Here is a 72,089-nt window from a genome sequence, read left to right as displayed (position 1 = left end):
CCAGTGTTTAAATGCTAACTTACAGCTGACCCGTCAGGAACTCCCCTTTTCCTTGCTTCTTCCTGAGAGTTCCTTCAGCGCAGGACTGATTACCTTCAATCAGCAAATCTGCTGGGCTTTGCTAAAATGTCCCCTAGCTAAATATTAGAACACTGTAGAAAAAGTAGTGCTGGGTTTTTTTAAATGCAGTCAAGTGCTGACTATGTTGCATCTTATCCTTTCTTTAAATGTTGCCTTACAAGTTAATGTCCCAGCAATTATCTTTCTTTTGATCATTTTGTTTATATTGCTAAATTTCAATGTGCACTGTACATCCTCAAAGAGCAGATGACTGTAGCCACTGAACTCAGAGTGCTGATTTAACTAAACAACATGTGCTGTAGTGATACTGAGTTCTTAATTTTGTGATGGCCAGACACCATGGACATTTTTATATAGAAACATTTCATTTAAAATGCTATATAAAGCCCCTGCTCTTTAAGTCTATGTAGTTTAAAAATAAAAGTTGAGAGCGTTCTTTAAAAATGTGTTTTGTAGGGTTCTTTCTAGGTAAGTGCACAAGTAAATATACACATAAAATGCATAGATGAGCATTTGGATTTTAGGTTATAGTATTATTCTCTATACAGTGACAAACATACGTATTTGCTGCTGTGCTGTTGTACATGGAAAAGTCCATGAGGTTGGTACAGAGTTTTATTGTGTGAGTATATTCCTGAGTATTTGATGCAGGGAAATATGTAGTTACTTAAACAGGGTGCAGTCCTACATGATATTTTGCATCTCCTGTTGAGAACTAAGGGTGTTTTTACGTTGCTCGGAAAGCACTCAGCACCTTGCAGCATCTGGCCCATCCTGAATAAATAACAAGAGCACGGTTTTGTAGATATCGTGGAGGTAGTATTAGTTTGCTGTTATAGTAGTTTGTCTTTGATCATTTGCATATTAGAAGCAATTTTTTGGACTATACCCCAGTGCTCCTCACTCTGGGGTGGGACAGTTTGATGCAAGGTGTTGTCTATTTAATCTCTCTCGTATTTTATTGAGCTGCATTGCAAATTCTCGGGTTTTCTCTTGAGTCATAATGCATTTCGTTGCTGCCGCTGCCGCTAACAGTCTCAATAAATATCCTTGGGATTGGGAGTGTGGGCAGTGGAAAATCTCCCGGAACAGACATACACAGGCTGTGATTTTTTTTTTTTTTTTTTTTTTTAAATTGAGTGTATGTCAAAGGTTTTCTGTAAACTTTGCTGTATGTGTGACCAAGAGCTTTGGGTTTCTGGACAGTTCAAGACAACATGTGGGTCCTACAGTGTTTGCCAATATCTGCTCCAGCAGATGCTGGCCCTGTCTGAATTCATTTGGCTGGCAATTATTGTGGCATACTAGCTATATGGATTAGCATTTTTGTTTGTTGATGAAATCTATAGGCCTGACTATTACTATTGTAAACAACAAGTTATACTAGGGTAAAACCTGGTGTAGGTGAACTCAAAATCAGTCACAAGCCTGGCCTACACTACTAAGTTAGGTCAACATATTTGTGCCTTGTGTCAACCTATTTGTGCATGTGTCTATACTCAGATTTGTCTGCATCCAGTGTAAGCACCCTGTTGCACCAATGCAATAAATAGGTGGAGCCATGGTTGACCTAATGAGGTTAACACAATGCAAGAATAGACACTACGTGACCTGTGTCAACACTTAACAGTCCTCCAGCAGCTTTCCCACAATGCCCCATTCCCTATGATGACGACTGCTCTGGTCACAACTGTAAACGCCACTGCCTAGGGGTCACAGAAGCTAGATGCCCTCTACTCCCGGTGTGCTTCGGAACTGCCTTTTCCTGATTGCCCACCTTGGTGAGTACGCTTAGCAGCTCACCCTTATTGTGTGGAACTGCCCAACTGACCATGCTGGCTCCACTCACTAATGGTGCTCCTGCCTGGAGTAGACAGAAGGTATTGGATGTCTTGGGCCTGTGGAGAGAAGAGGTTATGCAGGCAAGGCTATGGACAAGCCATAAAAATGTGGACATCTGTGAACAGATTGTATAGGGATCAGAAGCAATGCTCTATGAAAGCAAAGAACTTCACCAAGGACACCACAAGCCAGGGTGGCCAATGCTAGATCTGGTGGTGTCCTGCAGACCTGCCATTTTTACAATGAGCTGCTGGCATACGTGGCGGAGACCCCACCAGCACCCTGCAGCCCACGGTGGATTCCTTGGAGGAGCCTGAAACTCTGCTGTGAACAGTGAGGAGGAAGAGTGGGAGGAGACATGGTGGGGGACTCCAGCCATGCCACAAAGCAAGCCTGTTAGACTCTACTTTAGTCTAGCCAGTCCTGTCAGATGAGTGCAGATGAGCCTGATGAAGAGAAAGGGAACTCAGGTAAGTATGCACATGCATTTTTCTATATAATCTTTAAGATGGTGCCCAGCCCAAGTTAACAAGACAAAGGTATTGACTTTTTATTGCATTACTCATGCAAGAAGAGGTAGAGGTACAAATAGTAGAGATATAATTGAATAGGCAGAGTTTTGGGGACTCTTTCATTTGGGGAGGCTTATGCAAGCACCGGAAGCTCCCCAGAAGTGTGTGGGGGGGGCCACTGGCACCCAGATTGTGGCCCCGCCTCTTTCCCCTGAGGCTCCCCCTGCCCATAGCTCACTCCTATCTGCCCCCTCCTCCCCTTGCTTTAAGGCAGGAAAAAAATGAGAGGTCATAGCCCTCCCACATGTAAAAGTGATGGGGCCATGGACCCCTGGGTCCCCCTGTTCCGGTGCCCCTTAGCTGAGTTGCTCCGGCATCAGCACGCACAGCAGGAGGAGTCCCACAGCTGCGCCAGCCCATGAGAGGCTGTGCATGCTGATGCCAGAACAACTCAGCTAAGGGGCACTGGAAGGGCCCCATCACTTTTAAAAGTGGGAGGGATATGCCTTCCCACTTTTTACATGCCTTAAGGGTGAGCGATGGTGGTGGTGAGGGGTGCGGAGAGGAGCAAGTGGCGGGCAGGGGAGTCTGGGGAGAAGAGGCCGAGCAGGAACAGGAAGATGCCAAGTGCGGGTGGGACCATGGTCTGGGCACTGGTGCTCCCCCTCCCCCCCCAACTTCTAGGGAGCTTCCAGCAGTGGCGCTCCGAAGAAAGAAGGCCAGTGCACCTCCAAAGGTAGGTGACCCACGTTATATCCAGCATTTCTTGCCCCCTAGATGGCCAGCCTTCTTTGGGGAGGCTTAACCTCTCCAAGCTTTTTCTACGTGCCATCCATGTAGAGTTGGCATCTGCTTTTCATTTCCATGTTGGGTTAGGGGATGACACATGGAGCACCTTGTTTATGTACATTGCGATTTCCTTTTTATCCACCTGAGAGATCTCGATGAACCTTCCATGGAGGTACTCTGCAATCCTCTCTGAAAGGTTCAAGGATAGCTGCCTTATTTCTTCCTCTGTGGAAGGACACTTTCCCACACCACTCCACGACAGGTTTGGCTGGCACCATTGCAGTATACAAGCTAGCGACATGGGGCTTGGGTAGCTTTGAGATGACAGCAACAGCTGTGTTCTCTGTGCCTTTGTTACCCTCAGGAGTTGGATACCAGCTAAAACCACCACTGCCTGTGGAAAACCATGCCAGTATGCAGTGTCATTGCCCTATGCTTATACCCCTGGAATACAAACAAAGGTTTTATAGCGTTGTGAAACAGAACAGCTTTTCCACATCTTGCCCCTGGTGGGCAGTACTCACCATGGCTGGGGCTAGAGAACAGGCCTGTGCTGAGGTGATCCAAAGCTGAGGTGTCACTAAGCATTTCTTATTGAACATGTTTATGTGACTAAGGGGAGGGAGTTTTGAAACTATTCTTTCCCTTTCTTTTGCAACTCTGTAGCCAGTGGTACATCTGTCTGTCTTTATCAGCAGCTTCTGGTGTGGCAGCCTGGAGGGGTTCCCCCTCCCAGGGCCATCCTTAGGCATAGGCAGCATATGCAGCTGTGTAGGGCACCTGAAAATTTGGGGCACCCCTGGGTCTTAGTGTCCACCCTTCCACCTCTTCCTACCCTGTTTTGACCCTTCCTGCAGGCTCCCACCACAGCTGGCTGCTGCAGCCTGATGAGTCTTCCTCCGGAGGGGATCTAGTAGTTAAAAGTGAAAAAGCCTCCAGCCTGCCAGACCTATTAGCACAACATTGAAATTGTTAAAGAGCCACTCAAGTGGTAAGGAAGCCATTTAACAGGCATCTGTCAACCCCCAGGTATATACTGTCAGTTTCTGAATTTACTGTCAAAAACAGTTGGGCATTACTGTAATATTTACTCAAAACATGTAGTCTACAGGACCTTAGTTTAAAATTTGCTTTAAAAATGTCATTAGTGTGTTGCTGAAGATTATAAAATCACATTTCTAAAAAATCCTTGCATAGATTTTTAGATGCACAATTGGAGTATTCATCTTTAGCATTAAATTCTTGGATCTTCAGACATATAGTTTTTTAAATAAATCCTTCAAAAGACCCCCCCTTATCTAAAATAGACATGAGAGTCCGGGCGGCCGTTGGGCAAAGGCAGGGCCGGCGCAACCCATTGGGCGACCTAGGCGGTCCCCTAGGGCACTACAATTTGGGGGGCAGCGACCGCGGCGGTATTTCGGCGCCGGGACCTTCCACCGCCTAGGGCGGCAGAAAAGCTGGCGGCGCTCCTGGGCATAGGGGTACCAGTTTAATAATACTGGATAGGGCCCCATAAATCCTAAGGATGGCCCTGCCCCCTCCACACCCACAGAACTCCTGACCCTGATGAGAAGTAGAACAGAGGATGAGGCAGGACACATTCCTGAAAGCTAGTGCTCCATCAGACCGTGAACAAAGGGCTTGGAGGGCCAATATGACCAACAGCATGAGGACAGGAGAAGGAGAGAGAAATTCCCCAAATGCTGCAGACCCTGATTGACTTGCAGATCCCCAAATCCCAGACTCCATCCTTGGAGTTCTTGGAGAACTCCATGGTCACAGCTTCCTACACTCCCACAACGTACCAATGGGCAAGGATAGCAAAGAAAACCACAGCTTCAGATACCAGCTATGGTTCTTACAGGTCACTATATCTGTAGCCACAATGGACTACATTTGTGCAATGTAATGGACAGAAATGTTTACTGCCTTTCCGTTAATTTACTTTAAAAATCCATATCCCATTGCCAGTGTGTTTCTGCACATTGAGAGGGGGAAAGCAATCCAGAAAAATGAAATTCTGTTTTTGGAGATTAAAGTTCTTTTAGCTCACAACACATTTCAGAGTGTGTAGCAGTACTCAAAGCAAACAGTACTTGTAAATGCACAGCAAGTACCACATAACTCATAAGGTCAGGAAAATACCCAATCGTATTTTGTAAGTGTACAGCAAGCACTAAACAATTCTTAGCAGCACCCAACACTTCAGCCCAGAACCTGACTGCTGACTGTTAAAGTGCTCTTTCAAAGCCTCCCTCAACCACATAGCCCCCCACTGGGCTCTTCTAATGACCCTTTATCGGGGCTGTTCAAAAGTCAGCAGACAGACTCTCCACCTTTGCCCTCCATCCTGGCTGCAGCTTTTCACCCTGTGCCTCATGGATACAGAGAACACAACAGGCAGCTATAACCACTGGGATATTTTTCTCACTGAGATCCAATCTAGTGAATAAACACCATGCGCATCCCTTCAATCTACCAAAAGAACATTCAACAGTCATTCTGCACCTGGCGAGCCAATACCTGAATCTTTCTTTGGTGCTGTTGAAGTAGCCAGAAAACAGCTTCATGAGCAAGGGCTAAGCTAAGTCCCCCAGAATCACTATTGGCATTTCAACAATGCCAATGGTAATCCTTCTGCTGGGAAGAATGTCCTTGCTTTCAACTTTCTGATCAGTTCTGTATTCTTAAAGATGTGTGCATCATGTACCTTCCCTGACCAGCTAGCACTGATATTGGTGATCCACCAATGCTTGCAGAACCATAGAAAAGTAACTCTTTCTGTTGATGTACTCTGTGGCAAGGTGACCTGGTGCCAAAATAGGGATATGTGTACCATTGATGGCTCCACCACAGTTCAGGAACCCCATTGCTGCAGTTTGAATCCACATTGTCCTGCATGTTGCCAAAAGTCATAGTCCTGCATAATAGGAAACAATTAATATCTCATACACACTTGCAGCAGGGGCAGATTAGGGTTTGGTGGGGCCCCTGGGCCAGAGCAAATAGGGGCTCCTCCCCTCTCCTTCTGCTTGCAGTCCCCACCCCTGCTCCTGTCGGGGACTGGGGTTGGGGGCTTGCCACACCTGCCCGGCGCTCCAAACAGGGAGTGGGTCAGGGTGCGGGGACTTGCCCTGCTCTGCCTGCCGGCCCGGTGCTCAAGCCGGGGAGTGCGGTGCAGGCAGGCAAAGCTGGGCAAGCCCCCACGCCCCAACCCCACTCTCCAGCTGGAGAGCAGGCTGCGGGGGAGCCCATTTTTCCGGGGATCCCCAATAGGCCGGGGCCACTGGGCACAGGCCCCATTGCCTCAGTGGGTAATCCGCCACTGACTTGCATGATCACGGCCTCCACTGTGGATTTTTCATCTCTAAATGATTTCCCACTGACTGGTAGCAATTTGGCGTTGCAAGAGCATGATTGCCACTCACTTCTCTGCTGTCAATGCAGCTCTCGTTCTGGTGTCCCTGTGCTGTAGAGCTGAGGTGAGCTCAGCACACACATCCAGGAATGGCTTTTCACATCTGAAAGTCCTGCTGCCACTGCTCATCAACATAGCACTTTTTGGTGACAGATGCATGGATTTCCTGGAGCACTATTCTCATGAATGTTACAAATACAGGACATATGATTCTCCTGTATTTGCAGACTTGTAATGAGGGACATGGTGATTTCTTGGAGGACAGTTTGTAAAGGCACTTGGCGAAAACCAGTTCAGGGGCATTCACAGAGCAGATACAAATGATGGAGCTCTGCTTCTGGGCTCAGTAAACAAGCATTAACTGCCTTGTAATGTGGGATGGCACACAACAAAAAGTACTGCGTCAATTTGTGGAATTTTTAAAAAATGTGCAAAAATTATGGGATATGGATGGTATTATGGAATGGATAAAGTTGCATGCTGGGAGGTTGACCCCCAAGTCCCAGAGATCCCTGGATGTGATGGTATTCAGTCATGAGATGCAATGCCTAGTGGTCAGGAGCTTAGGCTCTTTGACCTGCAGAGGGGTTTTTGGTAGGGGAGCCTGGACCCTCCTGCTCCACCAGGCTCCGACCCAGGACCCTATGAGGGAGACAAAACAGTGTGACACTCAGGAGTGCATTAAGGCGGTCCTCTCTGGGCCACTTCCTACCACTCCTCTATTGTCCATAGTTTGCAGTCTGTAGGGAAAGAGTGAAGGGGGTCAGCTCACCTCTTCGTGGCTGGGCATGGCATGGTAACTCTCTCCCTCTTGGAGTGGTGGCTGCCTCTTCTTGTGCCTGGGCCCTCCAGTCAGGTTAGCTCTGAGTCTCTCCCCTTCCGGGGTATTCTATTTACCAAACACAGAGAATCAACACAAATAAACCGGGCTAGTTGGTGTGAGGGGGGAAATGCCTCCCTCTCAGGGTCTATCAGAAGTTGGTCTTCTCTTCCTTCTGGGAGGGACCTTCAGGCAGCTGTGGATGGGAGAGATCCTGTCTTCCCTCAATCCTTTCTTCATGAGCTGCAAGATAAAGGTCTTTTCTCTTCCCTGGCCGGCTCACTGGTGACCTGTTCTGTTCTCTTTTAACTCCTCCTCCAGTCTTTGCATCTCTTGCATGTGTGGCAGGGAGGTGGAGCTGGCTGAGCCCAGAATAGCTTCTTAATCCATTGTTGCTGAGTGTGGGGTTTGTGTACCCATCATATCAGGCAAGTCATTTCTATCTCACAACACACTGCAAAAATTTCCCAAAAGGCATTACACCAGACAGCAGCACATGGCTCCCTGGGATAACTATCTATGGTGTGCTGCACTTTGCATCCACAGAAGCACTCCCGGTGAGTATGTGCAGTGCTGAAACAGACAGCCAAGTATGCATGCACCCGAGTGATGTACAGACTTCAGCATCTCGGCCCCAATACAATTTGTGTTGACCAATGTTTGTAGTGTAGTCGTGACCTTTGTCTCTCTGACTTGGAACCATTGGTGGGTAACTAGAAGCACTGCTACTGTAGACACTGATCCTGCAAAGTCAATGAGGTTCCACACAGGCATAATACTCCATCCAAATGGAGCTCATTACAGAATTGGGGCTATAGTGGGCACCATCAGAAACTCAACATCTCTTCTATGTTCTTAGACCTATCATCACCATAATGTCTGAGTGCTTTGTGGTGACTCCTTACTGTAAACACAGGGAGATGCCTTTTTTTTTACCATAGATTCCTGGGGAGGTGAAAGCTATAAGTGTGTGCACTTTCTAATAAAGCAATCATCAAAGCTTGATTAGGATCATCAAAATGTGTCATGGTGCCAGCAATTGCATTTTGTAATTGACAAATCAACGAAGAGTGCAAATGAACTTCCTCTTGCTTTTTCATTCCTAGGCTTGTTTTGTATCTGTTAGTTTGGAGGGAAGCTACACAGAAAATGCCATTTTTGGATGTTTTAATTTAATCTACTTCTAGTTCCTTAGTTTACCTCTTTTCCTCCTGAGGAGAAAAGACAAACCAGACTTAATGTGAATGAGAAATCTGAAATGTCACAAGCAATACGAGTGGAGATTCTGACTAGCTTCAAAAAAACTTTCTTGCAACTTGACTCTGGGCAACTACAGTAGAACCTCAGAGTAACAAACACTCCAGGAATGGAGGTTGTTTGTAACTCCAAACAAAACATTATGGTGGTTCTTTCAAAAGTTTACAACTGAACAGTGACTTAATGCAGCTTTGAAACTTTACTATGCAGAAGAAAAATGCTGCCATTAACCATCTTAATTTAAATGAAACTAGCACAGAAACAGTTTCCTTATCTTGTCAAATCTTTTTTTTAAACTTTCCCTTTATTTTTTTTTAGTCGTTTATATTTAACACGACACTGTATTGCATTTGCTTTTTTTTGTCTCTGCTGCTGCCTGATTGCATACTTCCGGTTTCAAATGAGGTGTGTGGTTAACCAGTCAGTTCGTAATCCTGGATGTTCGTAACTCTGAGGTTCTACTGTATCTGCCTCTGTTACCCTATAAACATGCATCTGTTTGGAAAGCATCTTACTAGAGAACATCCTTGGAGAAGATGCACATTTATTTTTGCAGTAGTTGGCAAAATGCCAACTGTATAAGTGTTGAAGAAAGTTCATTGACTACATAAAATCGGTTTTCGCAACAGCATTAGGTAACACTGACACACTGAGAGGTGAAGGATGTGCATGGAAGATTTGAGAAGCAGGCAATATGCCATCATATGAATGTATAAGATGTTTGTGGATTACTTAAACAGCTAATGCTGTTCCCTTTTACTGTATCCCTTACCCATATAGATCTGTCCTTTGCATAAAAATGTTCCTTCTCCCTATGGAGAGAAGAGATTTGGCCTAGTGGAAGGCATTGGTTGGGAGAGCAGGTTGCCCTGGCACTGTCTCAGTTTAGCTCATGCGTTTCTCACCACTGGAGAGAACAGCTGTACACTTGGAATGATGACTCAGCAGTTACCACTGCATTTGATTTGTCGCTCTCTGTCAAGGTGCCCCATTAAGAGACTCTGCTGCTTCTTTCTCAAATGCTCTGTTGCTTCTGCAGGCTGCTCCTTGGAGGAGCTAACCAGCAGATCAAATGCAAGTGAGAACTGGAGCTACTTGTGAGAGCAGTATTGCCTAGAGACTGAAATTATTTGGGAATCCCCCTAAGATTCCAAGCAGTTTGAGGGTTTCTCTAAAGCAGGTAGTCTGGACATGGAATAGAGAGAAGGATTTTCACACTTGCCTTCCACCCAGGCAACTCTTTCTGTCTGTCATTACATATTTCCCTTTTTGTTCGTTGTATGTAATATTTGTTACAGCCCTCACTACCTTAGATCTTTCCATCTTCCCCACTGCTTTTGTTGGCTTGTGAGTTCGCATGACGGTGAATCAGTTTGTTGTCTGGAGGCAGCACACATCCAGCCCATTCATTGCGGTGAACATCAGCAAGCCAGAAGTGAGGACAGCAGCGTCCCACTGCATGAGGACTTCAGACAGAAGTAAATGACAGGTGGCTGGTTTGTACCTGAAAACAGGGTCTGAATACTCTCCTGGGCCCTAAAACACCTCCAGCCCACTCTCTCCCCTGTGCTGTAATCAGTCTGTATCACAGTGCCAAGATACAAAAGCAAATGGCCGCATTGCTGATAACATTGCCATAGTGTCCTAAGAAAATTGTCTCATGCAATCTGTATGTTTTTAGTGCTTCCAGAAGTACAGGGTCAATACTTCTACACCTAATGCTGTTTTCTTAGCCACTTTTCAAAGGAAGATAATTACTTTTCCATAACTTGATCAGACAGTGAATCTGGAGGATTTGCACTTAGCTGTGCATGTGTCTGACTAGCCTAAGAGGAAGAATTGCAAGGTGGCATGACTGGTCAGGGTCACTCTTTATTAGGTTTTTCATAGGTACCTCTTACAAGCCATTATTATGTGTGTGGTTGGCTTCTGGGAATGTTTTTTAATTTATATGCCCTTAAATATGTGGGTGTGGCAGGCACATCCTTCTTTTTGAAACATTACCTTAGCCTAGAATGGGAAGGAGTGAGTCTTCTGTCATTATTAATGGAGCTGTATGTCCTCACAAGAGATCTGCTTGCCTGATACATAATATTACTGGATTTAAAGATGCATCGGAAAGTCTGACTTATTACATGTCAGCCTTATAAAGATATTGTAGTAGTGGAACCAAACTAGATATCAGGTTCTGGCCTGCACTGAATCTTGTACTTTTAGAAGTTACTATATTTTAGTAAAGGTGGTCTAGGAAAAGGCAGTAATCTGACACGTATTCCAAGATTTTTTTCTCTCTGCTGTATATTTTTATTTCCTTTCCTAGTTATATTTTATTTAAGTGAATTGTATTGAAGTCACTCACCTCCCTACCCACCCCAAATGAACCATTCTGTTATACATTTTGTTTTCAAATTTTAAAAAATCCCTGTTTGTATAATACAAGGTGAGTTCATATATAGTGGTGAATCATCACACTGCAGGGTTTGTTAAGCACTAACAGTGTATTCAGTGCTGTATGAAACAGAAAACAAAATCAGACACAATGCACAAAATTAATCAAAGGATAGCTTTGTTTTAGAGCATAGAGTTGTAGTTATTATTTAATAAGGGTGTGAGAGTTCTCATCTCAGATTTCAATTACTGCAACATCCTTTTGTGTAGCCTTGAAAAATGCCATGTTGCCCTGCTTGCATCAGTTCAGAATGTTGTTGCAAAGATCATTCTCCCAGCCCATCGCTTTGCCCACATCATCGCTCTCTTTGAATCCGTCCATTGGCTTCCCCTTCTCTATCACATTACTCCTGGGGACATTCTGCGCCAAAACATTACAAATTCTGCACATTTCATTTGTCAAAATAACACTACACAATCACACCAGTTTCAATTATTTTGGTAATTTATTTCAAAATACCTGTCAGCAAGTATGTCTATAACAATACAGACCCACACAAAAATTCCCCCAGGAGTAGAGTTAAAGAAATCCCTATGGCAACCCCGTTCCTGTTTCTCTGCCCTCTTCCCGCCACCCTGAGCCCAGCCACACCCCCGCCAATACACCTGAACTCCCTTCACCCACCCCAGAGCCCACCCGTGAGGCCCCCCGGCCCAGATACCCGCCCAGCTGCGGGCCCCTCGCCCTTTCCCAGATACCCATATGCCCTCCCCCTCCCCCAGAGCCCAGTGATCCAGAGTTAGAAACAGCCTGATGCTCGGTCCCAGGCTTACACAGAGTTTCCTGTGCGCCACCTTAGCCTTCCCTCAGGGCATGCTGGGGACTGCAGCTGTTGGGAACCTTATAGCTCCATCCCTCTCCCTCTGGCAGTGTCTTTTATATACAGTCCTCACTTAACATTGTAGTTATGTTCCTGAAAAATGCAACTTTAAGTGAAACAATGTTAAGCGAATCCAATTTCCCCATAAGAATTCATGTAAATGGGGGGGGGGAGGTTAGGTTCCAGGGAAATTTTTTTCACGAGACAAAAGACCATATTAGACACGCGTGCACGCGCATGCGCGCACACACACACACACAGACAGTATAAGTTTTAAACAAACAATTTAATACTGTACACAGCAATGATGATTGTGAAGCTTGGGTGAGGTGGTGGAGTCAGAGGGTGGGATATTTCCTGGGGAATGACTTACTGGTAAATGATGAACTAGAACAGCTGAGCCCTCAAGGGTTAACACATTGTTAATGTAGCCTCACTCTCTACAAGGCAGCATGAATGGAGGGAGGGTAGACAGCATGGCAGAGAGAGAGAGAGAGACACACACACGCACCCCGTGTGTGTGAGAGATGCATTTTGCCCCTTTAAGTACGCTGACCCCACTCTAAGTACATTGCCTTTTTAAGTAGATCAGCAAGTTGAGACAGCCTCTGCTGCCAGCACGCTCACTCCGCCCTGTGCCCTGTTGTGTCCCCCCTGGTCTATGGAAATGGGGTAAGCGAGGGGCAGGAGCAGGGGGGAGAGGGACACCCTGACATTAGTCGTCCCCCCCCCACCCCCCGCACAGCAAGCAGGAGCAGCACATGGCAGTGGGGGAAGGGACAGCTGAACTGCCGGCAATTGATAGCCTGCTGGGCAGCTGCCGCACAGGGAACTTAGGGGAGCGGGGAGCTGATAGGGGGGCTGCCAGTCCACCCTGGTTCCAAGCCCCCACCAGCTAGCTGCAACGGGCTGCTCTTCCTGCAAGCAGTGGACAAAGCAGGTGGCTGCCAAACAATGCTATAAGGGAGCATTGTGCAACTTTAAATGAGCATGTTCCCTAATTGATCAGCAACCTAACAACAAAACAATGTTAACAGGGACGACTTTAAGTGAGGAGTTACTGTACAAGTTGGACTCTGCCAGGTCCAGCAGCCTCTAGTGGCGGCTAGCAGTACTACAGCCCACTTCTGAGGGGGAAAGGAAATTCTCCGCTCACAACATTAATTTCTGCAAAATTCTGCATTGCACAGTGGTGCAGAATTCCCCCAGGAGCATCACATCAAACATAAGCCACTTGTCTTCCCTTTCAAAGCCACTCATGGCCTATCCTCACTCTACCTATCCACTCTTTCACTATCAAAATGTCAACTCCCGCCTCTGATCGGCCCACGATGCCAGCCTCCATCACCCACTTGTTAAATTTTCAAACAAGCACCTTCACACTGTCTTCCATGCTGCCTTCACCCCAGGAGGAGCTCCTTGTAAAAATTCATAAAGCTACATCTTTCTCCTCCTTCAAATCCCTCCTTAAAACTCTGCTTTGCTGTGATGTTCCTGGTGCTGTTTTCCTTAGGATCTGCTTTTAGTTGGAGCCTTCTGATAAATTCATATAAATATAAATCATCTGAATCTTTAACCCCTCCTTGCTGTTTTCAAAATGTGAATATTTTATCTTTGCTCAAATCCCTCTGTGCTCTTAGTGTGGGTAGCGGAATGTTGAAATGCCTTTCATCTGCTCTCTCTAGCATCATGTTTATTGTATAATTCAATACACACAGTTTTAAAATTGTTTTTGCAGCTCAGTTGTCATTTGGGAAACAAATCTCATAAAAAGAAACCGAGATGTTGGAAGAATCATTGGGTACCCACACATGCCTCCCCAGTCCACTGATGTTGCTACCCCCTGAGAGTACTGAGTCCATCCCCAAAGATGTTTTTTCATCAGTGGCTGTGAGCGCCATGAAGGAAATGGTGGGAGAAGGAAGGAAAAGGTGGAAGGAGGGAGACGTTTTTGAAGCTATGTTGAGGCTGCTACAACATTGGAGTGGCATTGACCTGAATCCAGGAATCTTGCTCACTTCATTAACTGGATACTACAGAATACTACAATGGGAGTGTTGAAGCAACTGCTCTACTAGACCTCACTTGACTTTGCATTACACAGCAGGTATTTTCTGTGCCTGTATAGCTTCCCCTAGATCTCTGGTACTCTGCTAACAACTATGGTATTATCTTTTCTCTTGGCCTCTGTGAATATAGCAAAGCGGTAGCACATTAACGCATAGTCAGACACCACAGGAATATTCTTATGAACAGCAGCCTTGCCAAATTAAGCACGTAGGCCTGACCCAATTCCTATGGACCATCCAGTCCACTATCTTACCTCTAACCGAGGCCAGTGCTAGAGGCTTAAGAGGAAGATGCAAGAAACCTTGCAGTGGGCAGATGTGGTGTAATTAGCCCTCCTGCCCCTGAAGGTCTCATTCTAATCCCCAACAGTCAGAGATTGGCTCAGACCCCAAAACACAAGGTTTTACATAATTTATAGCGTACAAAGAGTAACATTACCAGAGCATTATTTAAGTTGCAAAGAGAAACATTCGGAAGTTAGGGAATACCAGGTTTACAGTTGTCCATGCAGCCTTAATTCTGGCCTCTTGTGTCTCCATCCTGTGCACTGAATAAGGCCGGGAACCTGTGGAAAAATAGTATGTCATCATGTACACTAAGACTGTACCGTATTGCACACCAGCAAAGGGAAGCACAAGTATTGAGGCCAGTTGGGAGCTATGGACACTACAAATGGCTCAGTCTTTGGCAGAGGGGGAAACTGATGTTAGCAGGATAACCAAAGGCCCTTAGAGGTTGGCTGCCACGCCAGGTTATACAATGCTTTGTTGTTGTTAATGCCCTCCTGAAAGGGCCTTTCTTTACGCTTTGTTTTTAAACATTGTTTAAAACCTTTAGAACTTAAACTCCCAGCAATAAATACTTAGACAAACTCTTGCTAGATTCTCTTGGTTGACTTTGCCAGGTTACAGGCTCTTTGCCAATCACAGACAACTATTTGGACTTGTTCTGAGTTACTTTGACTGTAATTGAAAGTCCAGTCATTGTCCTCGCTAGTCCCACCTGCAGGCTCATTCTAATTATATCAACGGTGAGTGTGTTGTTCTTGTCTCATCTAGATCAAATTTTCTTTCCTCCACATCTGTCTGGGAATGAAGTAAGTATCTCAGGAAAGTCAGAGGATGGCAATGCAATCTTGACTCAAGCGGGTGGCATTTGTATCCAGGCATGAAAGGCATGACAGAAAAACATAATGGAGGTTTGTTATAAGGAGAAAAAACCCATTGTCAGCATTACACGTTTCCTCAGAACAGTATATTAGGAAAGCGGGGGTCACAGGATAAGCAGACATAAGGCAGTTATTGGAAAAACCAGGGGCTGGAGTTGATCAGGCTGTCCCCCCATCCCTCAGAAGGTGTAATTTTTATCATCTCATTCCCACAGCTGGGTATATATTTATTTTGTTTTTTCCCCTCTCTCCAATGAAAGCACAACACACACACAGAAAACAAAGTATGTTCAGTAGTGTTTGAGGCAAACCTGCCATCTGATCTATGTTCAAGATAACATTTTGCAAGGCAATTTCACAAGCCAGCACCAAAAGGATTTGAGAGCTGCAAGAGTGCACAAGGCAAAGGATATGTTATCTTTTCCATGGAGAGGCTTCCGTGGTGTTGATGCCCAAGGGTGGTCTGTTGGGTAGCTGTGACTGAGGTGAGCCCCTGGTCCTATGGCTTCAGTGCTACCATGGGGATGGGGTGTCAGAGGTGCTGTGCAGACACAGGGCTTCCATGCAAATGGCCCCGACCTCCCATTGATAACCTTGGGTCCTGTATGGATCTCAGGAGGTGCCTGGGGATTTGGGGGCCAGTCCTGAAGACTTTTCCACCTGCTAATGGAACCCCAGCTGCCAAAAGGGATCCTCATGAGATCTGTGCCAAGATTTCCTCTCCCTGACCATACTACTTCCAATTTTGTCCCAGAACGGGTTGGGCCATCCATCCCTAAAACGTCAAACCTCCAAATGTAGAACTCTAGCCTTGGACTTTGGGGCAGTTTGACTTTGGCTCCAGTTCTGGGTCAGCATATTGTGACTCGGGCCCATTTATAGTCCTGAATTGAATTAATTTGTTACCGCATGGGACAAGAAAGGAAGAGAGAATTTTAAAAAAAATCAAGTGTTTTTGTTTATCGAATCAGACTTTATAGAGAGGTCTTCCTTGATGGCAGCTGTCTGTCTCTTCATCCTAGAGAACCAACAGCCTCTCGCAGAGTGGCTGACCCCTTTCGGGGAAGACTGCTCCAGCCCCACCTGTAGCACATCAACTTGCCTCTCCATGTGGAGAAAATGAGTAATGTCACATGACAGGTTGGTCACATTTCTAACTCCGGCCTTTGGGGGTAGATAAGAGAAGCTGGGAAGGGAAGGGGAGAGGAGGCCTTAGGTCTTTTCAAGAGAAAGAAAGGAGACATCAGGTAGGAAATATACTGCTTGATAAGGAGCACAAGGGTGGTGTGAGCAGCACTACATATAGACCCTTCTTAGCTCCCAGGGGCAAGGCCTGGGCAGTGCAGAGAGCCAGTACCACCAGCAAGCCTGGGATATAGGGAACAAGTTGGCCAAAGATTAAGCTACAGTTTTATTTTACTTTTGAACTCTGTTCATAAACCAGACTTCAAGGGAGGGCTGTTAGATATGTGAAAGCTTTTGAGTTATTGAGGAATCCAAAGGAGAAACTGAGGCATCAGCGAGCGGGAACTTAGGCAGAGTAAAGCAGTGTGACACACACCTTCACAATAAGGGGGGGGCCCTAATTGACTAAGCAACAATGTTTATCTCTGTTCAAATGTTACACAACTCGAAAAATAGCTTTCCTTGTCTCACCCTAGTGAACTGGTGCTCTGAACCTTGAGTGAGGGGTTACTGCTGGTGAGGGGCTAAATCCCCTTCTAGAAATGCACTTCCCATCACAGCTGGCTGCTGTCCTTTTACGATTCTCAGGTGACACCAGTTCCTGCAGGTAGCAGTTATTTTTTACTCTCATTGATCTCCACTGTAACACTGTCAAGTTGTGGTGGGTTGTTATGCAGCCACTTTTCCATCCTTTCTCTTCCATGGTTCAGAAGTGTGGGTCCCTTTCTAAGGAACTGTGGGAGCCTGTCATTTGAAAGGTACCTTCCTATCTCTTCATGTTGTTGAATGATGTATTTTTATGGGAGACTAGAGCTTGAGCCCTTCACTCCAGATATGATGCCCAGCCCTATTCTTCCTTTAGGCTAAGGATAACCATCAACTTCCTGCATTTTGATGCCACTCCAGGCAGTGCTTCCTGCTTTTACTTTCAGGCATATATATGAGTTAGAATAGAAGCAGTGCACTGTTGAGAGGATGAGCACTTTATAGGAAGTAATTAATCTTCTTGCGCAGAATTGCAATACCCCCATAAGAAAAATACCTGTAATGGTTAAATGGTTGACTGATGAATACAGCCCACACTGGGTTAATAAGCAGACCTGGAAGATTGTAACTAAAATCAGATTTCACAGAACTTGAGCCCTTTAATATACACGAGGCTTCTAAATTTCGTTTATTGGAAATGCCGCCTCTCTAGGTTTTCTGGAGCTTTCCTATCGCCTCCCCGCAAGTTCTTTCCTTTATGGGTTCCCACAATGAAATCTAGTGTGTGTCATTTTCCCATACAGTCCTGAGTTGACTGGCTGAACAACCTTTACCTTCCCCTTCTCAATCTATAGTGAGACTTTTTTTGACTTTCAACATACTTCTCCGCTATGGTAAGACTGCGGTTGCTATGCAAATAGCAAGGGCTCTAACCATCTGTTTAAATGCCTACAGCCTTCTATGAGCCGCTGAACACTTTCTGCACTGCATCTCAGTGGGAGCCGAGTCAAGCAACTTGCAGGCAGGGCCGGCTTTAGGAAGTGCGGGGCCCGATTCGAACAGTTTCGACGGGGCCCCGACAGGGATGACTAAAAAAAAAAAAAACAAAAAACCCACGTTAAAAAAAACATGTGGGGCTTGTACTCACCGGGCTGCGCTCCTAGTCTTTGGCGGAGGGGTCCTTCACTCGCTCTGGGTCTTCGGCGGCACTGAAGGACCCGCCGCCAAAGTGCGGCCAAAGACCCGGAGCGAGTGAAGGACTTGCTGCGAAAGACCTGGAGCGCCGCCGGGTGAGTAAAAATTAAAAAGGTGCCTCTAGCCAGGGAAGGGATTCTCTGCCACTTGTCCCCCACTCTGGGCGGCCCTGCCACTGGCCGCGGGGCTCTCTTAAGCGTGGGGCCCGATTCGGGGGAATTGGTGGAATTGGCCTAAAGCCGGCCCTGCTTGCAGGATCAGGGACAAAAGGGCTCAGTCATGAGCCATCTTTCATACCCGTGCAGGGGTGTAAAGACTGAGAAGACTCCAGTGACTTCCTCCTACTCCATTACATGGGTTATCATCTTTGCTGGCGCATGGGGGCAGGGGGAAGGGGCAGCTACCACCAAGTTCCTCCCCCCCTCCATAGCAGATAGGCAGGCAGGGGTCAGGAATCCCCAACACACCAGAGGCTCTCTGGAGCCAGCATGTTGCAGGAAGTAAGCCACACTAGCAGAAAGCCTGGAGAATCTTATTTTCCCTATGGAGTGAGAGGGGACTCAGAGTCACAGTCTAGTTCATGTCCTACTCCTGGGGAAGAACTGTGCTGCCCCTCATTTCAGTTGGCTGGTAGGGTTACAGTCCAGACTACAAAGTGTCTGATCAGTTTTCTCTATCTTGGTTTGTACAGCCTGCTCTCTAGCTTAGCTTTTAACTTTCTTTCTGTGTTCTCCTGACTGTCAGCAAAGCGGTTTGCATAGTTCCACTTTGCAGGAAGGGGATACCCACCACATCCTGAATCTATTCCAACCCATTGTTCTTCTTTGCTACTGATAGGGCGGATATCCGGTTAAACAAAATCAGGAGAGTGCAGCTGCAGAGTGGCTAAACTTTTGACTATGTTTTTGCACTGAGATAGCTAACTCAAGATAGATGTCCTGATGTAAAATCCTACTGGAGACAAGGCAGGGGTAGTTTTACCTCTGTGTAGCTAGTCAAGGTCAACTATATTTCCCCCCATATCTGGGGTTTACATTGACTAGCTACTCTGATGTAAAAATTAAAGTGGCTTGTCTCCAAAGGATTTTACATCGTTTCCAATCTCAGAGGGGAAAAAAACCCTTTCTCTTGCAGTGAAGACAGCCTTTAAGAGAAAATATAATTGTCATTGATTTAAATGGTATTTTGTTTGACAGTCCCATCCTGTCTTGCATAAAGGATGCAAATCAAGCTGATTTTTTTTTTAAGTTGTGCAGTGATTTTGTGATTAGTGATGGGTGGTCCAGCTCAGAGGTGACGAAGTGAATAGGATCTCAGCTGGGCTGAAAGTCTTATATAGGCTTGCTATTGTCTTGTGACTATAGCAGCTAGATAGAGTTCAGCAGACTGAATAGCAGAACCAGACTCTTACAGTTGTGTTTTTTGTATGTAGGGAGGGGGAACCTGTTGGGAAATCAGGGAGAGGTTCTGGCAGTAGCTCACTATGGACCTAAATAAAAACCACAGAGTTGAGGATTTACTCCACTCTATTTAGAATCTTATATTGCACCCACCACCATGAAATCTTAATGCATCATTCCTGTACTGGAGTCTGAAATATGGCAGAACCTGAAACTTTTCTAAGTTTTAGAAGTCTGACTTTCTAAGGCTAGGTCTACACTACCCGCCTGAATCGGCGGGTAGAAATCGACCTCTCGGGGATCGCGGCTTTCTGTCGGCGGCGCTTACTCCCACCTCCGCTGGTGGAGTAAGAGCGCCGATTTGGGGATCGATTGTCGCGTCCCATCGGGACGCGACAATCGATCCCCAAATCGGCGCTCTTACTCCACCAGCGGAGGTGGGAGTAAGCGCCGCCGACAGAAAGCCGCAGAAGTCGATTTTGCCGCCGTCCTCACAGCAGGGTAAGTCGGCTGCGATACGTCGAATTCAGCTACGCTATTCACGTAGCTGAATTTGCGTATCTTAAATCGACTCCCCCCTGTAGTGTAGATGTACCCTAAGTCTGCCTGTTAGAGTTTTGAGATGTGAATTCAAATCCACAGCCTCCATTCAGAGCCTGGGTTTTGGATCAGACCAGTTGGGTTAGGAAGAAGGGAGGGAAAATAATGAATTTGTGAATAAAGAGATCATAGAGTTCAGATCAGCCTTCAAATATCTCCGTATTTATCTGAAATGAACCTACTGAAGTTTGTCCTGGCCCATAACTAAGGCTGCGAGTCTGTCAAGGAGATTGAGCTGCAGCGGCCAGTGCAGTTGACCCCAGGGCCACCTGAGCAGCTGGCTGGGGCCAGCCGCTGGAGTGGTCCTGAGGCCAGCCACACTGGTCAGACGCACTGGTCAGTCGCTGGGGAGGTCCCTGAGCAGTGGCCCCAGGGGTGGCCAGAAGCAGTCAGCCCCCACCGCTGGAGCAGCAGTGCCCTGGGGCCCCGCCTCCCAGAGCAGTGGCATCCTAAGGGCAGGTAAGATTTAGTCAGGGTATTTATAGTAAAAGTCATGGACAGGTCAGGGCTTTTTGTTTAATGTCTGCAACCTGTCCATGACTTTTACTAAAAATACACATGACTAAATCTTAGCCTTACCCTTAACTATGCACAGATTAGGAATTAACTCACTTTGGTTTGTGATCAAACATCAATAAACTACTAAATGAGGTATGTAACCCTGCCTAGACTGTATTTAAAAGCCATGTTTTGCAAACTCAGTCTACAGATGCAAAAATGTATGTGTGCACATGCTTCAGTCACACGAGTCACAGCTGTGAAAGTTTGTTAGTGCATGTCAAATGTATTTGCCTTTTAGAAACCTTTATATCATAATCCTAGTATTTAAAGAAGACAATAATCCTATACATATTAGTTTTGCTGGCAACCTAGAGAGCTGTACAATAACCTGCATACTATTAATGCATTTGTAGTGATTAATTATTGTTCCAGATGTCATTTCTCTCAAAAAAAGCAAGCATCCTTTCTGTTCTTATCTCCACCCTGTTTACAGGTTGCTTAACGTACTTGCTACCTACTGAATCAAAACCCGAGGGACTAGAGCTAATTATCAAGATTTTCTCGGCGTGATACTCCTCTTTCTCTGAATGGGGTATAGAGTGGAAGTTATCTGAAAATCCACATGGGCAAAATGTCAGAAGTACATTTCTCATTCTGAAACTTATTTATTGCCTAGCTTGACTCAAAAAATAAATAGAGATACAAACAGTGAATAATGATTGCAATTATAGTACAAAGCATCCAAAGGGAGATGGTTGAATGGGCAGGTTGAATAACTTGTTGAGGTGTCAGTGAGTCGGTAACCATGCTGGATGAAATCTTGTCCCTATATAAATCAAAGGGAGTTTTGCCATTGATTTCACAATGAGGCCCAGATTTCACACTGCCACCGTGCTGTACTCTTACTGCCTGAGTCTCATGTACAGTAAGGCCACTTTACACCACTTGGGCAGTGAAACAGGGTCCTTAAAGGTGGAGTATATGATTTATATACGCGTAGGGCTCTAGTCATGTAAGAGGCCTTAAACTGATTTAACTCAAAATAAGAATTAGATCCTTTGTACTAAACCATATCAAAAGAAACAAACAATGCTGGTGGTGTGTTTAGGAACCTGGAGCACATGAGTCTGAAGGGAAGTGAGAAAGTCAGGTATTCTGTCTGAGGCAAGGAATGTCTGAGTGCTTTATAAAATATTCTTCATGTGAAAAAGTGACTGAAGGTCTATGACATGGGTATATCCCTCAATTAACAGACTCTTCACACTTATTTGTATGATTACTTGTATAGCTTTACGAGAACTGGAATTTACCAAACTTACTGGCACCATTCTGTTACGGGTGACTGGCACTTAAAACTTAATATTACAGGGCAGGTCTAAACTAGACGCTTATTTATTTATTTACAGCTGTGCTACTGTAGTGCGTCTGGTGAAGATGCTCTATGCTGACAGGAAAGCGCTCTCCCGTTGGCATAATTACTCCATCTCCAAGAGATGTGGAAGCTATGTCAGTAGGAGATCGTGTTCTGCTGACACAGTGCCGGTGTGGAAAGCACTTACGTTGATGTAACTTGCATTACTCGGGGGGTGTCTTTTTCACACCCCTGAGTGACTTAAATTTGATTTCCACTCCATACGGCTAAATGCAATGCCTTGCATGGTGTCAAGTATCAGAGGGGTAGCTATGTTAGTCTGGATCTGTAAAAAAAGCGAAAAAGAGTCCTGTGGCACCTTAACAGACGTATTGGAGCATAAGCTTTCATGGGTGAATACCCACTTCGTCAGACGCCTGCCCGGGAATGCAAATGATTACAGGGGACAACTGAAAATATAACAAGGAGAGGTGTGAAGGTCAAAGAGTCAAAAAAAGGGAACATGAAGGGGACACCGAGCAGAGAACCCCTGTGAGTGCCCACTGCTCCTCAAAGATATCAGGGGAGGCAGTGGACTCCACCCAGAGGAACTCTGTCCAGATGCGTGAACAGAGGGAGGATCGGAAATAGGTCCCTCACAGAGAATCCCCTCAGCCAACATCCTCTCCCTGGTGTTGTAGATGGCCATTTTGGCCATCACTAGGAGGAAGTTGACAAGGAGGTCCAGCAACTTTGTGGGGCCATGGATGGGGAGTGTATATATAAGAAGGTGAGGGGAGAAGTGCAGCCAAAAAGGTAAAAGGAGATCCAGGATGAGCCAGAATAGGGGCTGCAACCTGGCGCACTCAAGGTAGACATGCATCAGGGTCTCCTTCACGCCACAAAAGGAACAGGCATTGGGAATGGGGGTGACCCACGCCAAGTACACGCATGTGCTCACAGCTCCGTGAAGGAGGCACGAAACAATATCCCCAGTGGGCCATGGAACTAAGATGGAATACAGGCTGGCCCTCCGGGGTTCCTCACCCTCAATAGGTGGCAATAGGTCCTGCCACTTAGCATTGGGGCAGGACATGAGGGTGAGGAAATGGAGAGTATAGAGCACGAGCGTGTACAGATGTGCCCTTGGCACGGTTTGAAAGTGAACTGGCTGCAGGTTGTGCAGCCGGCTCGGGGTGTGTGGGTCGGACGGCCGGGAGGTCTCACAGGGCAGGAGCCCGATGAAAAGGTCCAGAGGGCTCACGGTGTGGTGTGGGTGGGGAGCATGCTCTCGCAGGACCCGCTTGAGGTAAACCCGAGAAATGGGCGATAAGGCTGCCCTCATCTCCTGAAGTACACACTGAGGAGTACGAGGGGTGGAGAGCCCCATGCGCTGAGCAAGCGTCTCCCTGGTCATAGTACAGGAGGTCTCAGATTCTGGTGACCTCTGGCGCACTGATGGGGACTCCGCCACCTGCACACAGAGTTGGGGATTGTGTAGCAGGGGCTTCGCGAGGAGATCTGTCCCCTTGGTGATTGGGAATGGGTGACAGGGGATGGATCACTTGATGATTACCTGTTCTGTTCATTTCCTCTGAAGCACCTGTCACTAGTTACTGTCAGAAGACTGGATACTGGGCTAGATGGCCCTTTGGTCTGATCCAATATGGCCATTCTTACATTCTTAAATGTTTTAATTTGAACCATGAAAATGAATTTCTTCCTGTGAATACAAGTTTCTTAAAAATTCCGTATCAATATTTTCAACGTCTTAAAAATATTATAGGCAGAAATATTGCAAGCACACTACCACATTTGTCATGTGATTGCCTTAAGTTTCCTGGACTTATGGTGATTTATAGCTCTTGCTATTGCTGAAAACTAGAGAATACACATAGCTAAAGGCTTAAAATCCATACTTCTCAGAGTAATCGATCTGCTGAAGAAAAGCCCAGAAAAAGTTGAGTTTTTACTTTCAGACTTGTATAGAACCAGTTGCTGTTGTTTGTCACCAAACACGTTACCTAGCATAATCTGATATATCTGCCCTAATCAGTTCACCTCAGCCTGAAATGTCAGCCAGAATAGACACCATTAGTTTGCTTCCAGTAGAGTAATATCCTTTCTTTCTAAGGGATTTATTATGGCTGCTGTGGATAAGAAATCCAGTGTCCCTTTTCGGTGTAAGCTAAAAGCATTAAATAACCCTAGAGAATAAGTTATTATCTATGAGTCCTCACTTAAGAGCATGCTAGTAAAATGACTGTAACAGTTAGACTTGAACAGAGAAAAGGAAGGGCTGTTTTCTGCAGAAATTACCATCCCACAAACTTAATTAAGACCTTCCTTTCTGATAGCCAGCAATTTGTGGGACAGCTTCCTTTCGCCCCTTTCTTTGACACAACTTGTTCAAAAGGAATGTGAGGGATGGGTGTGATCTTCCCAAACATTAGAGTGAAAGGAAGTAACATACCAAACAGATGATGGCATAAATGCTGATGAATCTAATAACAACCTCCACCCTATGGGTCACCACTCAGCAATATTTCTAAAGGCTGAGTTGTTAATAATAATAATAATAAACTCCATACAGGAACTGTCTGTATTAGGAGTCAGATTGGAGGAAGGCTAATTGATAACTGGATTTATTGATAGACTGTGTGTTCTGTTTTCCAGAGAGATGTGTTGTGTTCAGCTCAGCAGTCTGAAAGTTCAAAAGATCAGGAGCATTTTGTGCCATGAATATATTATGAAGTGCTGACAGCAGACCAGTTCAGAACAAGTAAGAATGCCTGACCCATTGCCTATTCATGCTCAAACCAAGCTATAGTCTGAGGTTAAAGAGCATTTGATTAACGGTCCCCTTCTCCAGCCCTCTCCTTGAGGGAGATACTAAGGTCTAGTATCAACCCAACACCATCCAATCCCCCATTCACAATTGTTATTTCTGGTGGTAGATTTCTTGGGCCTTGATTCAGGAAAACATTTAAGTGGTGAAATCCATACCTATTTAGCTAAGCACTTATTTACTTAACTTTAAGTATGTGTTTAATTCCACTGAAATCAGTCAATAGGATTAAGCATGTGCTTAAGTGTTTTGCTGAATAGAGATGCTGTCCTAAATCAAGTCCATTGTGCGGAGGCCCAACAATCTGTGCGTGGATGTCCTAGCCATGCAGTAATAAGTCAGCTCACTTACCTTTGGTGTTTTCAGATGGGCAGCCAGCTTCCCGTCTAATCCATTTAGATGGCATCTTCCAGAGTAGAACAGCAGGAGCAAATGTCTGTCTGCTTTCGCTGCTTTGCCCTTTGAAATGCAAGAGCATTGTGATAGAGAAATGCCTAATCACACACGATCCTGCACTTCTGTATTCTTTGAAATCAACAATTCTCTGGTGAAGAGAGACTACATGAAATAGGAGACTACTCAGCATGGGCAAGTGTACCAGAATCAGGCCCCAATTCTGGATGATACTCACCACCCATTGACTTAAAGGGTGCTAATCACCTCATTGGAGTTGTTGGTACCTTGCAGGATTGGACACTAATATCTGGACACACTGTCATTATACATATGCTGTCCATATGAATAAACATACCCTCCTTGGTTAATTCATTTATATTAAACCTCTCCTTTTTGGACTCCCAGGCTGCCTGGTGAAATCATTAGCTATTTAGATAATGCTTTGTTTTAATCAGCTAAACATTCCCATTCTATTTTTCATGCATTTTTTAAAAAAAATAATTCAATAAATATATAACAATCTTGATCCTATATGTTCACTAGGTATTCATGTTCAGGAAACACTTTAAAATACATTACAGGCAATAAACCTTAATACTAGATTCAAACGCTAGGTCTTTTGGATAAAATTTTAACTGCACTCTGATTAGCTCAAGAACTATATAAGCCAAATACTGTTGGGACGCACTCTGTAGCCGTACTGACTGTTAGCTCTTTGCCATCCAGAGGGTCACCTTACACAAGAGTAATCCTCAGAAGACTAGCTCCACAGGCTTTTCTGGCTGCTTTGAACCACCACTATGGGGCAGCGCAGCCTTAGTTGAACACTTGGCCCAATTGGATGGCGGTGTGATTTCCATGTTAGAAGCAGTTTGCAAGGGCTAATTATTTTTTTTCCTGGAACCATCTAGTGCTGTTGTCTCTAACACATTGCTGCTGTTCAGGGAGAGGTTGGGAGCGACTGAGTAGGTATGTGGACATACCTTGAGTACATTAGATAGCAGAGGTACCATCCTTGAAACCAGAAAGTCTTTTTTAAATAAATATAGAAAAAACAGAGTCTCATGATCTTATGTTTTAGAATATCAGAGTCCCTGTGCGTTTCGTTAGCATGTGTGGTTCTCTTGCATGAAGGTTCACTAATATGTCGTGCTGAAAGGAGATGTACAGTGTTTGCATGGCAGCCATAAGTGGGAAGTGTCACTTCAACTCATTATACATTGAATTTCAGTGCCAACTTATGGAGTTGGTATTTTTTTGCAACCCTCAGCAAAACGGGAAATTTCAGCTGCTTCCAACCAACACGTAAAACATCCAGCTGCTTTACCACACCTCTTTATGTCTATCTGGTGGAGCTGTTAGTCCCTGAGTGGAGATGGAAAAGGGGAGGCAGTTACCAGTTTCAGTTGTCAGGAACTGTAGACCTAATCCTGAGTCAGGTGTTTGTCCTTAACCATGAAGGTGATGGGCATGGAAATGACAGCTCATTCTTACTTTGATGCAGCCAGCCCTGAATGGGGTGTTTGTCCTATTGCGTATCTATGAATGGAGTTGTGGGTGTCTGTCAGGTAATGCTAGTCCTGAGTGGGATTCTTGTTTTCGCCTCTGATTCAGCAATGCACTTAAGCGTGTGCTTAGGTCTCAATTACTTCGCTAAATAGGAATGGTCTTATGCACATGCTTATTGGTGCCTTTGCATAGTGTGCGGAACTGAGACATGTGGAAGTGAGGACATGGCTGCGCTGCTGGACAAGCTAGCCTCAAATGGAAGTGTTGTCCATAGGTGCATGGAGAGGTGAAGGCAACTGTCTAGTGCAGCCAGCCCTTTGTACTGCAGTAGTGCCTAGAGGGCCCAGTCATGGATCAAGGCCCCACCCACGGTGTTAGGTGCTGTACAAACACATAAGATAGTTCTTGTCCCCAGGAACTTCAGTTTACGTCTAGTCACTGCACAATAGTTACATGAGTGCATGGAGGTTGTCATCTTCGTATGACTGATGTAGATCTGGAGTAACAATTATAATTTTACATTTAGGTGGTTAAGCCAGATAATTGTGTCAGGAGTAGTGGAATGTATTGCTGTGGTGTCTCTTTTGTATTTGTGAATTGGGCCTGGAGGTGAGGGGTATGGAGGAATCATAAGGTGGTTTTGTCTTTATTAGCTCCCTCTTGGGGACAATTGCAGCCCTTCCTAAATTAGACTAATTGTTCTAAATTATAAGAGAGTTATATTTATGCAAAAATGCCATGTTACAATTGCAGAATTAACCACCCAAAGGTAGCAAATGCAGAAATTAAGGTTGAGAATATAACCTTAAAACTGCCTCTTTGCACATGTACATTATAACAGTGTTAAATTTCATGGTCACTTGTTTTCTAAAATACACGTATCTAGGATTGCAGAAAAAACCTGTATTAATTACACTAAATTCAATTTCTATACAACCCTAGACTATCTTCCAAATGCTTAAATTGCTCTTTTAAAAAAATGCTTTCATCCCCATGCTGTTGCACAGTAATATGTTGTGCATGAATGTTGAAAGCAAAATTGGTAACAAATTTTAAATAAAGATGAAAAATATATTGAAAATGTCTTTTTATGTCAAGAGGAAATAAAAACTGGATTCATTCAGCAATATTAAGGTGATTACATTGCTTCGGGTGACCCATTTTAATGTCATTTAATCTCCATTTGGGACATGCTCTGGGGTAGCAAAGGCAGCAATAATTAGGATTAGGATGCTTTGCTTCTGGACATGTTTATCTTATGGCCCAGTACTGGTGCATTGAAATATTGTGTGATAATTTGCTTGCTGAATCAGTGGGAAGGAGATGACCTATAATATTTAATCATTACTGCTTTGATGTGTGGTGTGGTTAACATGCTTAGCATATCTGATTCAACTTTAACTTATCCTTGATGGAGCAGCTACTTTATTCCTTACGTTTTATTGGGTTTTACCACTGCAAAAGGAGCTTGAACTTCATAGCCTGAGTAGGTAGACTTTGGTGTGCAGATAAATATATTTAAGTACAGTACCTTTAAAATGTAGTTCTCATTATGGTGGGAAAAACAATCAAAGAGATTTTACTCTGTCAGTATGCCAGCCTATGACTCATTTTTACCTAATGTGATCATCATTCCAGCAAGTCATAAGGGTTTCTGAGCAAATATTTGCATCTTAATCAGAATGCTAGAAATTCATATTTTTAATTACTTCAGCTCTCCATGTGCTCAAAGGAACTGACTGATTAGCTGATGCTAATATCCAGTTTGTACATAAATTTACACAAAATACAAGGCTATGAAATTACTCACATTTCTGCTTAATATGTAAATTAATGAAGTAACCCTAATCCTGTTACCGTGAGTGAACAGCTGTAGAAAAAGAGACAGCTAATAGTAGTAGTATTTTTGTATCAACTAGGAGCCCTCGTCAAGGCCCAGGACCCCATTGTGCTAAGCGTTTTATAGACACAAATAAAAATGATAGTCCCTGTGCCAAAGTAGGAAAAAGCCATACAGCTACATAGATAAGGGGAAAAATACTGCTACAAAGATAGCCAAAGAGACTCTTCTCCCTTTCTTTGTGAGGCTTCATTACCACAACAAAATTGACAGCTATTCTAAATTCAAATGCATGTGGAGGAAGGTAATGATATGGAACAGATGGTAATGTTTTCTTTGATAACTTTTCAGCATCATCTGGTATAAATGAAGGCTGGATACTTTTTGGGGAGCAGGGAAGGGGAAAGAGGAATATAGACTCACACAAACTAGCCCTATTTGCATTTGTCCAACTAAAGCCAAGCATCACAGATTCAAACATTGTGAAGTTTAAGTCCTATATCTTGATGCCATGCCCGACATACTCACTTGGTAATGGGCTTCATGAGTGGCAGTACAGGAATTCCCCCATGGGGAAGCCACAAGCATCTATGCACCTACAGGTACCTGTCAAATACGAAGAGACAGAAAACATCACTCACATGGTTTGTAGTCTCCATTTACCTGCAATTCATTTCCGGAGCATGGGTTCTAGTGGGCCAGCTTCATGCCATGACACTTGAAGTGGACATCAGGTCATGTTCAGGGTTAGCCAAACTTTGCAGCTAAATATAGAATCATGAATAATGGACCAGTTTCCCTGGATAAATCTGATGTTTTTCCCCCCTGTCTTCTGTATCTTGTATAATCATTTACAGTAGTGCAAAGTTGGTTGAAAATGCTCCCATTCTGATTTGGTAGCATTTTACACTCTTTGCATTGGTGCAGATCACTTCACAAGGTTCAGGGCCATGGGGAATCAGGCCCAGAGTCTGCACTGCGAGAAACTTGGATAGACCCTGGTGGAGCACCCTGGGCAGCAGAAGTGCATTGAGAGAAGAGAGTTCTGGTGGCACAAGGCGCCTGCAAACTCACATCCACCAGCGCCCACAGCTGGCCATCACAGCTCTAAAACCCGTCCATGGAATGGTCATTACTAGGGAATACATTGATTCACTATATCCCCTTGGCAGCCTCTGCTAGCGGGGCTAGACAGTGCCTCTGAAGGAGAGCAAGCAGAGATTCCCTTGGGTAAATCCCCTAGAAGGAGGCACCAGGCCAGCTTGTGCCTATCTGCATGAGCAGGGCTGAATTTATTCCTTTGGATTTGCACATCCTTAGCATAATTCCCAGGAAGTGCACTGGAAATAGAAAGTTGTGCTTTAAAAATGACTGAGTTATTTTGTCAATTTACAACCTAATCATCTTGGTGCAGGCAGTGCAGGGACTGTTTCGTACACCACCGATCACTGAGAGCCATTATCAAATAATAAATAACATGCTCTTTCCAGGATCTTGTTAGCTGCCTTTATTCCCCCCATGCCCCATGAAAACAGAGCTTAGTAGATGTGACATTCCCCTGGTGTTATCTGGACTGGTGATCTGCTAGGTCACTCCAATCCTAGATTCTGGGAGCCAGCCTTACCCTGCTCTGCTGTGAGAACCCCCACTCCTGGGTTGTTCATGGACAGCCTCTGGCATGTAAGCTGCTTGGATTGTGCAACCAAATGACACTAGCCAAAATCTCCGGTCACAGACACAACCCTAGGAACCTCTGTCTTGCAGTGTCCAGTTATGCCTGCTGGACCCTGCAAGCTTATATTAGTTCATCAATTTAACAAAGAAATTGATATGCACCAGGCTTGTTATCCCTAGGGGAGTCTCTGATATGCTTCAAACCAAACGCACTTCTTCAGGTAGAATAAACAAACAAATGTATTAACTACAAAAGATAGATTTTAAGTGATTATAAGTCAAAGCACAACAAGTTGGATTTAGTCAAATGAAATAAAAGCAAAACACATTCTAAGTTGATCTTAACACTTTCAGTGCCCTTACAAACGTAGATGCTTCTCACCACAGGCTAGCTGGTTGCCCTTCAGCCAGGCTCTCCCCTTTGATCAGCACTTCAGTCGCTTGGTGGTGATGTCTGTAGATGGAGGTGGAAGAGAGAGGAAGAGCATGGCAAACGTCTCTCCCTTTTATCATGTTCTTTCTTCCCTCTTGGCTTTGTCCCCGCCCCTTCAGGGTCAGGTGAGCATTACCTCATTGTAGTCCCTGATTGACCAAGGGAAGGGGGGTGACTCACTCAAGAGTCCAACAGATCCTTTGTTGCTGCCTATGCCAGTGTCCTTTGTTCCTATGAGGCTTGGATGGGTTTGCCCCATACATGCCCTGAGGAGGTGTGAACTGCGCCTCTGTTTCTGGAGAGTTTTGCCTGGGCTGGTTTTAAGCCATGAGGACACATTTGCAGCCTCATAACTATATACATGAAATTACAACCTATAACATAACATTACTATAACAACAATGTTCAGTGCATCATGAGCCTTTCAAAGACACCCGACATGACAAGCTTTCCTTGGATACCACACAATCATATGGATGAACATGGGGATGCCGGGTGTTCCCCCAAGGTACAGAACGTCACAGTAGACTTCAGTTTTTCCCCTATGAAGATCCTCAGTAAAGAGGCTTGCACTTACTATGCCACCAGAAAAGTCTGCTAACTTTTCAAGGTAGCTGGATGTTCATGTCATCTAAAGCACAGCTTTCAACAATCTTGATCTGTTAATCATCTCCTGAAGGCTCATTGTGCCTGGCATCTGTGTTGGCTTCCATTGCCTATTTCAAAGGCCTGGCATTGTCTTTTGGTTACTCCTATTCATCTTAATAGCGCTTATCTCGGTCTCTCCAGCCTGTTTTTATCTTCCTCAAAAAGTCTTTGGCTATGTTCCCCGGTTTCTATCTCCCCTAGCATTTCTCTTGGACTCTCAGGTGTATTTTTCATCTCCTGAAGCTTATCGTGACTTTCTCTTGCTACTACCATATCTACTTCATATTGGCCTTAATAATTGGTCTGACTGAAAACAGATGAAGTAATAAAATCGTGCACAAACAACAAACCATTTAGGTCTTGGCAGGGCTTTTACTGTACAGACGTGGACAGTGGCAGCTCCAGGAGCCCTTGCTCCTTGGGAAGGCCCGATTCCTTTAGAAGCTCCAGACACTGAAAATATTGTTATGGAATTTCTAAGAAATTTATATTCACTGTAAGAAATTCATTTTCATGGTTCAAATAAAAACATTTATGCATGATTTAAGAACATAAGAATGGCCATACTGGGTCAGACCAAAGGTCCATCAAGCCCAGTATCCTGTCTTCCAACTGTGGCCAGTGCTACATGCCCCAGAGGGAATAAACAGAACAGGTAATAATCAAGTGATCCATCCCCTGTTGCTCATTCCCAGCTTCTGGCAAACAGAGGCTAGGGACACTACTCCTGCCCATCTTGGCTAATAACCATTGATGGACCTATCCTCCATGAATTTATCTAATTCTTTTTTGAATCCTGTTATGGTCTCGGCCTTTACAACATCCTCTGGCAAGGAGTTCCACAGGTTGACTGTTAGTTGTATGAAGAAATACTTCCTTTTGTTTGTTTTAAACCTGCTGTCTATTAATTTCATTTGGTGACCCCTAGTTCTTGTGTTATGAGAAGTAGTAAACAACACTTCCTTATCTACTCCCTCCTCATACGGAAGCTGTTCCATACCCCTTATCATTTTTATTGCCCTTTTCTGAACCTTTTCCAATTCCAATATATCTTTTTTGAGATGGGGCGACCATATCTGTACACAGTATTCAAGATGTAGGCATACTATGGATTTATATAGAGGCAACATGACATTTTCTGTCCTATTATCTATCCCTTTCTTAATTATTTCCAGTATTCTATTTGCTTTTTTGGCTGCCGCTGCACATTGATTGGATGTTTTCAGAGAACTATTCACAATGACTCCAATGACTCTTTCTTGAGTGGTAACAGCTAATTTAGACCCCATCATTTTATATGTATGCACATTGGAAAGTATAATCCCAATGATTACTTTGCATTTATCAACATTAAATTTCATCTGCCATTTTGCTGCCCAGTCACCCAGTTTTGAGAGATCCTTTTGTAGCTCTTCGCAGTCTGCCTGGGTCTTAACTATCTTTAGTAATTTTGTATTGTCTGCAAATTTTGCCACCTCACTGTTTACCCCTTTTTTCAGACCATTTATGAATATGTTGAATAGGACTGGTCCCAGAACAGATCCCTGGGAGACACCACTATTTACCTCTCTCCATTCTGAAAACCAACCATTTATTCCTACCCTTTGTTTCCTATCTTTTAACGAGTTACCAATCCATGAGAACACCTTCCCTCTTATCCCATGGCAGCATACTTTGCATAAGAGCCTTTGGTGAGGGACCTTGTCAAAGGCTTTCTGAAAATCTAAGTACACTGTATCCACTGGATCACCTTGGTCCACATGCTTGTTGATCCCCTCAAAGAATTTTAGTAGATTGGTGAGGTATGATTTCCCTTTACTAAAAGCATGTTGACTCTTCCTCAACAAATTATGTTCATCTATATGTCTGACAATATTGTTCTTTATTATAGTTTCAACCAGTTTGCCCAATACTGAAGTCAGGCTTACATGCCTATAATTGCTGGGATCACTTCTGGAGCCCTTTTTAAAAATTGGCCTCACATTACCTATCCTCCAGTCATCTGATACAGAAGCTGATTTAAATGACAGATTACAGACTACAGTTAGTAGTTCTGCAATACATCAATGACATTTATGCAGATGAATCCCTTTGCTAGGATATAAGAATATATCCACAAAACTGGATATTTTAATGGTCCTGAGTCATGTTTTTCTAATCAGAATATATGAACAGCACAGCCCTGCAGTAATCACAGATTAATATTCAGACAAGAAAAAGCTGCTTTTCAAATGAAGGCAGGTTCACTTCTAAATGGAATTCCTCGTCTATAAAAAGTTACCACCTTGATCTAACTTTTTCATATTGTAAGGGGGCTGCAAGCACAATGCCTGAGGCTCAGCAGTAGGATTAACAAACAAGAGTTTTATTCTTGGAAACAAAATGCAGCAAGCAGCAAATATTCAGCAGCCCTTTTGCCTGATATCAACATTTCCTTGGCAATATCCCAATGCACTGACTACCTCTTGGTCTGTGCTGGTCAGCAATCCATCATGCAAGTAGAGCTATACTAGAATACCTGAAACAGCTATCCCAGCTGGCCTAATTTTTGGCACAATAATAAACTCCTACTTTGAAGCTCTGTCTCCTACATATACCACCACACCCTTCATAGTACCAGGAGCCTTTCCAAAGCCTGCCCTCCCCTCCTCCCCCCCGAAAACAAAGAGAAGAGAGCTGGATGAAGACTAGGGGACTTCATTCATACAAGGTAGTTGGGTTAGCACTTCTGTTACTGAATACAGAATTAGAACAAACCTACTACAACAGAGTATTGGCTCCTAAATAACTTCCTTTGGCAGTCTCACCCAGGAATGAAATCACAGGAAGTGCTTGCCCACTTTCTTCTAGCCCTACTCTTACGGGACCTCAAAAAAGACTAACTGGTCTCCACAGGAGCAGTGAATGTGCTGATACCCAGACCACAGGTTAATGCCCAAGTGCCCATGAAAAGCCTCTCCTCCCTTTTATCTAGGAAAGAAGGATGTGCACCTTCACATTTAAGACATGAATTTTATTAAATGCATAGTCGTCACTTGCTCTTGAGTTTAAGCACTGTGAACTCTGCAGGTGAGATAAGGGAGATGTAAATAAAACTCCAGAATACATTTTGCAGAGGTAAAAATCTTAGTGAGGGAGAGAATAAAATGGCAAAAGGAGTGAAGCAAATGATCTTGCTCTTTTCTTTCTTTCTTTCTTTTTTTTTAAAGAAGGACCGCTCCTATCAGCTGTTTTTACAGCTTAAAAAAATATAGTCAGAGTAATACAGAGATTATATGTGTTTCATTACATTCCCCACCTCTCCCGCAAATCCATATTTTAAACAGCAGATAAGCCCTTTGAGGCAGCACAGCTCTGTGTAGTGACTGCATTCCTAAGTAGAGCTGAGAGAAACTTTTTGACTGAAACTTTCTTCAACCCTCCCCCGCCAAAAAGTGACAGACATATTGGGATTTGTGTCAGTTTTGGTGCATTATTTCAGTAAAAAAAAACTACCCCACACCCTCAAACTGAGGAAACTGAAGTTAGATATTTTGAAGGTTTTGATTTTTTTTTTGGCTCAAAATGGTTTCGATTTGAGTTTTTTTTTAAAAAACCCCACATTATAAGACGGTCAAAATAAAAATGAAACATTTATTTTGTCAGAACAAAATGTTGAATTTGACCTAAAATGAAATTTTCAATTCCCCCCCGAATTTTGAAGAGATTTGTTTGCAGTTTGACCTGGTTTTTTTTGTTTGTTTTGTTTTTGTTTTTTTTAAATTCGGATTTGCCAGCAAACTAAAATCTCTGATTCTCACAGCACTACTACTCCTAGTAAAGTCGAAGTTATCTGAGGTATAGTACCCTCTGGCCTTCATATACTGAGGGAGTTCATTTGCCCCTGGGAAACAAACTACCTGTCATGCTTTATATTTCACAAACGAGTGAGTCTGAAGGGCTTCTAAGGGAGAAGGTCTTTTTTTTTTTTTTTTTTTTTAATGCTTGAAAGTGCAACAGCTAGAGCTTCAGGAGTCTACAGTTCCTAGAATTCATAAGCTTTCCCATAGCAGAATGTTCTACATAAGACTTCCTTCCATCTGCAAAACTGCCCTTGTCAGCTTTATTTTTGGTAACCAATTTTAAATCTTTACTGACCGCAACCCCCAATATTTCACTGATGACCATGTTGATCCCAGGATCTTGGTAATATCCTTTGTTAGACAACATCTATTGGCAGGGGTGAAAGTAATATTAAACTCTTACCAGGACAAGGGCCTGGCTCTGGGCTCCCGGAAGGGGCAGGGCCTTGGGCAGAACGGGCAGGGCTAGGGATCAGCCTCCCCCAGCCAGCCCATCTGCGCTGCCTGGCCCGCGCTGCCTGGGGCTCTGGCGGGGATTTAAAAGGGCCCAGGGCTCTGTCCGCTGCTACAGTAGTGGTGGCCAGGAGCCCGAGGCTCTTTTAAATCTCCGGCCCTGGGGCAGCTGCCCCTTTTGCCCCCACCCTCACCCCTCCCGTCGGCAGCGACATAAGGAGGGTCCTTTGCAGCAGCAGTGCTTTAACGTCGGCTGTTTATGGGTCGCTACCGGCTTCTTATCTGTACACCATACCAGCCTACTTTCACCCTGTCCTTTGGTGAAAGACAGGCTTTCAAGCTACATACATCTGAAGAAGAGCTCTCTGTAGCATAAAAGCATTTTGCAGAGGTGCATGGGGAAACTTTTACATCCATGTCTACATTTGAGTCTTCTCGCTAAAGTGTCCTTTAGCCATTTGCATTGAACCATCAGTTCACAAGGTCCTACCTCATTTGGAATGGGGCTTTGGGAAATGCTAGTGCTTCAGTATTGCATGAAGTGCTAGCAGAGTGAGTATCCAAAAACCTGTCCTGTTTTCAGATCAGTGGGCAGTACAGCACTCAGAGAGACTGCTTAACTAATGGTTCCCAGTTATATTCATTGATGAACACCATGTGATAAGCATGGTAGACAGAAAACTTTACACCATTTAGTTTCCAAAGCTGAAAGTGTACACATTTTTATGAACTATTGCCACCCAAGGCAGCATTTGTTTCTTGTTCTTGGTGGCCTTGGGCTAATGTTCAATAATTTTAATAAACTTTTTCTTTTATTAAAAGATTTGGGTTGCTAATATCTACTGGAGGCCCAAGAGGAGCTGTGGCCAAATGCTTGCAATTTATAGGGCAACAGTCCTATTTAAATGTACACATTTGTTTCACTCGCTGTTTGCCAAGGGGTAGATTAAGGAATTTTTGTGATTCTCATTTACTGAAAGAATGACTTGGAAAATAATTCTAACTGTAGAAGATTGTTCCCAAGTGTACTACCACCGTAGCTTAGGTACTGCAAACCATTCAGCAAATCTGCACCCTCAGAAAAGAGAGTTTGCTTTGCCTTCATCTCAAATAAATCTTCTAGGCTGGAAGGATGAGTCTGGGGCCTTTGAGTTGAGGAATAAAAATGGAAGGCAATTCTAGAGAACTTAGTCCCCGCCCTCTTCCTGACACAAAGACATGGATGAGAGGGAGAGGCGATATCAATGATGTGCTAAACAGGGTGTATTTTCTCAAGAATGGAAATAATGTCCCCTTGCTTTAGATGAGGAGTGTGTGTACATGTGGAACATTGTGTTTGGGAGCTGAGTGGATGTAGAAGTGATGTTCTGTAGAGGCAATCACTGAAGGAAAATAATGGCAGCCAGATGATTGTAGTAAGTCAGGTTGGACAGGAAGAGATGGCTGAGGCTGAATTATTCACTGAGGAACAAATACTGGAACAGTTGTAGCAAAAGGGGCTCAAGCAATGTTTTCACTTTCATAACAGACATGGCAAGCCCAGAGGTACCAGGGCTACGAACTGCCAAGCTCAGAGGTGCCGGGGCTCAGCCCTGGCACAAATTAAGCACTGGGCTTGATAGAACATGATTTTTAAAATAGACTTTCATCCCATCTTCTTGTGACTCCTTGCAACAAATGGAACACAATGTTTTTGAAACTAAAAAGTGTTATTTCATTCCCTTAGGTATATGCTTCCAACAGTAAAGGAGAGATTCCCACAGCTCTGGTACAAAGTCACTGTCTCACTTCTGTAGTATGGTGGTGTGAAATTGGCTAGGGAGTCAATGTTTGCACAGTTTGAAGGTGTAAAGTGTTCTATCTGTGTTAAGGGTCACATTCTGCCCTCAGGAACTGCTCACGAAGCCCCACTGAAATCAAAGTTGCAGCGGGGGTGTAAGTGAAGGTAGAATTGAGCCCTGATTATTGTGCTTATGCTTTGGATTTTTTTCTTCCTTTAGTGTCTTCTCCCACTGGTTCATCATAGCAGTTGTATAAGTGGTGTGAGAAAACAATGATGCTAACTCTTTGAGGGCTGCTCTCCCTACCTCTTAGAATAAAGTGTGAATAATTTGGACCAAACCAATGGAATTCTACTGCGTTTGACTTTTGAGAGGGCAGCCTTTTTCTAGCATTAAAGTCAATCATACTCACTGCAGTTGTCCTTGGCATTCATTTTTGAACGCAGATGCCTTCATATTGAAAAAAGGTGCTCTGAAGAGGGATTTTAGGGAGCATTCATCCTGGCAGTGCATTCATTGGAGCAGCACTGCCAGGGAATTGTGGCTACAGAGGACCCAGGGCCGGCTCCAGGCACCAGCTTAACAAGCAGGTGCTTGGGGCAGCCAAGGGAGGGGGGTGGCACCTGCGGCAATTCGGGGGCAGCAGGTCCCTCACTTCCTCTAGGAGCGAAGGACCTGCCACTGAACTGCTGCCGCCGATCACGGCTTTTTTTTTTTTTTTTCCAGTTGCTTGGAGCAGCAGAAATGCTGGAGCCGGCCCTGAGAGGACCCCTAGCAAGTGTGGGGGCACACTGGGTCTTGTGCCTTTAGTGGATCCCCTGAGATCCAATAGTTATGGGGACCTTTCTGCAGAAGGGGCAATGCTCCCACCCTTTTAGGACCCTGGATTTGAGAGGATAAAATGCAAGGGAGAATATCCAAGGCTTTCCTCCAGTCTTCAGAAAACACAATTTCCCCTCCTAAATGCCAGCCTACCAACACACCACTCAATATTAGAATCCTAGAATATCAGGGTTGGAAGGGACCTCAGGAGGTCATCTAGTCCATCCCCCTGCTCAAAGCAGGACCTAATCCCAACTAAATCATCCCAGCAAGGGCTTTGTCAAGCCTGACCTTAAAAACCTCATATTAGACATGTTTGACAAAGAACACCACTAGTCCTTCAGCAAGGCTCCTTTCAGAAGACCATCTTCCACCCAGGACCAACAGGAACCACTATTTCAACAACACAAATGTTTATTTCTCCCCAAAATCATGACTGACACCCCTGTGGTGCCACCAATTCTTTAGAGAATGATTCACGGAGCTGATTTGAGCCCTGTGTGGCTGTACAAAATGCTGGCTCTGGACAATGCAAACACCCTCTACCACTATTTATATTTGCTATAGACATGACAGGATGAAGTCTATGCCCTTTGATATTTTAGTTTTTGCTGGTTCTTTGTCAGTGCCAAGCCCTTTATGAGCTGGGAGAGTCCCCTTATGCACAGCCAATACTGGGTGTATGCTGCTTCACCTATTGTTTAGGAGCCAGCATTTCATCACTTTGGCACACTGCAGTAGCACATAGCGTAACAGTCAGGAACACTGCTGAAATCATGCAACAGCAAGAGCTTGTCAAAATTGCAAATTACACCTATTTTCAGGTAGTGCATCTTCCATAGTTCACATACTCATTTACCCGGCTGAAAAATGTTGGTGAACCAGCATGATGAGACTAGTATAAGTGCCTGCTTACTGTAACTTTCACAGTTGGGAACAGCTAACTGATCTCACACAATGAGTTGCTCAAACCTGGCAGGGAAAAACTCAACACCTAGCCCTAAATTTTTAGAGTTGCAAGGTTTTAGCTACACGGCCTCCATTAATTGTATTGCAGTGGCTCATTCCTATGGATTTCTAAAAATATAGAAGGTAGTTATAAAGCAGATTGGCAGAGGAGAGACTGTTCTGCTGATTCATGCTAGAAGCCAGACCAGACCAGTCAGATTAGCTGCAGTCCATAAAATGAAAGGATTGCCATGTCTCTCTCTGGAGAAAAGGAGCAGGGAGTGAGACAAGAGGTCAGGCAGGGGAGACCCCTCAAAACTGCCAGCTCTGGAAGGAGCTCAGATGATAATTGGTTTGACTATTCTTTAAATTCAGAATTTTGAATTCAGAATTCAGAATTTTGAAAAGAAATTCTGAATCAAAAAGAGAACTTTATATCAGATTTGCTGAAGTGAGACATTGTGACAATTGCATAGCTTTTCGTTTTAATTTGGAGATATGTCAAAACCAACCATTTCCCACAAAAACGTTTGGTTTCAGTGAATCGGCATTTTCTCATTAAATACTTTATCAATCAGAAAATTCCCAACTAGTGCTAAATAGAAGTGCTCCCTTACTGTTGGAGGTGAGCATCTCAAACATTCAATCAAAGGATCACCAGAGGAGAGGGAACCCTTGGACAAAGTGCCATTGAGTCAGTGTTTTCTGACATAAGAATGTTAAGGAGGTGTTACCCAGCCAGTTCCTCCTTTTTCCCTGGAGAAATGAGAAGGAGTGACTGCCCTTCCCAGCCTTCCCAGACACGGGGGAAGAGAGGATTACTGCTGGATCTCCTTATCCCTTTCACAAGACCTCCGTCTCTCACAAGGTTTCTAGGAAGCCACCCCAAAACTTAATTTTACATCTCTGAAAATATAAGTCTGATAATTTCCCTAGAGTAGTATTAAACCAAATCTACATAATGAATAGAATAAATAGCATTTTATTACCATAAATAATGGAGCCTATGTATTTTGCTCATCATATAGAGTGGTTTTCAATTTTCCCAGGATGGAATTACATGAGTCAGCCTATTGAACATACACAATGGAAGCAATGTAGATTTATACAAAGATAAGCATGAGATTAGTTTTTATGTGCTATTGAAAACATACAGTTCATGCAGTTTCCTCCATACATTATTCAAAACAAAACACATTGGCATTCAGAAGTGGGATGATTGAATGGCTATATTTCTGACTAGCATCTATAAGGAAATGTAAGAGGAATTTCATCTTAAAGAGATTAGAGTTAAGTTGCAGGCTACTACCATTTTGTAGGTGCGCAAGGCCAAATTCTGTCCTTGGATATGTGCACACAATTACCTGTGACAGCAATAGAGTAAATGGATTACTAGCTGGCTAACTGAGAGGTCTCAACTGTAATTGTAAATTCAGAATTATTATTGAGTGGTTTCCAGTGGGGTCCTCTAAGGTTTGGTTCTTGGCTCTATTCTGTTTCATATTTTTATCAATGACCTGGAAGAAAAAAAAATTATCATTGATAAAGTTTGCAGATGACACAAAATTGGGGAAATGGTAAATAATGAGGAAGACAGGACACTGATACAGAACGATCTGGATCACTTGGTAAAATTCAGCGCAAGCAAACAGTATGGCTAAATGTAAACATATATGTCTAGGAACAAAGAGTGTAGGGCATCAGTACAGAATGGGGAACCCTATCCTGGGAAGCAATGACTCTGAAAAAGATATGCAAATGTTGGTGGATAATCATCTGAACATGAGCTCCCAATGATGCTGTGGCTAAAATTGCTAATGTGATCCATGGAGGTATAAACAGGGTTATCTTGAGTAGGTGTACAGAATTTATTTTATCTCTGTCTTTGGCATTGTTGTGACCACTGCTGGATATATGGTCCAGTTCTGGTGCCCACAGTTCAAGAAGAATGTTGATAAATTGGAGAGGGTTTGGAGAGGAGCTGTGAAAATGATTAAAGGGTTGGAAAACATGCCTTATAGTGATAGATTCAAGGAGCTCAATCTATTTAGTTTAACCAAGAGAAGGTTTAGAGGTGACTTGATTGCAGTCTACATGGGGAGCAAATGTTTGATAATGGGCTCTTCAATCTTGCAAAGAAAGGTATAACATGTTCCAGTAACTTCAGTGAAGTTGAAGCTAGTCAAATTTAGACTGGAAATGCAGTTACATTTTTAACAATATGGGCAATTAACCATTGGAACGATTTACCAAGGTTCTTGGTGGATTTTCCATCTTTGGCAATTTTAAAATCAAGATTGCATGTTTTTTCTAAAAGGCTCTAGAAGTTATTTTGGGGAAGTTCTATGGCTTGTGTTATATATAGGAGGTCAGTCTAAATGATTACAAGAGTCCCTTCTGACCTTGGAATCTGTGAATTTATCAAATACCCAGTTTGGGTATTCCTCACATCTTTCTTTAGAACAATTTGATCTAGTTAAGGTGTGCATAAAAGTATTGGTGTATGGATAAAATGAAGAAAAAGTGCAGGTTGAAGTTAAATAAATGAAATGTGGTTTGAAGGTAACAATGGATATAGTTTCACTTGGATGGATGTTGCTTTCCTTTTCAAATTCTTAATGTTACAATTCTGACTATGGGAAATATTAATGCTGATTCTTCATTAATACAGTCTGTCATAGCCCAATAAAAATGAGAGAAGGAAAAGACCAAAATTATGTCATCTACTCCATCCAGTGATGGACTGCTCCCTACAGGATACTGGCTAATGCTTTGTCCAGTGTATTTAAAAATTCAAGGGATGGAATTTCTACAGCTTTCCTTGTGAGGAGGAGGGGACCATTCTAGTCTACAAGCTCTTATTTTCAGGAAGACTTTCTTGATATTTAGGTCCACATTTCCCTTTTTGAGATGAAGGTACATTACAAGTATATGACATGTCTGGAGCATGTCAAAACATTGGTTCTGTCCCAATTTCTAGCAATATTCATTGCAATAACGTGTTCCGTAGTGCTTACTGTTGACTGAATTAAATCCTGGCCCCCTGCAGTGCAGCTTTGGTCTCTTAGTGAAATGATGTTGCAGATTTTGATCTGTATTTGGTTATGGCTTAAATATGAATACAAATTAACTGAGACCTTTTCATGAACCTTTCCTTCTCTTGTTAAACCTACTTGAATGTATGGTAGTCTTGTACAAAGGTCCTTCCCAATTTTCTTCACCCTGAAGGCTTCTCTAATAAAACCTCAGGAGGTGTCTTGACAAGTTCTCATTGAAGTTTTTGTCTTGAGTTTCCAAATGATGGTGACAGCACAATTTTATAGCTTCCTGGGAATTTGGCAAAAGCACATGTGTACAAAACGAGTGTTCTCCAGTTAAAAAATGTAGATACTTGGTACAGATGAAGTATTTTTTCCTTTCAGTGATAGATGAGCTGAACTACCTATGAGAGGAAGCTGGAGTCTCTGGGTAAAAAAAAGATACCGGGTTGCAAATGACACATGGATTTTAATCCCTTAGCCCTTGAAAAAATTAAGGCTTTTCACCAAAGTTCTCTTCACTCTGAATTATTTCTATAGGGCTTTTCATTCCCAGGCTCTTTAGATTTTATATATATATATATATATATACACACACACACACACACACACACACACACTATATATATATATAATGTCAGAAGGGACCATTATCATCTAGTCTGATGCCTGTATAGCAGCACCCTCTGAAGCAGGCATCAGTCATTTGACTTCAGTAGAGTTGCATCCAATTACACCCCCATTTGAATCTGGGCTGAAACTTGGTTTCTCTGCAGGACACAGGATGAGCAAGCATTAGGATCTCCCTTAATCTCTTTCTTTGCTCCGTACCTCTTTCACCCACAGCGGTGGTAAAATACATGTCTGATGTTTTGCTCTTTTTATTCTATGCATGCCCATTCATTTCTCTGTTTCAACAGAGCATCATATTACCTCAGATTACAAGAAGGAACTATTCAGTTGGCCAATTTTTAAGATCTACTGAATACAATTCTGATTAGTTCACACGGTGTTAATATCGGGTGCATTTACCTTTAGGACAATTATTACTAGCAGATATTTCTCACTCCCTTTTCTGTAGAAGCTCAGAGTTGCAACATAAGATGCAAAACACATTCCTCTGTTGTTTCCAAACTCCTGGGGCCCCATCCTCAGCAGGTGTAAATCAGCATAGCTCCACTGAAATCTGCATAGGAACAGACATCCAGCTGGTGTACATTGGCATAGCTCTAGTGCTCAGGTCACTGACATTTTTCTAGGGAGCCCAAACAAACAAGGCTCACTCTTTTTCTACTTAAGGTTTCTGATGCAATTTCTTTAAGCCACCTAAATAACACCTGTGACCACCTAGCTAACATTTCACAAAGAGTTCCAAATTAGTTTCCATTGCTCTGTCTGTCTTTTCTGCAGTAGAGACCAACCACTTTACATGACCTATACGTGAAATATAAGATCGAAGTTTTGGTTTCATCAGACAAAAGATACAGGAAATAGCATATTGCTTAAACATGCTTCGGAGTTACTTACGGCTAAACTATATTCACCTCTGCATGTGTGCACTAGAAGGGAAGAGGGTATAGGGAGCTCCATTGTTCAAAATGCAGATTTAATTTTGGCACTTGGGAGCACAAGGGGCTGGCTGTTTTTACTAGCAGAGCTAGTCACTTTCAACGGGTGTGTTTAAGTGGATTGAGGGAAAGGGCATGCTCCTTCCCACTACCCTGGTGCATGAGCAAAGCAGCTCTTGGGGAAGCATACAGGTCATCTTTCTTAAAGGTGTAACAAGAGTTGCTCCTCACCTTGTTTTGGAGATACTACACAGTGCACCTGAATCTGCCTATTGCTTGTTTGTCAGACGCGTGCAGTAGAATATGTAGAAGTGTCTTCACAGTCTGAGATTTAGCACACTGGTACTATGGGCCTCAGAAGGCCTGGACCAAACATCAGGTAATTTACATGGCACAGGGCAGTGGGGTAATCACACATAGATAATTAATATGAATGTATAAAAATAAAGGCAAGTACTTCCAAGTTCCTTAATTCCTCAGGGTAACTATTTCCCCAAATGCGGGAAACTCAACTGCATAATTTATGGAAAAATGAAGTGGATTTAATGGACTGAAAATATCCCAAGCTGCAGGTTGTGAACTTCTGAAAGTCCTTACCAAAACTTCTTTTCAACAATAGAATTCCAACAAAATGTTGCATCCTGCATATGAGTAGGTGAAATGGAAGGTCAGCAAAAGCACAGGGCAGAGTTAAGGTCGTTAGGTTACCTTAAATGTGCACTGCTATGCGTTCTAATGTTGTTGGGTTTTTTTGTTTTTGGTTTTCTTTTTTTTTGTAAAGTGTAATGTTCACTTTGATTTTCCAGATCTTCTAACGTTTGTTTTTTGAGAGAGCAAACATTTATTTTAGAGGTGGGTTTTTTTGAGGGTTTGTATTTTGTTTTTTAAGCAATTGATAGTTATTTATGACCTAAATTCCATCTAAATAACTTTTTAAATCTGAAGATAGTAATTAACACTTTTTCTCAGTACCTAGATTCCCACTTGCAGGATGCTAACAGCAAGTCCCCAACCAGATCTTCTTTCTGACAGAAGAAAGTAGCTCCACTGTTGACCCAAGTCATGTATTTGATAATTGTGCTGTGATATTCCTTTCCCTTTTGATATTGTTAAATAATGTGATAGTTATCAGAACAGCAGGCTGACAAATGGTGGTGAGTAAATAACACATTTACCTTTGTTTATTCATAATCAAAGTGAGAAATCACACTTAAGGCTACGTCCTATAACAGAGGAGCGATTTCATTTCCATAATATATTTTTTTCTTTTCCTGAGCAAGAACATGCAGGGGCATGATGCGAGGGCAGATAAAATGTTGTCTTGCCTCTGCATATCGGATATGCAAAGCCTACAGCATGCCCCTATCAGTTCAGAATTTCTGAGGCTTGTCAAGGCTCTGGAGAAATTTTAAGTAAGTTTTTCTCTTTTGAAGTGGACTTCTAAGGTAAAATATGGGATTGCAAATTGTTCTGTTCTCAGAAAATGGAAGTTATTTAATATTCCTTGTTTATCAGTCTTCCTCTTCTGTCATGTGCATCACAAGTTGATATCTAGATTGCTCAACTATCTATCTGCTACTTCACTGAGAGACGCAAAGAGTTACAGTCCACCCTCCAGTCTTCTGATTGTGCACTCCTCCACCATGTGTTTGAACATCTGAATCGCTGCCCTGCAGTCACACTGTGAAGATTGGACTAAGCTAAATTTCTGCATTGTGGCAGCCACTTTGGCTGTTCCAGGCAGCAGGCTATTAACCTAATCCAGGATCTGTGTCCCAGGCTACAAACAGGTGGATGGAAGTTAGAGCCTGGGTTCATGTTCTAAGTTGTCCACCAGTGAAAATATCACTAAATATACTTGATGTTGCAGCCTGTATTCTGCACACAGATGCAATTCAGCGTGCAGGGTAGCAACAGAATTGGGACCATTACTATTAGCAATTATCTATGTATATCTATGAATATCTATACCTGGTGCATGCAGGAAATGATTCTTCCATTGGGCTGCTTCTGCACAATTTCCCGTAAATAAAATTATTGGAGTTGAAAAGATTGTGGCAATTTACAGATTTATGCCACTTGTTCTTCTTGGCATATTTTTCATGTGAATAATGTAATTCATAATTTCCGGATAGAAAGGATTTTTTCCATCAAGCAAGATAACTACAGGAGAGAAATGTGTTGCAACTTAAGGCTGCATATCACAAGTTATCTCTCTGTTCGTCTTTGAATAAGCGCTAGAATCTTTGGCTTTGTTTTGAAGAAATCTTTCTTTTAACACTAACAGCCAAAAGTAAAACAACAACGGATATTTCTTCCCAGACACACCCTGGATGGGGCTTGCATTGTATGACTTTGCCCAGGAAGAAAGGTCTTCAACATGGGTTTACTTACAGAGTGAATTGTTGAACAAAATACTTCTGTTATCTGTCCTTGTTCACTGGATTGTGTGGATCAGAGATGAACTTGTGTTTCTGCTTGTTTTCCACTAGAGCCCTCCACCAGATCACATAACTAGTTGCTTTGTAGTTATAATTACTGGGCGTTACTCTAGCAGCTAAAGAGGATATGACTTTGCCAATGCCCCAGGGGAAAGGTGGAGTTGAAAGTCAAAGGAAAATGATTCTGTGAACATTTTTCTCAAACAAATTGAGGCTTATCAAGCAGGTGTGTTGTGAGAAACTTAGAAGGAAGGAATTTTTATGCCTTGAAGCAATGGCGCACAGATGGCAGGAGTGATATAAAATACTGTATGTCTAGAGTATTTATAACATGCACGTGGAGAACTTGAAAGACGGCTTCCCTTACTGAACAGGTCAAAGTTTGTTCGCGCAGCCATGTTTTATTTAAGAGGCATAATAAAAATATTATATGGTCCAACCTTGTTTACTTTTAATAAACTGGAAGAAATTAAAATGCAATTTCTGTATTGCAAATTTGACTTCTTGAACTGAGGACTGGCCTTCTAGTGTAGCCAAACAGCTAAAACACTACTTCTTACGATTCCAAAGACAGGACAGCTGACTAATTGGAATAGTTGTCACCCTATAGTAGGAGCTTCTTTTCCATCTTCTGCAAGTTAACCATTTCCTAAGCATAAGTACATATGCCAAACATTTTGATAACTTCAAATATTTTTTTCTGGTGTGAAGCTCATCTGATACATCATCAACAGCAGCATTTTCTAGGATTGAAATGATATTCAAGCCATTCGCAACAATTCATTATCCATTAGCATTGCCTTTAAAATCTACAATGCAGTAATGAAACACAGCAGCAGTTACCTTTAGCAATCCTTACTATAGTTATGTAAAAGCCATTTGGCTGCATAGTAACCTGAAATACAACACAAGTCTTCTAAAGTTAGCAATATGTTATTGCTGTGGCAGTTCATAGACTTTAAGGTCAGAAGGGACCGTCATGATCATGTAGTTTCATTCTCACAACTGTATCCTTGAAGTTGCAGTTGTTCCTTATTTAAAAGGTGCAGGAAGTGAAACCATTATTTATATATATTCCTATCGGTATAAAACTAGTTGTTTGTCAGTATATAATTTCATAGTTAAATCAAGAAAGCATAAACAAAACCGAATATCTGCTTCAATATATTTCTGGAAGCTATACATTCAACTGACAATAGCTAATATTTATCTTGAAAAAGAGCATTGGTACAGTTTCATATCTGTACTACAGGAAGTGTCACCTCTTTAATGTTCAGCATTAGTGCAGATAAAAGGGATATGCATTTTTTATTACAATCCCTTCATTATTTATTCAGTGTCAGCTGTATGTTCAATGCTGAAGAAGGCATAATGATAAAGACAGTACCTGGCCCAAAATGCTTATGCTATTAAAAAAAAAAAAAAGAGAGAGCGAGAGAGAGAGAGACGAGATGTACGAGAGCGCTATGTAAACTCAGTAATAAAAGATATTACCTCACCCACTTTGTCTCTCTAATATCCTGGGACCAACATGGCTATAACAATGCTGCGTATGCAGGAGCGCCGCCAGCTTTTTTGCTGCCCTAGGCAGCGGAAGGTCCCACCCCCGAAATGCCGCCCCTGACAGAGGCAGCGGAAGGTCCCGCCCCTGAAATACCGCCGACGACCGGGGCGGCCGAAGATCCGGCCGCCGCAGTCGCCGCACCCCAAATGTTAGTGCTATAGGAGACCGCTTAGGTCACCTAATGGGTTGCGCCGGCCCTGATTTTCAGAGGTGCTGAGCAATTGGACTTGTAGTTCCTTGAGACTTCTGAAAAATCTGGCTTTATTTGGTTTCAAATATTTCATTATCTTTTGGCCAAAAGTGAAGTCAGGCTCTTGGCTTCTAAGCTACCTGTTATATCTGAGGGATATTGAGTGTTCAGGGGATTAGCAATGGTATGTGGGAACATTCACCTGAGGATCACTGGTTAAATCTGGCCCAGGTCAGAAGTACACGAAAGTCATTCCTATCTAAAAGCTGTTTGGTTGCCTGAGGTATGTGAAATAAGTTGGTGGTCTCAGACTTTTTCAGTGTTCCTGTTGGATCCACCACTACCATACTTGGCACTAACAAGAATCTTTGTTGATGGTCTAAGCAAAGAGTCTAACTAATGTCAGGAGATGCTATCGTCTTACAGTAGGGTTTTCACAGCATCCTGTACACAATTTTATTGCCTCAGGATCCATTACAATCTCATGCTGAGATTTAGATATCAGCCAAATAATCACAAAGAAAATTAGCAGCTATGTGGGTTAATTTAAATTGCAAGTGAAATTAATTCAGTGGCCTTAATCTAATCCGCAGGAGATACACACACTAAAAAACATGAATCAAGGTAGTCTTTTTTTTTTTTTTTGTAAAGCAGATAGTACTAAAATAGGAGTTATGCCCAGACAGGATTGAGATCAGGGCCGGCTCTACCATTTTTGCTGCTCCAAGCAAAAAAAAAGCCGCTCGGACTGCCACCTGAACTGCCGAAGCCAAAACAAAACAAAACAAAAAAAACGCCCGGACTCTGCCACCCCAAGAATGGACAGAATGCTGCCCCTTAGCATGTGCCGCCCCAGGCACTTGCTTCCTCCGCTGGTGCCTGGAGCCGGCCCTGTTTGAGATGCACTGGTAGTATTGTGTAGGAAGCTTTGCATAACACTTGCTTGTAGTAGGGATGGCTCTAGCTTGTACTCTCAGTTCTTCCCAGGAGTGCTAAAATGTTGCTGGATTCACCTCCAAATTGTAACGTGTTTATGAAGAGTGGGTGGCTATGTGCTTAGATAAAGGCATATAATATAACAAAAATGCAAACACCAGTGAAAGCTAGATAAAGGAAATTGGCACAGGCACAAATCTCCTGTAGCAGAAGCAGGTAAATGCAGGATCCTTCAGAATTCAACCTGTCTCTTCATCCTTGAGTCATACCGTTATGCCTGGGAGTTCCAGAAGTTCCAGAACTGTGTGGGAGCTTACATAACAAATGTGCTATACAACATGGGTTAAGGTGAATAGCAGGCTGTTTCTTTCCTTTGGTCAGTTTAATCTGCACCCTTAATGTGGCTTCCACATACGTTTTCTTGTGTGTTAATGGAAATGAGCTTTAGTTGTCCAAACTTTTTCTTTGAGTTATTTTGAAATCTGCAGCTGAGATTGCACTCAGTGATATAGTCAATGATAATAATAGGAAAAGGGATGTTTACAGTAGAAAATCAAAACCCTTCATCTTGGCCCAAGAGCTGCGCACACTGCCAGCAGTTCACACACTAGGACAGGAAGTCCTACCCACTCAAGCAGTTTGGCAGAAAGCCCAATGAAACCGCTTTTGTTTTGGTGGGAGAGGTGACCTGCAAAGAATGTTTAAGCACCCTGCACATAAAACACAGGTTATAATGTTTTCAGGCTCCAGTACACAAGTGGGTTTACACCATTTCAAATATATATATATATATATATATATATATATAAAACTCCATCCCTTTAGAATGGCTTAGAAAAACCAGCAGAGAGTATACTGTACAGGCCATAAAAAGAAGAACAGGAGTACTTGTGGCACCTTAGAGACTAACAAATTTATTAGAGCATAAGCTTTCATGGACTACAGCCCACTTCTTCGGATGCATATAGAATGGAACATATAATGAGGAGATATATATACACACATACAGAGAGCATAAACAGGTGGGAGTTGTCTTACTAACTCTGAGAGGCCAATTAATTAAGAGAAAAAAAAAAAAAAAAAACAAACTTTTGAAGTGATAATCAAGCTAGCCGAGTACAGACAGTGTGATAAGAAGTGTGAGAGTACTTACAAGGGGAGATAGTCAACGTTTGTAATGGCTCAGCCATTCCCAGTCCTTATTCAAACCGGAGTTGATTGTGTCTAGTTTGCATATCAATTCTAGCTCTGCAGTCTCTCTTTGGAGTCTGTTTTTGAAGTTTTTCTGTTGTAATATAGCCACCCGCAGGTCTGTCACTGAATGACCAGACAGGTTAAAGTGTTCTCCCACTGGTTTTTGAGTATTTTGATTCCTGATGTCAGATTTGTGTCCATTAATTCTTTTGCGTAGAGACTGTCTGGTTTGGCCAATGTACATGGCAGAGGGGCATTGCTGGCACATGATGGCATAGATCACATTGGTAGATGTGCAGGTGAACGAGCCCCTGATGGTATGGCTGATGTGATTAGGTCCTATGATGATGTCACTTGAATAGATATGTGGACAGAGTTGGCATCGGGGTTTGTTACAAGGATAGGTTCCTGGGTTAGTGGTTTTGTTCAGTGATGTGTGGTTGCTGGTGAGTATTTGCTTTAGGTTGGGGGGTTGTCTGTAAGCGAGGACAGGTCTGTCTCCCAAGATCTGTGAGAGTAAAGGATCATCTTTCAGGATAGGTTGTAGATCTCTGATGATGCGCTGGAGAGGTTTTAGTTGGGGGCTGAAGGTGACAGCTAGTGGTGTTCTGTTATTTTCTTTGTTGGGCCTGTCTTGTAGGAGGTGACTTCTGGGTACTCGTCTGGCTCTGTCAATCTGTTTTTTCACTTCAGCAGGTGGGTATTGTAGTTTTAAGAATGCTTGATAGAGATCTTGTAGGTGCTTGTCTCTATCCGAGGGATTGGAGCAAATGCGGTTATATCTTAGAGCTTGGCTGTAGACAATGGATCGTGTGGTGTGTCCTGGATGGAAGCTGGAGGCATGTAGGTAAGTGTAGCGGTCAGTAGGTTTCCGGTATAGGGTGGTATTGATGTGACCATCGCTTATTAGCACAGTAGTGTCCAGGAAATGGACCGCTTGTGTGGATTGATCTAGGCTGAGGTTGATGGTGGGATGGAAATTATTGAAATCATGGTGAAATTCCTCAAGGGCTTCTTTTCCATGGGTCCAGATGATGAAGATGTCATCAATGTAGTGCAAGTAGAGTAGGGGCGTTAGGGGACGAGAGCTAAGGAAGCGTTGTTCTAAGTCAGCCATAAAAATGTTGGCATATTGTGGGGCCATGCGGGTACCCATAGCAGTGCCGCTGACTTGAAGGTATATATTGTCCCCAAATGTGAAATAGTTGTGGGTGAGGACAAAATCACAAAGTTCAGCCACCAGGTTAGCTGTGACATTATCAGGGATACTGTTCCTGATAGCTTGTAGTCCATCTTTGTGTGGAATATTGGTGTAGAGGGCTTCTACGTCCATAGTGGCCAGGATGGTGTTTTCTGGAAGATCACCGATGGATTGTAGTTTCCTCAGGAAGTCAGTGGTGTCTCGAAGATAGCTGGGAGTGCTGGTAGCGTAGGGTCTTAGGACAGAGTCTACATAACCAGACAAGCCTGATGTTAGGGTGCCAATGCCTGAGATGATGGGGCGTCCAGGATATCCAGGTTTATGGATCTTGGGTAGCAAATAGAATACCCCTGGTCGGGGTTCTAGGCATGTGTCTGTACGGATTTGTTCCTGTGCTTTGTCAGGGAGTTTTTTTAGCAGATGGTGTAGTTTCTTTAGGTAATCCTCAGTGGGATCAGAGGATAATGGCCTGTAGAATGTGGTGTTAGAGAGCTGTCTAGCAGCCTCCTGGTCATATTCCAATTTATTCATGATGACGACAGCACCTCCTTTGTCAGCCTTTTTGATTATGATGTCAGGGTTGTTTCTGAGGCTGTAGATGGCGTTGTGTTCAGCATGGCTGAGGTTATGTGGCAAGTGATGTTGCTTTTCCACAATTTCAGCCTTTGCACGTCGACGGAAGCAATCTATGTAGTAATCCAGTCTGTTGTTTCGACCGTCCGGAGGAGTCCATGCAGAATCCTTTTTTTTGTAGTGCTGGTAGGGAGGATTCTGTGGGTTAGTATGCTGTTCAGAGGTATGTTGGAAATATTCTTTGAGTCGGAGACGTCGAAAGTAGGATTCTAGGTCACCGCAGAACTGTATCATATTCATGGGTCTGGAGGGACAAAAGGAGAGGCCCCGAGATAGGGCAGACTCTTCTGCTGGGCTAAGAGTATAGCTGGAAAGATTAACAATATTGCTGGGTGGGTTAAGGGAACTACTGTTGTGGCTGCTTGTGGCATGTAGCAGTTTAGATAGTTTAGTGTCCTTTTTCCTTTGTAGAGAGGCAAAGTTTGTCTTGTAAATGGCTTGTCTAGTTTTTGTAAAGTCTATCCATGAGGAAGTTTGTGTGGAAGGTTGGTTTCTTATGAGAGTATCCAGTTCTGAGAGCTCATTCTTAATCTTTCCCTGTTTGCTGTATAGGATGCTGATCAGGTGGTTTCGCAGTTTCTTTGAGAGTGTGTGACACAGTCTCTCAGCATAGTCTGTGTGATATGTAGATTGTAATGGATTTTTTACCTTTAGTCCTTTTGGTATGATGTCCATCTGCTTGCATTTGGAAAGGAAGATGATGTCTGTCTGTATCTGTACGAGTTTTTTCATGAGGTTGATGGATTTCCATTCCATACGGCTAAATGCAGTGCCTGGACTGGGAATGGCTGAGCCATTACAAACGTTGACTATCTCCCCTTGTAAGTACTCTCACACTTCTTATCACACTGTCTGTACTCGGCTAGCTTGATTATCACTTCAAAAGTTTTTTTTTTTTTTTCTCTTAATTAATTGGCCTCTCAGAGTTAGTAAGACAACTCCCACCTGTTTATGCTCTCTGTATGTGTGTATATATATCTCCTCATTATATGTTCCATTCTATATGCATCCGAAGAAGTGGGCTGTAGTCCATGAAAGCTTATGCTCTAATAAATTTGTTAGTCTCTAAGGTGCCACAAGTACTCCTGTTCTTCTTTTTGCGGATACAGACTAACACGGCTGTTACTCTGAAACTTGTACAGGCCATAATCCTTCATGAGCTAGCCAGATTTTCAAGCACACCACGAATGTGTGGGCCCAGCAGTTTGTTTCTTATGCTCATTGCTATCAAAGGTTGGGCAAGCCTGTTGTTTTTGCCTAATTCCATGACTTCTGGTGGTCTAGAACTGGCAATGACATTCTAGCATCTGAAATGTAGATTAGCAGGCACTGTGATCCCAGTCTCCGGACGACCTTTTAGAGCTGATGCCTCAGGATTACTGTCACACCATGTCAGATTGCCATAAGCATAGATACCTAGGTCCACTGAGGTTGGTGACAGGTGGGCCATCTTTATGAATGAAGATCTCTACAGGGACTCTAGATTATTGGAATTATAACTAGGTAATCAAAATGTTAGGTTAATTATATTAAACATGGCAAAGATTTAAATTAATTAATAAAGGACCCGATCCTGCAAAGTGTTGAGACCCCTTGTCTTCCATGGAGCCCAGTGTGAGATTAGTGTTGAGAACCTCAGAAGGGTTTCTAAACTATCTACACCGGGTCGGCAATGTTTGGCATGCGGCTTGCCAGGGTAAGCACCCTGGCGGGCCGGGCCAGTTTATTTACCTGCTGACGCAGCAGGTTCGGCCGATCACGGCCCCCACTGGCCGCAGTTCGCCGTCCCGGGCCAATGGGGGGCGGCGGGAAGCGGTGCGGGCCGAGGGATGTGCTGGCTGCGGCTTCCCGCCACCCCCATTGGCCCGGGACGGCGAACCGGGGCCAGTGGGGGCTGCGATCGGCCGAACCTGCAGCGTCAGCAGGTAAATAAACTGGCCCGGCCTGCTAGGGTGCTTACCCTGGCGAGCTGCGTGCTGAACGTTGCCGACCCCTGATCTACACTATTGATGTAAAATGTACTATGGTGAACACTAGTGGTATGGAACATCGTGGAGCCACTGATTCAATTTCCATTCATCTTTTCTTTACAGACACGTATTGAATCTTTCATATTGGCTGACTTCAGTTTGACACTTAACTTAAAGGTACAGTCTCAGGTCAAAATTCACATTTAAAAAAAAAAATACAGAGGACTAGATAACTGGATCTGTCTGAACTGTGCTCTCAGCACAGGTCCTGCGTAGTAGGTGAGGAAAGCGGCTGTAAATTATGATAGCTAGAATAGTCTCCTAGGGACTGTGTCGCTAGCGAGTGATTGGAGCATGCACTAGTCATGCCCACTCTGACCCATGTTTGCTCAGAAACACCCCTATGCCTGGTTGTGGGGTGTAACGGAGCATGGTAGGGCTCCCTTGGCTCCTGCTTCTGCTCAGTCCACAAAGTCACTCTGAGACCCTCGGGTTAGTAACCACTAGTAGAGTTTATTCATAGGCTTTTTCCCACCACTGTTTCACCATGTACATGGCATTTCACCATCTGCAGGAGAGAGGAAGAGCTGCCCTCCACTCCCTATCTTTTCTCTTTCTTTCTGCCCCTCCTCTTGGCATCCTCCTGAAACTTTTATACAGCCCCAGGCTAATTTGGCGGCAGCTGTCTCTGTTTCCCCAATTAGGGCCATATTATCTCCAGCCAGCTCTAATTTGTTCCCCTAAATGGGAGCTGGTGTGACAGAAGGCTGAATCAGCAACCCTTTGCCCAGCACCCTGTCACATGAGTTAGTTGATATTTTAGCCAACAATCCAGAGATTCTCCTGTATCAGGCTAATCTGACCCAGATTTTGTTACTTGTGTTATTGATGAAGACCTCTGATAAGGAATAGATGTCAAGAATAATACACTAATATTTCTTGACAAATGTCTCATGATCCTATGGACTTCCTCTTATCTTCCTTCAGTTCTGACAATCTTCCTTATCAAAGAACACTAGCTGTCTACTCTCATTGGATCTAACACCCACAATTCACATTGCTGAACTGCTGCCTTCAGACCTTCCTCCTCCCCTACTTATGCTGTTTATTTGCCAATCTAAATGAAGCACCAAAAGTAATGTATGTAGACTAGTCATGTTTGCTTTAGTCTGCAGTTAGTTTCTAAGCAGTTCCATTTTCTGCTTCTCATTTATCTGAATGATGCTGAAATGCTTGGGCTGCAAATAATAAATGTTAGTACTGCTTATCACTTTTGATATATATATGTCAAAGTGTCTTTGGAAGAGGGGTAAGTATTATCTTCATTTTTACAGATGGAAAATTGAGGCACAGAATGGTTAAGTGACTTGACTTGTCCAAGGGACACACAAGTGAGTTAGTGGCAGAGCCAGTAATAGACTAGATTCCTACTTCCTTATCCTAAGCTACTGCATGTTACTGCTTCCTTCAGGGGAATGTTATTCATTTAAAACTAGTTCCATTGATGGTATATATGATCTATAACTTTCACACACACAGTTCTAATTATGTTAGATTTGGTACAAGCTCCTATAAAAAGGGAGGGGGGGTGAGCCCTTAATTTTGGGCTGTGTCCTTTTAACTCTTTCCCCAGCCAGTGCTCAATTTTATTTTTCGCTCCCTGTAAATTATTATATCAAACTGGTCTCTTAGCTCCATTTGAGCATGAATTTGTGTTTAGGTCTTTGCATGTTTTCTCTAGCACTGTAATTTGATGTTTCAGCCAAACCACATAAAAGACATACAATCTACACTTACGTTAACCCACAGACAGTTCTTAAAATCACTTTTTTGAATTAACCTATTCAAAATGACAAGAGCTCTAATTTCAGTCTTGCAAATAGTTCAGTGCTGAGTTCTGAACCTATTCAATGACAAAAGGTCCAAAATATTAGTCAACTATGTGCATAAGCCTTAGTGCAAAGTAAATAATCTTAAGTAAAAATGTAAAATGTCAGAAGCAGAACTATGCAAACATTTCTTTGCATCGAGCTGTCCTCTCAAGGTCTAATCTGCACCCTGGTCAGGAAACATCAAGTCCCAGCCCCAGGAGGGGAGTCCAGGTTAGGTTAGTGCCCTTCTCCTTTCCCAGCAGTCCACAGCAACACTTGTCTGGTACCCTGCTGATGGCCAATCAGCATCCAATATCTTTCCAACTCCCTGTCCAGCTCACATTCACAAGGATGTCTTTTGGTTCTGGAAATACTGAGCCAACTGTGTCCTGCTAACAATGTGGCAGCTATGAGATAAGCCTTCAAAGTCATGTTCATGGACTATTAGGAGAACCCCATATATCTCTGTTCCTGGTGCCCTATCATTTGGGGTTTAGTTGTACTTTTTCACGACATACCTCTCTTTCATCACAGCTGCCATTAGATGTATTTGGCCTAAAAATAATGTGAAATCAGCGGGTAAATTGTCATTACTAATGCATTTTATGATCATATTTTTAAAATTAATATCTAGAGGTGAAATCCTGCCATTGAAGTCAATAGGTCCAGGATATCAAATCTTAAAAAAAAAAAAAAAATAGTTGCCCAAATCTTTCCCTATTTACTTTTTGTTTACAGCAGCCTCGTGGAGATTGAAACGTTATTACTAACTGGCTGCTACAGTCAATAGCACTGTGCTTTTGCTGAAGTGCCTTGTTGGTTCCCTCTTGTATAGTCCCAATGCTTCTTAGTGTCCAAGTATAGATCCATAACGAAGATATCAGATGTAAGACACATTGTGATCCAAAGCTGCTTTTGCCTTGAAAATGGTGATATGGCCCTATTGTGGCAGGCAGCAGTGTTATGGTCTAATCTGAGTGGAGGTCACCCACTTAGATCAAATGAGCACTGCATTCTCTTGTTGTCAATAAGGTTCTCAGGTAGACAATCCCTGAACATCCCTGGTAGGGAATGAATTAGTGATTAGATGAAACTGGAGCCTTTTTAGATGTTTGTTTATTTTGACAAAGAATTTTGATTTGAAGTTTCTACATAATTTAGGAATTTCCTTTCTAAGAAGTTACAGCCTTTGAATTTGTAGCAAAAGTTACATTTTGTATTTCCTCCTGTGCTTTCTGGAACTGGGACTTCATGTTGGAGGTAGGGTGAGAGTAAGTGAAATGCCCACTGTGACACTACACCCCATATTCTTCATAGTGATATTGTTATGATATGTTATGGCATAATTATGATGCATTTTGTACAAGATGGGGCATGTAAGGTATCATTAGAAAAGTTATAATTTGCTGAATATGATTATCCTATTTGTGTGCATGTATAATTTTTGTATCTGAAGTTATAAATATTGACTATGGATCTGTATTTCAAATGAGCTTATTCTGGAAAACACCTACAGCCAGCCTTTCAGGTACAACAATGGAGAAGTCAGATGGGGCTGATGGCCCATCAGCAAAGACAATGGACTGTGGAAAAACCTAACCATCCTGTGAACATTTTGGCCAACCTGTAAGCAATGGCTGCTATAACATGGCAAGGGCATGTGACCAGACCACATGTCTCTGGACTCCATCTTGGATACCAGTGTTTTTCCACAAACTGAGTTGGGGACAATGGGTTTCCACGATATGCTAAAGCTATATAAGGCAGGGAGTGACATCACTGGTTATTCTTCACTCCCCCACAACTGAACACTTGGAAGCTCCTAAGGAAAAGGACTTGAAATGGGGGTGGGGATCCCAACCTGCAAAGTAAATGCAGCTTGTCCCTTAAGAAGATGCAAGCCTGCTTATACCCCAGCAGTCAAGGTAAGAAACTGCTAATTCATATCCAATATATCTAGTATGTTAAGTTTAGTTTGCCTTTTTGCTAATTTGCTAGGTAATCTGCTTTGATCTCTTTGCTATCACTATAATCACTTAAAATCTATCTTTTGTAGTTAATAAACTTGTTTTTGCTTTATCTAAACCAGTGAGTTTGAATAAAGTGCTTGGGAATCATAGCTCAAGGTGCAAAGGCTGTTGAATTTCCTCTCTAAGGCAAACTGGATAATAAATTCATACTGGTCAGGATTCCAACCAGGGCAGGATGGTACAGCTCTGGGGTGCCAGGCTGGGAAGCTAGTGGTTATCTTGGCTGTGGCCTCTCTGTTGTTGGTTCATGCAGTGGCTGGTCAGAAAGCCTGCATGTAACTGCAGCTGGGTGTGTCCTTACCTGTATGAATGCTCATGAAAGACAAGTATAGGACCAAGAGCGGGTCTGCAGCTTGTCACAGCAGCACGGTGTGAGGGGGAGCCCAGGTTGGTGAGTCAGATGGCTCAGTGGAACCCCAGTTCCAGATGGCACCCCGGGGGGAACCCGCCACACCCACCTCTCCCCAAAGCAAATTTTAAAGCTCTCAAGAAAGTCAACATTTAAACTTTCTATTGCTGGAGAGAGAGGATTTTTCTCTATGAAATTCTTCTTGCATAAGAGTATTTGGGTATTAAACCAAATAAATAAATAAAATAAAAATTAAAGTATTTATTCTTTGTGCATATGGATTTTTTTAAACTACATGTTTTACTTAGACCAGCCCCAAGGCTTCTCAAGCTTGTTCCAGAGGCTTGGTCCTGGAAGCCCCCAGGATTAGACGGGAGCATAAAGCCCTCTACGCCCCCCTACCATAATGCAATCTTGGCCGAGCACTGCCATAGTACTCCTGGCAATCTAGCCTAATATGGGGAATATAAGGTGGGGTTTTTTTTACATCAGTAGGTGTTGGGTTGAGCCATTAATATAAATCTTTGCAACAACATTCAATGATCAGTTACTCTGAAAATCAGAGTCCAGTAAGAGGCCCTATATTTAGGCATTTTTTAGAGTTACAACAGGAATTGGAAAAACCATCTCTCATGCTGGCATGAAAGAATGTAAGAAAAGTGCATAGCTAGAATAAATGGGCATGAAAGGAGGAAATAAAACACGAGCAGCAAACCTGCTATCTCAGGAAGAGACCTGAAGTGGCTAAGGAAAATTCAAAAAGCTTCACCCAACAGGCAGTCATCAACTTCACTAAGAAATAACTGGGAATCAGGCTGTTAGAAAAACGGTAGCTGGCAACGATGTAGATATGTAAACTGCTACTTGTTTTATTAGTTTAACACTGATATATAGGAGGGCTAGAGGAAAACAAAGTGAGATGTAAAACTGCTTTGTTTATGTTAACATTTATAACGTGTCTGGGATTGTATTTCCTTGATTAATGTACAACATTTAACCTAATGAATAGCTTTAAAATTCAAGAAAAAATCCAAAAGCTTCCCCATGTTTTACACAAAAGAAAATTACAAAAGCCAGAGAACTAGTGGCTCAACCTTGCACTAGTCCCTAACGATCAACAAATTCACTGACTGTTAGGAGAAGTAAAATCAGAGTGGTGTTCTCTCCATTGAAGTGAGGGGGAGATTTTCGAAGTTACCCAACCAATTTAGGTATCCAATTATCCCCTTTATCCCTCATTGGATCCTGTTGTGAAGATACATGGATTGGGTGACTAGATGTCCTGATTTTATAGGGACAGTCCTGATATTTGGGGCTTTGTCTTGTATAGGCGCCTATTACCCCTCACCCCCGTTCTGATTTTTCATACTTGCTGTCTGGTTACTCTATATCTGGAGGATCTTGGCTTCATGGAAGAGCTGGTTTGGTGATGGATCAAGCCTGAGATTGAAAAGATCTATCATATTAGTGGTAGGATGTGATCCTCATGCAGAAAGTTCAATATACTTGTTGTACATGACAGGGGAGACTTGAGGCATCAATTTGCTGAACGCAGTAGTACCTCTAGATTAATATATTAGAGGTTCACTGAAACCTGTTTAAGATGCTCATTAGTTAATGGCACTTCTGAAAATATCCTCAGTGTTCATCCCTAGCTGTCAGGATGTTCAATGAAATTCAGTTCCGGTTGCAATGGAGCTCACTGCTCCTGCAAGTGTACACCATCACTTCTGGGACCCTGGAGATCAGCTGTCACCTAAGAGGTGGTTCAGCTGGAGCACCTGTTCTGTTAAGGGACAAATTCTGATAGCCTTAGGCTACGTCTTCACTACAGGGCGGGGGTGTCGTCAATTTAAGATACGCAAATTCAGCTACGTAAATAGCGTAGCTGAATTCAACGTATCCGAGCCAACTTACCCCGCTGTGAGGACAGCGGCAAATCGACCTCCGCGGCTCCCCCATCGACGGCGCTTACTCCTACCTGCACTGGTGGAGTACAAGCGTCAATTCGGGGAGAGATTGTCGCGTCCCGACGAGACGCGATAATTCGATCCCCGAGAGATCGATTTCTATTCGCCAATTCAGGTGGGTAGTGAAGACGTAGTCCTAGTCATGTTGGGTAGCATATTACTTCCAGAGTGGTCCTATTGACTTCACTGGACCATATGTAGAGTTAGGGAACAATGTGAGTAAGGATGTTAAAATCTGACTGTAAATGAACAGTTCAGGTGATGCAAAGAATTGGGATGTTGACACATTTCTTTTCCGTTGATATTATTTTTTCACTTTTCTATGTGTGGCTGCAGTCTTTTCCTTTCACTACCCGCATGTGGTATTGTTTCACTTTAAAATGTGAAATGTAGGAGTTGCTAATGTGTAAGTTTGTGCTTCTTTTAAAGCTACAAGCTAAAACGAACCCATTATTTTCTTTATATCCAAAGAAGCTAGTCTATTACACATAAATTTATATAACTTTTAAATGAGTAATCTTAGTTTCAGAACCTTGTCATTATTCAATCACATAAATCATACACAACCATCTAGTTCTCAATTTTTCACTGTCAAAAAAGGTTTCCCCAAAGGGCAGTGTACTTTTTAATAGACTTACTAATGCTATATAGTAGAATACCCAATGCTGTGATCCTGTCACACACACTCTGTGTGACTTATAATTGAACACTAATAGACCAACAGTTTCAATAAGTCACCTAGCAAGATTGTTTGAGATTCTGGGGACCCTTCATTTTCACAGTACTAACTGCAACTGCATAAGGGGTGCAAAACTAAGACCAGCTGTACTCCTCTAAATGAGATATTTGCAAACATGATTCTGAAAGACTGATCTGCACTGCCCATGGGGAAGTGTGTCTTTAGAAGGGTATTTCACTTCCATCCCCCACCTTCTGCACCTCAGACATAGGGAGAACTTGCGATCATCTTCAGCCTACAGAGTCCTTGCAAATTCTAGCAGATGCATATGTAAAACAGCAAAAACCCAGGACTAGCTTCAGCCCTGATTCACACTCTGACTCACTGAACTATGCACAGGGTGTACACACGCTGTATTGCCCTATTGAATTTAAATCATCTTTAACAAAAACCCCAAAATTTCGGATTTTCAGAAATCTGCATGTTCACTTACTTAAAGCTTATCTGGAACTCCAGTGTTGGGCTGGGGAATACCCCAAACCATCTTCTTTCTTATGAGATTTCTGATATTTCCCGTTTCAGTTCAGATTCTCCCAATCCTCAGAAAGTTATGTTCAGGTTTTAAATGAATAGTTTATTCCGTTCTGATTATACATCTCCAGTAACTATGCTGAACAACTGTTTGTGATATTAATCCTGTTCTGATTTCAGTGAATCTCCAGGAAGAAGATATCAAAGGAGAAAGATGATTGGTTATACACATGCTGAGCAGGGCTTTGACTGCCTATGGCATTTGGTGATCTCTGCAGTTGCCAAAGTAAAAGCAAGGAACCCAAATTACGTCCTCCCTGACTTTGTGTCAATTGTACATGATTCTTCTTTCAGCACTCAGAGGTTTCCCTTCGCCTAATCAGTCTTTAGTAAATACAAGTTCTACTGCTAATCTCCTTCTAGGCATTTTCAGCCAAGGTCAAATTTAAGGATTAGCTAGGTCAGCAAATGCCAATTGTGGTTTCCTTGTGTTGAGCCCCTCATTTGGTGAAGCACCTCATAATAATTTTCAGCAAGATCATTACCACTGTGCCCCACAGTTCATTTAACTACTGAGCATTTATACTTTAAATCTGTCATTGTTTCCAGTGTGGTCACTGGCTACTGCTTCACTGATGGAATGTCTATCATGGAAAAACAAAACGCAGTGACTTCCTTTTTTGGGTTTTAATAAGCAAAACGCAGTGACTTCCTTTTTTGGGTTTTAATAAGCAAACACATGTGAGAAATTTGATTAATTGCGTCTGAGATGGGTGACTCCTATTCATATAGCAGAGGCAGGTTTATTAGCATAGAATCACGGAAGTTAAAGATACAACAGATTCTTTATCATCCAGTTTATTTGATTGCCAGCACAGGATTGTTCCACAGTATTTAATGTTTTGATCCAGTGCAACATTAATGGGGTTTCCACCACTTCTCTTGGATGACTATTCCACAGCATAATAGTGTTAGGAACATTTTCCTGATAATCAGTCTACATTTTCCATCTGTTCATTTTAATTTTATTCCATTACCTTTAGTTATATTGACATGTGATTGGGATTCTCCAATCTCCTTGAAGGAGTTAGATCCCAGATTCCATGTAAATTTAGTGTCCTTAAGCTAATGTGAAAACCTCTGCCTAAATGACTCTTCCCCCCCTCCTCTCGTGCTTGCATCCTTCAAATATTTTTATGGTTTTATCTTCTCAACATCCACAACTTCCCAGTCACCACTTAGTTGAGCCATAATATTGATCTCTAACCTTTCATCATAAGTCAGATCCTTTGACCCCTGATCAGTTTTAATTCTATTTAATTTTCTGGTATTTTGGTATGCCCGGCTTGATCACATCAAAGGCATAGAAAGAAGGGTCTGCGTCTACAGTACATGTATGCACAATTTTTTCCAGATTGTAAATTTGGGTCCAAAAGCCTAACAATACTGTACCTTTCCTGTAGGGTGACCAGACAGCAAGTGTGAAAAATCGGGACGGGGGTGGGGGGTAATAGGATCCTATATAAGAAAAAGACCCCAAAATCGGGACTGTCCCTATAAAATTGGGACATCTGGTCACCCTACTTTCCTGTGTCATACATTTCTTTTAATTGAGCGTCAATGGTAAGAGAACATTTGACAGGTCTATAGTGTTAGACAGTGTGAACAATAGCCTAACCTACTTTAGTCATCAGACTCTGCATAATACTGTATTCTTTGCCCTTCCTTTTTAAGGATACTCTTTGACATCAGTGTGCTGCTTTTTAAGAATTTTCTTTAATGAAAACTAAGAGCCTGTCAAGGTAAGACTGGTCATTGTGACCAGGGGTGGCTCCAGGAATCAGCGCAGCAAGCGTGTGTCTGGGGCGGCAAACCATGGCGGGGGCAGCCTTCCAGTCGCTGTGAGGGTGGCAGGCAGGTGGCTTTCAGCGGCATGCCTGCAGGAGGTCCGCTGGTCCCACGGCTTCGGCAGCAATTCGGTGGCGGGGATGCTGATGGCGTGGCACTGGCGGACCTCCTGCAGGCATGCCGCCGAATCCACATGTACAGCAGACCGCCTGCAGGCACGCTGCTGAAAGCCTGCCGTGCTTGGGGCGGCAAAAAACGTAGAGCCGCCCCGATCGTGACATTACAAAGCCAGATCAGGTATTGGTAATTAGAGGTTTCAGCCTAGTAGAGCTCAGGCTCTGTGCAGAATAATTGAATTTGACCTCAGAGCTGAGGGCCAGATTTTGCTGCCAATGACACAGGTATAAATGCATAGCAATTCTGTTAAAGTCCAGAGAAATAAGATGCTTTAAAACTGGTGTACATGACAGTGGAATTAGGTTCAAAATGACCTCATTTTCTATTCATTTTTGTGTTCCATTTCCTGATCTGTCACAAAATGAATTCCTGTCCCTTCTCTTTGTCTTTTATTAGGGATTTAAAAATAAAGATCATACACTATAACTGCCTTCCTATCTTATAGGCAGCTTTCTCTTACTTTAATCATTAGGCTAGAGCATAGTCCTGGAATCCTAAAAGTCCACCTGTTCTGCAGGAAAATGGTGTCTTTTATATGGGAATGCAGTATTTTTTATATTGGAGTTCATCATGTAGGAACTCAAGATGGGTGGGATGTGAAGGCTCTATGATAGTGTGATGATAACTTAACCTCAGTTGTAGAATTGGTTGAATTACTACTGTTGCGCCAGTCTTATTTCTCATCCTATATTTTGAAAAGTTCTTGAAAGCAAAATATCATTTTAATAAACATCTCCAAGGAACTCTCCCTTTTCCCTTTGATTCTTTTGGAGCCTTACAAAAATAAGCAGGGAAGCAAAGTGGTATTTTTACCTGATTTAAATAAAACCATGTTTTTCTTATCTTTTACTGTCTCTCAAATATGTAGAATTACAAGGGGAATCTGTGAATAAGATGATAAACAGATCCCAAGGTTCTTTTCATTCTTGTGGTTACCATGATGACAGCAACACTCCTCAAAGATGAACCGGAACCTTAAAACAACATTTAATACCTATTTTAAGATGTGGCTACACTGTGCAATGGAGTTCTGAAAGGTGGCCCTCACTGGCTTCTGCATTACATTTGCTCAGTTTGTAAATAAAAAGATGTTTTTTTCTCACTGCCAGCCCTGCAAACGTGGGCTCTGAAATTGAAGCTGAGCTGTATCTGACTCACTGTAGTTAGTAATAGAGATTTTGAATCAGAACTTGGATAATCTGTTGTTAACTATCACTAGTGCACAGGATACACGAGGGGGAAGAGGGTCCAGTTCACTCTCTCTGAACTCTTTGGCTGTTCAGTGCGCTGGGAGTACAACTTATTTTTTCTTACTAAAGCTAACAGATGAATACACATAGGAAGCAGATCTGTTCAGTCACAAGGTGCCATTTTAAAATAACCATCTTTCATCTAAACCATTTGAATTGCACGTTAAGATCCCATATCAGAAATAAAATATATGTAAAGACTAAAAATTACAATTAACACTATTTATAACGACCTTCTAAACCACTGCAAGGAACATTCTATCTGTGTTAGATATTAGCGATGCAGGAGAAACATAGAACCTTGAGTACAGCTCTTGGCAAGTGTCATAAACATACAGCTAAGGGTAGCATAAAAGCCCTCCCTGACCTATAAAGGGTTAAGAAGCTCAAATAACCTGGTTGGCACCTGACCAAAAGGACCAATAAGGGGAGAAGATACTTTCATATCTGTGGGGGAAGGTTTTTGCTTTGTGCTCTTTTGTTGTTCTCTCTGAGACAGAGAGAGAGAGAGACCAAGCCAGACAGGCTGGCCAGAATATGATGATCTACACTTAAAATCAAAATAGCCTTCATGTTCTGGATCCCAGCTCAGAGAGCATTCACTGTACATCTTCATGCAGCTGAATTTGGAGGCTGTAGAGCTAGGGAGGTGCTGCTGGATCTGTCTCTATACAGCCATTGCTTCACCTGTAGGACGGGTGCAGGAGTGATAATGGGTACCACAGCCTCAGAACAGTAGTAGTAGCCTTGGAATGTTTCATTTTGAATTAGTTCAACAACAAATTAAACTGCCTTTCCCGCTAATAATTATTTTGGGGGAAGTTCTATGGACTGTCAAGTATCAGGGGGTAGCCGTGTTAGTCTGTATCTACAAAAACAACAAGGAGTCTGGTGGCACCTTAAAGACTAATCCATCAACCTCAACAAAAAACTTGCACAGATACAGACAGACATCATCTTCCTCTCCAAATGCAAACAGATGGACATCATACCAAAAGGACTGAAGGTAAAAAATCCATTGCAATCAACATACTACACTGAGTATGGTGAGAGACTGTGCCACACACACTCAAAGAAACTGAGGAACCACCTGATCAGCATCCTGTACAGCAGACAGGAGAAGATCAAGAATGAGCTCTCAGAACTGGAGACTCTCATACAATACCAGCCTTCTACACAAACTTCCACGTGGCTGGACTTTACAAAAATGAGACAAGCCATTTACAATGCACACTTCACTTCTCTACAGAGGAAAAAGGACTGTAAGCTATCTAAACTAATACCTGCCACTGGGGGCTATAACAATGGTACCCTCAACTCATCTAACAACATTGTCAATCTTTCCAACCACACACTTAGCCCAGCAGAAGAGTCTGTCCTATCTCGGGGACTCTCTTTCTGTCCCACCATCCCCACGAACATGATACAGTTCTGCGGTGATCTGGAAGCCTACTTTCGTCGTCTCCGACTCAAGGAATATTTTCAACGCACCACTGAACAGTGCACTGACCCACAGGAACCCTCCTACCAACACTACAAGAAGAAGAACTCTGCGTGGACTTCTCCTGATGGTCGAAATGACAGACTGGACCTCTACATAGAGTGTTTCCGCAGACGTGCACAGGCTGAAATTGTGGACAAACAACATCACTTGTCCCATAACCTCAGCCGTACAGAACGCAATGCCATCCACAGCCTCAGAAACAACTCTGACATTATCATCAAAGGGGCTGACAACAGGTCAGATTATGAACAGGAGGCTGCCAGGCAACTCTCCAAGACCACATTCTACAGGCCACTATCCTCTGATCCCACTGAGGAATACCAAAAGAAACTACACCATCTGCTCAAGAAACTCCCAGCTACAGTACGGGAACAAATCTACATGGACACACCCGCAGAACCCCGACCAGGGGTATTCTATCTGCTACCCAAGATCCATAAACCCGGAAACCCTGGATGCCCCATCATCTCAGGCATTGGCACTCTGACAGCAGGATTATCTGGCTATTTGGACTCTCTCCTCAGGCCCTATGCTACCAGCACTCCCAGCTATCTTCGAGACACCACCGACTTCCTGAGGAAACTACAATGCATTGATGTTCTTCCTGAAAACACCATCCTGGCCACCATGGATGTAGAAGCACTTTATACCAATATTCCACATGAGGATGGACTACAAGCTGTCAGGAACAGTATCCCTGATGAGGCCACAGCAAGCCTGGTGGCTGAGCTTTGTGACTTTGTCCTCACCCACAACCACTTCAGATTTGGGGACAACTTATACCTTCAAGTCAGTGGCACTGCTATGGGTACTCGCATGGCCCCACAGTATGCCAACATTTTTATGGCTGACTTAGAACAACGCTTCCTCAGCTCTCGTCCCCTAATGCCCCTCCTCTACTTGTGCTATATTGATGACATCTTCATCATATGGACCCACGGAAAGGAGGCCCTTGAAGAATTCCACCTGGACTTCAACAATTTCCACCCCACCATCAACCTCAGCCTGGACCAGTCCACACAAGAGATCCACTTCCTGGACACTACAGTACAAATAATTGATGGTCACATAAACACCACCCTATACCGGAAACCTACTGACCGCTATACGTACCTACATGCCTCCAGCTTCCATCCAAGACACATCACACGATCCATTGTCTACAGCCAAGCCCTAAGATACAACCGAATTTGCTCCAACCCCTCAGACAGAGACAAACACCTACAAGATCTTTATCAAACATTCGTAAAACTACAATACCCACCTGGGGAAGTGAGGAAACAGATTGACAGAGCAAGACGGGTACCCAGAAATCACCTACTGCAGGACAGGCCCAACAAGGACAATAACAGAACACCACTGGCCATCACATACAGCCCCCAGCTAAAACCTCTCCAGCGCATTATCCACGATCTACAACCTATCCTGGAAAATGATCCCTCACTCTCACAGACCTTGGGAGGCAGGCCAGTCCTCGCTTACAGACAACCCCCCAACCTGAAGCAAATATTCACCAGCAACTACACACCACACCACAGAAACACCAACCCAGGAACCTATCCCTGTAGCAAACCTCGTTGCCTACTCTGTCCCCATATCTACTCTGGCAACAGCATCATAGGACCCAACCACATCATCCACACCATCAGGGGCTCATTCACCTGCACATCCACTAATGTCATATATGCCATCATGTGCCAGCAATGCCCCTCTGCCATGTACATTGGCCAAACCGGACAGTCCCTCCGCAAAAGAATAAATGGACACAAATCGGACATCAGGAATGGTAACATACATAACCCAGTAAGTGAACACTTCAATCTCCCTGGTCATTCTATTACAGATTTAAAAGTCACTATCATTGAACAAAAAAACTTCAGAAACAGACTTCAAAGAGAAACAGCAGAACTAAAATTCATTTGCAAATTCAACACCATTAATCTGGGCTTGAATAGGGACTGGGAGTGGCTGGCTCACTACAGAAGCAGCTTTTCCTCTCCTGGAATTGACACCTCCTCATCTATTATTGGGAGTGGACTACATCCACTCTGATTGAATTGGCCCTGTCAACACTGGTTCTCCACTTGTGAAGTAACTCCCTGCTCTCCATGTGTCAGTATATAATGCCTGCATCTGTAACTTTCACTCTATGCATCCGAAGAAGTGAGGTTTTTACTCACGAAAGCTTATGCCCAAATAAATCTGTTAGTCTTTAAGGTGCCACCAGACTCCTTGTTGTTTCTATGGACTGTGTTATACAGGCAGTCAGACTAAATCAGTGGTTCTCAAACAAGGGTACATATACCCCTGGGGGTATGCAGAGGCCTTCTGGGGGGGTATATCAGTTCATCTAGATATGTGCCTAGTTTTACGACAGGCTACATAAAAAGCACTAGCAAAGTCAGCACAAACTAAAATTTCATACAGACAATGGCTTGTTTATACTGCTCTATATACTATGCACTGAAGTGTAAGTACAATATTTATATTCCAATTGATTTATTTTATAATTATATGATAAAAATGAGAAAGTCAGCAATTTGTCAGTAATAGAGTGCTGTGACACTTTTGTATTTTTATATTTCATTTTATAAGCAAGTAGTTTTTAAGTGAGGTGAAACTTAGGGTACACAAAACAAATCAGACTCCTGAAAGGAGTACAGTAGTCTGGAAAGGTTGAATGCCACTACACTAGATGGTCACAATGATCCCTTCTGGCCTTGGAATCCATGAATTTATGGCACATTGCCTTTTGGGAGCTGTAGTTTGGTCCTCTCTCCTATTGGGCCAGAATCTCTGGAGGATTACATTTTCCGTAATGCAGTGGTAGATCCAAGCTGTGTAGTGCATCATGGGAGTCACAGGGCTCTGCGTGCCTTATGAGAGTTGTAGTCCAGCCAGGGAGAGAATTGGAGAATTATAGGGGAGGATTGGAGCATCAGGCTCCCAAGCTACAGCTCTCATAAGGCAATGCGCCACTATGGGAAAATCCAGTCTAATATTGAACTGAATTGAAATGAAGTATTTCAGGACAGTTCAATAAACCAAAATAAAAGATTTCAGAATGTCAAAATATTTCATTTAATCAAAAATGCTAAAATGTTCATTTTGACATTTCCTAACCAAAATTTTCTGGAATTTCCATTGCGTGAAAAATTTAGAAGTTTCAACTGTTTGTCCTGCTTTGGTATGAAAAAAAATGTTGAAATGTCAGAACTTCCTGTGGGGCAGAAATTCTGAATTTTGAACAACTGTAGTTGGAAGCCTTCTATATTAAGCTTGGGTGTAGGGGATAGTATGTTACCCAACGAGTAGAAAAACATTTTTTTTTTAAATAAAGATTTAGTGCACAGAAGTTATAAATCACCAAAATGTTTGTCCTGAACTACCTTCTCAATAGATAAGGAAAGCTTGATTTAAGAGAAAGGTGGCTAACATATTACAAAAATAACCATAATTAATTCATTTGCTTTGCTAATATGGTTGTCTCTATCTTGGCTGCCACACCAGGGGTTGAACCAGAGATCTCCAGAGCTAAGAATATGAATCGCTACAGCCTGAGCTAAAAATCCAGGTGCTCAAGATAATATTTGTGACAAACTCAGATTCTCTGTAATCTGGGCATAGAGTAGGCCATGTGCCACAGTGGTGGGTTACATAAACATGAATCAAGGAGAATGTATTGACATTAAAATTGATTACAGAACTGTTTTGATGGGTTTTCTACAGCTATATAGCATTCATTTGGAAACCAGTGACTAGAAAGAGGGTGCGATTTTGGGATGTGATGGCACAATGTATTATAACATAATCATGTTTTGTCATGCCATGTTCATTTTAGTGAGCGAGCCAAATATTTATTAGTATCGTGTCATAGGTGGCCCAGCTGCCATCTTGAACAATCTTCAGTTTGGGAGTAATTTCAAATACTTGTTTTTCTTTTCTCCATCACGCTTTGTGTGTGTGGGTCTTTACTTTGCACCCAGTGTCTCCTGTATTCTGTGTCATAGCATATGAAACAGTTTGTAACAGCAAATCTTGAGAGAGCGCCATACTGAAAGTATCTTTCAGAGTTCCAGATTTATATTTTAGACAAACATTTTATTCACATAGGATAGGCACTGGGTTCTATTAAGTCATAAGGAGGGGAAAAGCTCTTATATGTCATCTGAGATAATTGCAATGATTCAAGCAAAATGGTTCAACAAACGTTCTTGCTGTTCCCTGGAAATGTTTCTGTCCATTTCCACATCCACATGTCTGAGTGGGCAGGAAAAGATTTCATTCTGACACAGAGTAATTTAGACTTCACTGTGTGTATCTCACAGTTGAATAATAAAACCAGGGTTCAGAGTGGAATGCAAAGAGGGGGTTGATGCAAATGAGGCAATTCATTCAACAACAAAAGCGAAGAGAGGATCACAATTTGAGACTATTTCACTGGAATCTTACAGCACATAAAACTACCAAGATGAACAAGCAATACTGTGTGTGTTTACAAATGGTTTTTTAAAAATCCATTTGCATTGTCTTTTACAGAATAGTTACAAAAAAGCCTCAAATAAAAGAAGAGAAAGCAAGCAAATAAATTAAATATAGGGAAAAGAATTAGTCTCCTGTTAACAAATGTTTCCTTCGTTGCAGAAGGTACAAGTTACTAAAATGCACTGATACCGGTAATAAATAGAGAACTAGCTCCCATATCTGAGTCTATTAATATTATGGGGAGCAATGTGATTGCATTGCAACTAGGTGAGAAACACTCTAGAGATAAATTGGCAGTAATACTGAAATAAAAGGAAACAGAGAAGATGACAGATAGCAACAAAGGCAGGAGTGGTAGCATAAGAGGGCTAGTGTTTCTGATGGGTGGCTGTGAAAGACCTTTCTTGGCATGGGCTGTGAGGGGGATTGTGTCAGTCTGTGGCATTTTAGAATGGGATTTTCAAAAGTGCTCAGTGCTGGAACAACTTTGCTGCTATTAAAGTCAACAAAAATGCTCAGCATTGGCCTCTCTCTCTGCTTCCGTTGGAGCAGGCTCAGGCCAGCAGTGAGGGATTTTGAAAATCCCATCTCTATCAGTTCTGGGCCTGATTCAGAATTGATTTCACTACTAAAAGCTTCAAATGGCAAGAAAGGATTCAGAGTTAACATTTTTTGTCATCGTTTCCCTATCAGCTTTGGATTGTAAATCCCCTGGGGCTACACCTGTCTTTTACCTAAGGCTGGCCTGCCTGGGATCCTAAGAACTGTAGCAATGGATGAAGCTAAAACAAGTTCAGCATTTGGTTCATTTTGGGTGCCTATCTCTACCTCTTGGATCTTTATTACTGGGCTGGAATTCTCACAAGAAAAGCTTTCTTTGTGTGATTCTCTGTCCTTCCTGGCCTTGGTGCACATCGTCAATGTAGAGGTGCACAAACATTTTGTAATGGGGAGTGGGGAGAAGGTAATTTAATCCAAACTTTTTTAAAACAAACAAACAAAAAAAGGTTTGAATTTGATTCTTATTTTGGGAGAGGATCTTTTTCTGGCAGGTGGGTTTTGTGAGTTCTTAATTTGAGTTGATTCATGTGAAGGAGGTGGATTAGGCCCAGAGACCCCAGCTGGAGGCCTCAGGGTCCTGCCACACTTGTCCCAGGAAAGGATCAGTGGAGAGGTCATCCAAGTGAGCTAGAGTGGCTGCAGGGGAAGCAGCCAATCAGAGAGGTTGCAGGAAGCAGGCCAGGAGGGCCATATAAAAAGGAGTTGCAGAACCAGAGACAGGCAGATCCTTGCTGGAGACAGAGGAGTGCAGAGGGGTTCCTGGCTGGCCAAAGGAAACTGCAGCACAATGAACAGAGCAAGGAAGAGCTCCTGGCTGGCTGCTGGGCCTGAGCTTTGAAGAGCCCTGAGCTAAGGGTAAGGCATTGGTTAAGGCTGGGGCTGCGGGGAAGCGGCCTGGGGAACTGAAGGCAGTTTTGCTAAGGGGACATGGCAGCACACAGCTGCTATTCTTAGGGTCC

General features: G+C 43.0%; 1 long non-coding RNA gene across 1 annotated transcript; it reads right to left on the bottom strand.

Annotated features, from left to right (window-relative positions):
- Window positions 1-25,151: 25,151 nt before the first annotated feature.
- On the bottom strand, window positions 25,152-61,406 carry LOC128838897 (uncharacterized). The gene is made up of 3 exons (XR_008445315.1): window positions 61,268-61,406; window positions 29,068-29,145; window positions 25,152-25,253 (listed from the first exon to the last, which is right to left on the bottom strand). It is a non-coding gene; the product is annotated as an uncharacterized LOC128838897 (long non-coding RNA).
- Window positions 61,407-72,089: the final 10,683 nt, after the last annotated feature.

Source organism: Malaclemys terrapin, chromosome 6, assembly GCF_027887155.1.
Source record: "Malaclemys terrapin pileata isolate rMalTer1 chromosome 6, rMalTer1.hap1, whole genome shotgun sequence".
NCBI classification, from domain to species: Eukaryota; Metazoa; Chordata; order Testudines; family Emydidae; genus Malaclemys; species Malaclemys terrapin.
Note: the sequence above shows the minus strand (reverse complement) of the source record. Positions and strands in the feature narration are given on the sequence as shown.